The 72089-nt window shown below is 44.0% G+C and overlaps 10 non-coding genes across 10 annotated transcripts; 5 read left to right on the plus strand and 5 right to left on the minus strand.

Annotated features, from left to right (window-relative positions):
* The first annotated feature begins 6073 nt into the window (after positions 1-6073).
* On the plus strand, positions 6074-6156 carry trnas-uga (transfer RNA serine (anticodon UGA)). The gene has a single exon. It is a non-coding gene; the product is annotated as a tRNA-Ser (tRNA).
* Positions 6157-9674: 3518 nt separating this feature from the next.
* On the minus strand, positions 9675-9748 carry trnat-agu (transfer RNA threonine (anticodon AGU)). The gene has a single exon. It is a non-coding gene; the product is annotated as a tRNA-Thr (tRNA).
* Positions 9749-19130: 9382 nt separating this feature from the next.
* trnas-gcu (transfer RNA serine (anticodon GCU)) lies at positions 19131-19212 on the minus strand. The gene has a single exon. It is a non-coding gene; the product is annotated as a tRNA-Ser (tRNA).
* A 9089-nt stretch (positions 19213-28301) lies between these two features.
* On the minus strand, positions 28302-28374 carry trnav-cac (transfer RNA valine (anticodon CAC)). The gene has a single exon. It is a non-coding gene; the product is annotated as a tRNA-Val (tRNA).
* Positions 28375-32883: 4509 nt separating this feature from the next.
* On the plus strand, positions 32884-32957 carry trnan-guu (transfer RNA asparagine (anticodon GUU)). The gene has a single exon. It is a non-coding gene; the product is annotated as a tRNA-Asn (tRNA).
* A 6269-nt stretch (positions 32958-39226) lies between these two features.
* On the minus strand, positions 39227-39300 carry trnai-gau (transfer RNA isoleucine (anticodon GAU)). Its single transcript has one exon. It is a non-coding gene; the product is annotated as a tRNA-Ile (tRNA).
* Positions 39301-43971: 4671 nt separating this feature from the next.
* trnas-cga (transfer RNA serine (anticodon CGA)) lies at positions 43972-44053 on the plus strand. The gene has a single exon. It is a non-coding gene; the product is annotated as a tRNA-Ser (tRNA).
* A 4780-nt stretch (positions 44054-48833) lies between these two features.
* Positions 48834-48907, minus strand: trnat-agu (transfer RNA threonine (anticodon AGU)). The gene has a single exon. It is a non-coding gene; the product is annotated as a tRNA-Thr (tRNA).
* A 3303-nt stretch (positions 48908-52210) lies between these two features.
* trnap-agg (transfer RNA proline (anticodon AGG)) lies at positions 52211-52299 on the plus strand. Its single transcript is given in 2 exon segments — positions 52211-52246; positions 52264-52299. It is a non-coding gene; the product is annotated as a tRNA-Pro (tRNA).
* Positions 52300-62766: 10467 nt separating this feature from the next.
* On the plus strand, positions 62767-62837 carry trnag-gcc (transfer RNA glycine (anticodon GCC)). The gene has a single exon. It is a non-coding gene; the product is annotated as a tRNA-Gly (tRNA).
* The last annotated feature ends 9252 nt before the right edge of the window (positions 62838-72089 follow it).

Consider the following 72089-nt stretch of genomic DNA (forward strand, 5'->3'; position numbering starts at 1 on the left):
CGATCAAAATAAATTCTCTCTGCGATCAGTTTACTTTTCCAAAATAAAGTGTGTGAAGTTTGCACGACCGAAAATCTGTGCTCTATTATTCCTGAACATTAAACTCACCTTGCCATTAAACACCTGTATGTTGGAAGACTCCGTCCCCTCGTGGTCGAGAGGATTGATTTCTCGAGCTGTGATTCGCCATTCTCTATTCCAGTAATATTCAGGTTTGCTGAAAATGAGATGAGATGAAATGAGCAGGTCCGACGAGCAGGTCTGTGACACGACACGGTGTTTACAAAGATGTCTCTTGCACTTACAGTGAAGCGGACGGCAGTTTTCACTCTTAAACCACGAACCATGATGTTCAGAAAAAGTGTGGCCGAGACATACTCGATTTCAGCGCGGTGACACTGGGTCAGAGTTAAGTTCAGTTCATGCGATTGCCGAGTGGCGAGAAGATGGATTTGGAACTCCTGTGCGGCTGCACTGCGAGTTGTCCAGATCTGCTTGGAGCGATATTCACTTCAGTTCATCACTGACAGGGACAATTTGATTCCAAGATTATTTTTCTCTGCTGCTTGGTGAGATTTCAAAAGTTGTAAACGACCCACACCGACCCCAAACTCGTCACTTCCACTCTGACAGATGTCAAGCGGCCACACTCTTCACTTCAGTGAGATGAAAGCCGGGAGCGATTTCACTGTCGAATGCAATGGCGAACAAAACTCATTCCAAGAAAGTGCAGGTCATTGAGGTGCCTTTAAATTCCTGATTGTTTGAACTGAACGTCTTCCCAAAGCGTTTAAGATTCACGTGGAGCGATTTGGGGACTTATTTTCCATCTTTGCAAAAGTTTCAACCGCAGGTTAAAATCAAAAGACGAGGGCGGAATGAGACGCCTTCCTGAAATTTGAGAACCAGGGAAGCAGACTTTAGAGCAAGGTTCTGTTTATTGAGAAAAAGCAGATACAATATTCATCCCGGAACGATCCAGAATCTGATCAACTCGAAAAGTAACGGTTACCCCGTGATTTGAACACGCAGCCTTCTGGTGACGGAATAATTCATGAAGATTGAAGCAGGAAGTTGAAAAGTGGGAATTGATGGATTCAGTGAGTGGGCAAAACTGCGGCAAATATAGTTCAATGTGGGGTGAGCGAGATCATCCACTTTAAATCTAAGAAAGATAAATCAGAATGTTTTCGATATGGTGAGAAACTGGGAACTGTGGAGGAGCAGAGAGATTTAGGGGTCCAAGTACAGAAAGCGCTACCAACTAGCGTACAGTTACAGAAATTAATTAAAATATCTAATGGACCGTCAGTACGGCCGGTTAACTCATTTGCTCAGAGTGTGTTGTAACGCCTTAATCACGGATTCGATTCTTGTAATTTACTTTATTTATTTCGTCTTTTTGTAACTTTTAAAATCGAAGCTTTACAAAAAAATATATCAAGACAGATTCGAGGGGACAGTTTTTTGAATAACATCCATTCTCACTTTGCCCCTGGACCGGAGAAACACGTCTTTCTTTTTACTCGTTTTTTTGGCAACTGACCCTGTGGTGCAATGACTAGTATGTTGGACTTCTACTTGTTTTGTTTGATAAGCCATTCAAAGGTTGTGGATTCGAGTTGCAACGGCGTTGGATTTTAGTTCGGGAGCTGGGAAGTGAAATTTTGCAGCAAAACCGCAATAGGATCATTAATGTCCGTCAGGGATGTGAAACTGCCCCCGACACTTGATCTTACACAAGTGGCTCCAGTCACACCCGAATTCATGATTCTTAAACCGCTCTGAGCTGGATTGGCGAAACTCTCTCAAGAAGGAGACTCAACATCTGCTCAGACCGAAAGTCAATCTGCTGGACTTCCGGCTCTGTCAGACTACATGTTCCTTCAGACAGGTTTCTAACTGGACACATGCATCCTGCTGCCGTGGCAGCATTGGTGCTTCAGGGGTAGAATTCTTGCTTGCAGTAATTCTATTCCTGTAAAACTCGCTCCTGAAGTGTCGGATGGAAAGTATCCTGTCTGAGCGGCCTCTGGCGCTGGTTTAAAGCTCCAGTTAAATCCCACGATTTGAAGATGGATCAAAATCATAGTTTGTGTCTACAAAACTGCAGCCTCCCTCCTGTAAACAAGTAATACTAAACATCTCATCTGCTCTTGCAACCGAGTAGTCCGGAGGAACCACATGGCAATTCAGATAATTAAATGAATTTTGGAACACATCAATTGTACCTTCAACTCCGGTCGAAATGTTCCCAAGGAACAGGATAGTTTGATCTTGCTGAGATTCGAATTAAAAACCCCGGCATTTCCTGAGCCTGTAACTAATATAAGGACTGATTGCGCCTCGAGAGCCCGGTCACTCTGATCACCTGTCACACTCTGCTGGAAAGAATCTGAAGGTGAGAGATCCTTACCTGTGGAAACGTGTCCAGTCACTGTGATGAAACTAATATCTGCACTTTCACTTTCAGCTTCTTTCAAATCCTCTGCTCCATTGCACTGCAATCGGGATTTCTGTGAACAGGTCAAAATGGATATTTGCAGAAATTCTGACAGTGGTAAAATTAGAATCGATAAACGCCCCAAACATTGAAACCAGCGATTTAAACCACGAGCTCATACTTCCACAAAACAAGGCCTGTCTTTAAAGGTCTGTTTAATGATCAAATAAATTAATTGAAGCCATTTGACCGCATTTGACTCGTGCTGGGGTTGTTCGCCTTAGAGCAGAGCAGGTTCAGAGGAGATTTGATCGAAGTGTTCAAAATCATGAAGAGTTTAGATAAAGTAAACAAAGAGAAGCTGTTTTAATTGGCGGAATGGTCGGGAACCAGAGGACACAGATTTGAGGTGATTGCAAAAGAACAAAAGGCGATATGAGGAAAAACTTAATTACGCAGCGAGTAGTTCTGCTCTGGAATGCGCTGCTTGAAAGGATGGTGGAATCAGATTCAATCGTGACTTAAAAAAGGAATTTGAAGGGGAAAAATACAGAGCACCGGGAAAAGGCCGCTGAATGGGACTAATTGGATTGCTCTTATAAAAAGCCGCCACAGGCTCGATGAGCCGAATAGCCTCCTTCTGTGCTGTAACCATTCTATGATTCGATGGACAGAAGCGGTCTGAATGAATGGGCGATCGGTTGTGGGTAACAGGGATATTTTTGACTGTTTGTCCGGTTGTGTTCCTGACTGCTACTTGTTCTCGGATTATGGTTTTCATTTTGGCCGTTTCACTGTTTGATATGTGAGAGGTCCCCAGTTCAAATCCCAGAACCCTCCTGTTTCACTATTTCCAGTGAGGATTCACTCATTTCTTTCTCACATCTTTTCAGCGTTGCAGAAAGCAGCATTGATTTAATTCTCGAGCATGTTTGAGTTCCAGAGGCCAGAATTCAGCCGGTTCATCGACGCAACACACACGGAGAGAGTAAAATGCCTCACGCCGGTGTGCAGATTGAAACTGAAGGTGAATTTATCCCAATTCAGGCGATCTCAGAGGTGCAGAACAAAAATGCGCCTTAATTGGTCGGGAAAACGAACCCTGTTCCCTCGCGTGGTAAGTGCAAATTCTACCAGTGAAACAGCAACGTTTTCATGGCATCGGGCTCTCTGTGTCCAGTTTGAAACCTGTTCAAAACAACATGTAATTTCACAAATCTCCTCTGAGTACCTTGCGCATTCTGATTTACAGCCGTGCATTACTAGCACTCGCTGCTTGTGACGGCCGAGTGGTTCAGCCGTTCCATCTGAAACTCGACAGGGTCTTTCGGTGATTCATTGGAATCCTGCTCGTGGCGCTTTGGTTAAAGTTTTGTTCAATGCTCAAATAAATATAAACTGGAGATAACGGACCGCATTTCCTTCTCTCAGAGAGATCCTTCACCGCGGCAGAGCCTTTTTGATTGGGAGCCCAATGGTCTCTTGCAAAACTTCAAGGTGCTTGAAGGAAACTTCACAATAATCCACAACTGGAATATTGTGTCCAATTCTGAGCATCGCACTTTAGGAAGGATGTGAAGGCCTTAGAGGTGGCGCAGAAAAGATTTACTGGAATGGTTTCAGGGATGAGGGACTTCAGTTACGTGGATAGACTGGAGAAGCTGGGGTTGTTCTCCTCAGGGCAGGAAGGTTGAGAGGAGATTTGATAGAAGTGTTCAAAATCATGACGGGTTGAGATAAAGTAAATAAAGAGAAACTGCTCCCGTTGGCGGAAGGGTCGAGAACCAGAGGACACAGATTTACGGTGGTTGACAAAAGAACCAAAGGCGATATGAGGAAAAACGTTTTAAATCAGTGAGTAGATATAATCTGGAATGCATCGCCTGAAAGGGTGTTGGAAGCAGATTTAATCGTGACTTTCTAAAATGAATTGGATAAGTATTTGAAGGAAAAATATTTGCGGGTCTACAGGGAAAGAACGGGGGAATGGGACTAACTGGATTGCTCTTAAAGAGAGCCGGGGCAGGCTCAATGGGCCGAATTGCCTACTTCTGTGCAGTAACGATTCTATGAGTGTATGATTCCATCTCTCTCAAGCTTCATTTCAAATTCTGCTAACTTGATATTCAGGCTTTTTTTTCTTTACTTTTATCTCTCTATCTCTCCCTGTCTCTGTCACTCTCTGTTTTCCCCGAATGGACTTCTCAAGCTTCCTTGAACGGTCAAAGCTCATCGAACCTGCGACACCAGCAGAGAACGGTAAAGATCGAAAGACTGAGACGGGAGGAAAAGCAAAGGACCAACCCAGATGATGAATTCTCAGCCAATGTCCACATATTGATGTCGCTTCGTCCTCAAAGTGAAATCATCAGTCCTTTTAGCCCAGTATAAAAACAAAGTCTTGTATTTACAAAGCGCTTTTCACGACCTCAAGACGTCCCAAAACGCTTTACAGACAATGAAGTATTTTTGAAGTGTAGTCACTGTTATATTTGTGGTAGAGTGGATAATCTGCGGATGCCAAGACAGACAACAATGTAGCTTTAGAGCAATTAATTCTGCAAAGTCTCACTTGATATTACAACTCGCACATTCGAAACGAATGTGGTAAAGAGATGCTAATATTGTTGAAATGAAATAGTTAATGTACGTCTTCACATTGCCGTACATCGGAATAGAAAAAGTGATAGGATGTACAGAATGGTGGCCGATCGGCTGTGGGTGGCACAGAATTCTGCATTGGTTGCACCCCTCTGTTATCAGTGGCTCGTTGGTCTTGGGGTATGATTCTCGCTTTGGGGATTTGCTGATTGTTGTGTGAGAGATCCCGGACGAGCCCTGCGGTGTTACAATTTTTAGTTCAAAATCACTAATTGGCTTCTCACGTCTTGTCAGCGGTGTAGTCGGCAGGATTGTCTTAATTCCAGTGCATGGAGGACAGAATGCAGATGTTCTGTCGACGACAACACACATGGAGAAACGAAAATATCACAAGATGGTGTTCAGATTGAAGCTGAATGTCAATGTATCCGAATTCACGTGAACTCATGAATGGAGAATGAAAAATGCTCCTCTGTTGGGTGGTGATCGAACCCGCGCCTCCCGCGCAGAAAGCAAGAATTTTATCACTGAAATAACAAAGTCCGCACAGCAGCCGGCGGCATGCACTCAGTTCGAAACCTGTCTAAAAGAACATACAGTCTCAGAGTTCTCCTGTCATAACCTTCTTCATTCTCTTCTGCAGCGGTGTCGGATTTGTCGCTTGCAGCAGCGATGACCCAATGATTAAGGCGTGAGACTTGCAATGTGATTTTCCAACCCAGCTTCGACGCAACACACGTGGAGAATGGAAAATGTCTCAAATGGTGCGCAGATTTAAGCTGAGGGCGAATGTCGCACAATTCACGCGATCTTGTGAATGGAGAATGAAAATAAGCCTAAACGAACCGGAAATCGAACCCCGGTTTCTCACGTGATTAATGAGAATTCTATCACCGAGACAGCAAAGTCAGCACATTAACAAGCTGTAAGTTTCCAGTTGGAAACCTGTCTGAGAGAACAAAGTGTCACAGATCTCGTGTGATAACCCTACGCATTCTGATTTATAGCTGTGCATCATCAATGTTTGCAGCTGCGATGGCCGAGTGGTTAAGGCGTTGGACTTGAAATCCAATGGGGTTTGCCCTGCATGGGTTCGAATCCTGTTCGCAGCGCTACTTTTTAATGTTTGTTCAGTGTTCAAATTAATATGAACTTGAACGAACGGACCTGGTTCGCTCCCTCAGAGAGGTGCTCCATCGCCAACGACGCTTTTAACTCGGAGCCCAATGATCTCTTGCAAAATTGCAAGACACGTGAAGGAATCTCTCCCAAGCTCCATTCTAAATTCTGCTCGTTCGCAGAACTTGACATTTATACAATTTATTTCTATGTTTTAATCTCTCCCTATCTCTGTCTCTTGACTTTGCCTGTTTTCTCCTGATGGACTTCTCAGGCATCGTGAACAGCGAAGAATGATGGAACCTGCAACACCAGCAGAGAAGGGTAAAGATGGAAAGACTGAGACGGTAGGAAAAGAAAAGGTGCAACCCAGCTGATGAATTCGTAATTAATGTCCACACATTTATGTTTCTTCCCCTCACAATGAAAAAATCAGCAATTTGAGTACAGTACACTTATGGTAGAGTGTATAATATGCGGATGTTGAGACCGACAATCGAACCTTTGCCGTGGTGATGAAAGCGCCGAATCCTAAACACTAAACCCCAAGGAAACGCTGAAAATTCTTTGCTGCCAACAAGCAGAGCAACGTGGCCTTTCCTACTTGGCCCTTTGTAATTCAGGTCATTTTCCTGCCAGACAAACTGCTGGCACAAAATGGCATTTTCTGTTCGAAATAATATCGCGACAGAGGTGATGTTCAGGCAATGACATCACCAAGTGCAAGTAGGCATGTACATGAAATGGAAAGTGAGGTAAAATACGACCACAAGCTGCTGATGGACATGTTTCCATTTCCAAAATTCACGCACTGAATGCAGCTCCTTGGAAAACTGCAAGGTCACGCAGGTCCATCATGAATCGTTTGAAGCAACTGGCAGTTTAAAGTGGCATCTCCTGCTGCTTCTGTGGGGAGTGAGAGACAGAAACTGTCGGTATTTGCGTGCCGTTTGATTTTGCACAGAACTGCACAGAGAAACAGCAAATATACCGGGGCTGTGAGATGTTCTATATTATTGATATTTCGCCACAGGAATATCCGCGGTCAGAACCTGAAAAGAAGGAGAGACAAGAGGCCTGAGAATAAACACAGAGCTGAATGAATCAGGAAAGAGCGAAAGAAAAAATAATGTCATCAGTTCCACTTTGTCTCGTGCGCAATCTTGGGAACTCCCCAATGGCCTGGTGGTGAGAATTCGGTACTCACACCGCCGCGAGGTTCGATTCCCAGTCAGGGAATTAACTTTAAAAAGAGTTATGAACTTATTAAATTAATTACATGAAGCTAATTAAATCCTGTTCGTAGTTGAATCCATGTTTTAATCACCATGAATCAATCGATAACTTTCTATTTTAGACTGAAGGCGATGTTGACGTGGTTTCCGAGAGACAGTCAAAACTTTAATAAGATTTTTATGCTTTGAATGTGATGATTTTTTTTCATTTTATAGACTGCATCTTAAGAGTGGGATTAAAAACGCAGTGGAGTCGTTGTTAAATTTAACATCAACTGGCAATTGTCGCTGTTTATCATAGGAGCACCCGAACTGGTTCTCCGATCAAGATGAAAGTAACGCAACGAGGAACATCTGATACAACACGAGAGGCATCGGGCTATGACAAAAATCCCCACCGTTTTGCTTTTCCAAATGTTTGCCTGAGGAAGGAGGAAATCTCCGAAAGCTTGTGAATTTAAAATAAAATTGCTGGACTATAACTTGGTGTTGTAAAATTGTTTACAAATGTAAAGACGCCACCGACATGATCACAGATACAAAGCGGCCACACTCTGCTTCAATGAGATGAAAGTCAAGAGCGATTTCACGGTCGAATGCAATGGCTAACACAATTCATTCAACGAAAGTTCAGGTCGTTGAGGTGCCTTTAAAGTCCTGATTGTTTCTATTGAACTTCTTCCCAAAGCATTTGAGATTCACGTGGGACGATTTGGGGACGTTATTTTCTTTTGTGCAAAAGTTTCAACTGCAGTTCAAGATCAAAATTCCTGGGACGACAGTTGTTCACAATTTATCGGTGCTGGGACCACTGCTGTGCACAATTTATCGGTGCTGGGACCACGGTTGTTCACAATTTATCGATGCTGGCACAACTGTTGTTCACAATATATCAGTGATGGGACCACTGTTGTAAACACTTTATCAGTGGTGGTACAACTGTTGTTCACAATTTATCGGTGCTGGGACCACTTTTGTTCAAAATTTACATTCATGATTTGGACACGGGAATCGGAAGTACAATTTCAAAACTTAGGGACGACACCTAATTGCGAGCTGTAGTTAATACAAAGAAAAATGCGAATAATAAAGGAAGACATTAGTAAATTTGCAGAATGGGCGTGTAAATGGCAAATTAATTGCAATATTTGTCATATACTCCCTTGCATTTTTGCCCCCCCCCCCCCAATAAATGCATGACCTCACATTTCTTCAGATTGAATTGCATTTGCCACTTTTCTATCCACCTGTCCGCTCTCTGGATATTTTCCTGCAGTCGACAGCTTTCCTCCTCACTCTCAACCACAGGAACAATTTTTGTATCATCTGCAAATTTCTTCATCATGCCCCCTACATTTCAGTCTAAATCAATGATCTGTACCATGAAAAGCAGGGACCTAGTACGAAGCCGCATGGAACCCCACTCGAAACAGCCTTCCAGTCACAAAAGCACCCGTCGACCACAACCGCTTGCTTCCTGCTGCTCAGCCAATTTTGGATTCAACTTGCCAATGTCCTTTGGATCCAATGGGCTTTTACATTTTTGACAAATCTGCCCTGTAGGACTTTGTCAAAAGCCTCGTTAAAATCCATGTTGACTACATCAATCGCGATACCCTCATCGATCCTCCTTGATACCTCCTCAAATAATTCAATTCAAACGACCATCCCTTAACAAATCCACGCTGACTGTCCTTGATTAATCCGTGCCTTTCGAAATGACGATTCATACTTCAGCTCGAGTTTAGGCCGACTGGCCTGTATGAACTCGATCTATCCCTTTCTCCGTTTTTCAACAATGGTACAACGATAGCAATCCTCAAATCCTCCTGCACGACACCTTTTGCCAGGGTGGATTGGAAAATGATGGTCAGAGCCTCCGCTATTTCCTTCCTTGCTTCTGTTAACAACCTGGGATATATTTCATCTGGGCCTGGAGATTCAGGTCGAGCGATTTGAGGACTTCTTTTTCCTCTTTGCAAACGTTTGTCCCGCAGGTCAAGATCGCAAGTCTTGGTCCAAATTCGGACTACTTCCGGCTTTGAACCTCAAATCGTGAATTATACCCCGATGCCAACGAGCCCAGAAACAAGAACGTGTCCTTGAATTAACGTGTTACAGATACATTCTCTGAGAGGTCTGTCTGTGGAATGAAAGGTACGTTTTTGAACATTCATTCTGTTATACGTTTCCTCCTGAAACCTGAACAAATCCGAACACCACATTGTGATTTTGTCGCTTTATTCCATAAATTAGGTAAAATAATGAGCTGCACAAGGCGCTGCTGGGAGTTGAACCCAGGATCTCCTGTTTACTAGACAGATGCTTTAACCAACTAAGCCACAGCACCAATTGGTGATATGGTTCACCCACCTCCTCACTAATATCTATCAGCGACACTTCACTGTTGGGGGTTCAGGCCGTTTTGTCTCTGTCCATTTCGCTTGTCCGTTCACCTGTGCATCCCGACACTGACTGCATTTCTCGCTGAGTTTATCTTTGTGTCTCCTTCAGTGAGTTGATACATGGATGATTATGTGTGATTGTATTTGTGACATTAAATAAATCAGGGCTTCAGACAATTCTCGCTCTGACATTGGAGAACTATTGAGCCGATCTTTACAGCGAAGTGTTGTTTATTGTGGTGCTGAAACTAAAAAAATCGTAAGAGGAGCAAAAAGGGAAAAGGAGAAAAACTTGTGAGGGAAAATGAGGACAACTCTCAAGGTTTTTACGAGTATATTAAGAGAAAGAAGGGAGGCTGAGAGTAATGTGGGCCGCTTAAAGACAGATGGAGGTGATATTGTAATTGAAAATCAGGAAATGGCAGAGTTGCTAAATTTTTACTTTGCATCGGTCGTCACAGAAATGGATGAGGCTAACATAGCAGAGACACGAGGAAAACTGTTAATAAATCAAGGGGATTCAGTACAAGTAAAATGATGGCAATGGAGAAAATGAGGAGGCGAAAGATCGACAAATCTCCAGGACCTGATGGTTTCCACCCCAGGGATTAAAAGGAACAGGTGGGGAAATTGTACATACTTTAGTCATGATCAATCAAAACTCTCTTGATTTCGGAATTGTTATTTAACGAAGCGCATCTTGATTGGAGGCTTCTGTTTGAGAAAGATCTCGAAGTGATAATTGAGAGACCGAAAATAAAGCTGTTTGGCAGGAGCGCTGATGCTGTCGGTTGTTCGCTGCTCTCGTGTTGCCCAATTGTTAAGCGTGCGTTACTTATTTATAGCAGTATGGGCTCCAGAAATGACCAGGTTGTGAGTTCGAGCGTCTTCTAAAACAATCAAACCTTTTACTCCGAACATTTTGAACGGAGTTCAAGGTACAAATGGTATCTTCCATAACGCATCTTGTTAACAACCAGTCGTTTTTACAATACGCTCTTGTGGGACAAACGTATGGAGGTCAACGATCGACTTCTTAGTTTTCCCATGTGGGCATTTGGGTTCCTCTGGCCTACCGTCTTTCAATAGCAAGTGCCAGTTTACTTGTTCATAAGGGGAGAGATGGGCTTTTAGCGGCAGCTCATATGGCAAAGGGGCCGGTACGAGATCTTTAAATCTAAAGAACCAAAAAAACAATTCTTCTTTTCATTAAGCCGATATTCATCGGTTGAAAGTGTCGTGTTGGGAAAATTTGGAAGAGAAATATGCTGCCTGGTTTCACTGTGTACGGGAGAAATTATTCAGCTTACAGATGTTATAACGCTGAAAGGTCGAGATGCCTTTTCCAACTCCCGTGTGGGACAAGTTCAGCTTTTGAGCCGCTGGGTAAAGTGCTATTTTAATTGCTGCTAACGAATGACAAGACATTTGGCACAAACAAGAAGAATTGTAAACTCACGAGTTCACTGTCCATGTTTCTTACATCTTGTTCAACAGAAACAAGGATTCTCCTCAACACGTTGCTGAGAATTTTATCAAACGGACGTCACCCTCGTTCGACGGCTGCAGGGATAATTCAGAGGTCTCCCATGAATATGTACGATGGGAGCTTATGTCGTATCGAGCCTGGGTAGCTCAGTCGTTAGAGTATCAGACTTTTAAAGTGGGCAGTGAGCTGAAGGTCCAGCATTTAACTCCCTGTCCAGGCTCCAGATATCGGAACAGCTGGCAAGCTGTGTCTTTGTCGGGGGACCTGAGATGTGTTGTCAAAGTTTCGATAGTATCTTGTTTCCCAGGGATGGGCAATAATGCGCTGTCTGAGGCGGTTCCCGATCAGGAACTCAACTTTACTGTATTAGTTCACTGTATTAATTTCGCAAAACTCATTCAACTCGGTAAAAAAGACGAATACTTGTTCAAATCGCCATTGATCAACCAGTAACTTTCTGTTTCCGGCTGAAAGAAATGCTAACTTTTTTATGCGTTAATTCACCAGGCCGAATTTAGGGAGTTCAGAGTGGAAGTGAAAAAGGAAATGAGAGGAAAAGAGAAATATGACTATAGACTGACGGCCAACATAAAAGGGAATCCAAAAGACTTCGACAGGCATGCATACAGTAAACGGGTAGTCAGAGGAGGAGTGAGGCCGATTAGGCACGATAAAGGAGATCTACTCATGGAGGCAGAGGGGATGGCCTGGGTACCAAATGAGTACTTTGCATCTGTCTTTACCAAGAAGACAGAGTCTCAGCAAAGGAAGTTATCGTTGAGATACTGGATGGTCTAAAAATTGATAAAGAAGAGGCACTTGAACGGCTGGCTGTACTTAAAGTAGATAAGCCACCCGGTCCGGATGGGATGCATGCTCGGTTGCTGAGGGAAGTAAGGGTGGAAATTGCGGAGGGACTGACCATAATCTACCAACATCCTTAGATATGTGGGTGGTGCCAGAGGACTGGAAAATTGCAAAGGTTACACCCTTGTCCAAAAAAGGGTGTACGATTAAACCCAGCAACTATAGGCCAGTCAGTTTAACCTCAGTGGTGGGGAAACGTTTAGAAACGATATCCCGGGACAGAATTAACAGTCAGTTGGACGAGGGTGGATTGATTAGGGAAAGGCAGCACGGATTTATTAAAGGTAAATCGTGCTTAACTGACCTGTTAGAGTTTTTTGATGAGGTAACAGAGAGGATAGATGAGGGCAATTTAGTTGATGTGGTGTATAAGGACTTTCTAAAGGTGTTTGATGAAGTGCCGCATGGGAGGCTGTTCATCAAAATTGCGGCCCATGGAATGAAGGGGGCAGTAACAACATGAATGCAGAATTGACGAACAGCAGGAAACAGATTACTGGTGAACTGTTGTTTTTCGAACTGGCGAGAGGTGTACAGTGGCGTTCCCCAGGGATCAGTGCTGGAACCACTGCTTTTCTTGATATATATTAATGACTTGGACTCGAGTGCACAGGGCTCAATTTCAAAATTTGCAGATGAAACAAAACTTGGAAGGGTAGGAAACAATGATAAGGATAGTGATGAACTTCAAAGGATATAGACAGGCTGGTGGCAAGGGCGGAGACGGGGCAGATGAAATTTAACGAAAAAAAATGCGAAGTGATACATTTCGGTCGGAAAAACGAGGAGAGGCAAAATAAACTCCAGGGCACAAATGTAAAAGCGGTAGAGGAACAAAGAGGGGTTTATGTGTACAAATCGTTGAATGTGGCAGGGCAGGTTGAGAAAGCGGTTAAAAAGCATACGGGATCTTGGGCTTTAGAAATAGATGTATAGAGTACAAAAGTACAAAAGTATAGAAGTCAGGATGAAACTTTACAACACACTGGTTCGAACACAACTGAAATTTTGTGTGGGGTTCGGGACACCGCACTTCAGGAAAGATGTGAAGGCCTTCGAGGGGGTTCCGGAAAAAAATACTATAATAATTCCAGGGATGAGGGACTTTACTCACGTGGATAGACCGGAGAATCTGAGGTTGTTCTCCTTGGAACAGAGACGGTTTTGTCGAGATTTGATAGAGGTATTCAAAATCATGAAGGATCTCGGCATGGAAGATGGAGAGAAACTGTTCCCATTGGCAGAAGGGTCAAGAACCAGAGGACATAGATTTAAAGTGCTTGGCAAAATAACCAAAGGTGACATGAGGAAAAACTTTTTTACACAGCGAGAGGTTCGGATCTCGAATGCACTGCCCGAGGGTGTGATGGAGGCAGATTCAATCATGGCCTTCAAAGGGGAGCTGGATAATTACTTGAAAGGAAAAAAAAATGCAGGGCTTCGGGGAAAGGCGGGGGAGTGGTTCTAGCTGGATTGCTCTTGCAGAGATCTCGCACGGACTCGATGCGGCGAATGGCCTCTTTCCGTGCTGTCAACTTTCTATGATTCAATTCTATGTGTCGGTTGGAATGCAAAGGGAACAGAGCGTGCCACAAATCGACACGACTCTGAGTATCCTCACAAGCAATGTATTTTAAGAGCAACTAATTCTGAAACGTCTTACTTGATAACTCAAGTCGTGCACTCGAAAGCAATTTGGTAAAGGGAGACTAATATTGGTGACTGGAAATAGTTGGTGCACAACTTGATATTGCTGTGCACCCGAATAGAAAACGAGATTGAATGGATCGAAGTGGTCTGAAAGGATGGTCGATCGGCTTTGAGAAGCAACCAACGTTTACACTGGCTGCACAACTAAAGCAACAGCGGCTCGTTGGTCTTGGGGTATGATTTTCGCTTAGGGAGTTTTATTGAGGTCCCGGGTTCAAATCCCGGACGACCCCGTATGTGTTTCGCCTTTTAGTGAAAAGTCACCAATTGTCTTCTCACATCTTTTCAGCTTTGCTGTTGGTGGAACTGAATTATATCCAGAGGATGTTTGAGCTCCAGTGGACTGAATGCCGAAGTTTCGTCGGCGCAATACACATCAAGCAAATAAAATGTCTCAAGATGATGAGGAGATTGAAACTGAATTTGGATTTTTCCCAATTCAGGCGGATATTAGATGACGGGATAGAAAGCCACATATCCAAGTTTGCCGATGACACCAAGATGGGCAGCATTGTGAGCAGTGCAGATGAAAGCATAAAATTACAGAGAGCCATTAATATAATAAATGAATGTGCAAAATTGTGGCAAATCGATATGAATTTCGTCAAGTGTGAGGTCATCCACTTTGGACCTAAAAGGATAGATCAGAGTACTTTCTAAATGGTGAAAAGCTCGAAACAGTGGAGGTCCAAAAAGACTTTGGGGTCCATGAACATACATCATTAAAATGTCATGGACAGGTACAAAAAATAATCAAAAATGTTAATGGAATGTTGGTCTTTATGTCCAGAGGACTAGATTCAAGGGGATAGGCATTATGATACAGTTATACAAAGCTCTGGTTAGACCAGACCTGGAGTATTGCCTTCAGTTCTGGGCAACGCACCTCAGGAAGGATATATTGGCTATGAAGGGAGTGCAGCGTCTATTTACTGGAATGTTGCCTGGACTCCACAGTTTAAATTACGCGGAGAGATTACACAAACTAGGGTTTGCCTCGAATTCAGTCGATTAAGTGCTGATTTGATCGAACATTTCAAAATAATAAGGAGAACTGATGGGGTAAATAGAAAAAAAAAAGATTTCCGCCCGTTAGCGTGTCGAGGACTCGGGGTCTTAGCCGAAACATTAGGGTCAGGACTTTCAGGAGTGAAGTTGGGAAACACCTCTGCAAGCAAAGGGAGGGAGAAGTTTGGAACTCTCTTCCGCAAACGGCAGTTGATGCGAACTCAACTGTTAATTTTAAACCTGAAATTGATAGATTTTTGTTAACCAAAGGCATTAAGGGACATGGGGCTAAGGCGATAATATGCAGTTAGGTTACATATCAACCAGGATCTCATTGAATTGCGCATAAGGCTCGAGGGGCGAAATAGTGTACTTTTGCTCTTCAGCTCCTCATTGTTACAGAATGATCCTGCATTGTATCGGGAATCGAACTAAGGTCTCCAGCGTAACAGGTAAGAATTCGACCCCAAGCACCATCAATGCGCGCGTTTGTAACAGCAGCATGTGTCCATTTGGAATCCGATCTGAATGAACATGCCGTTTACAGCTGCGGTGGCCGAGTGTTTGAAGCGTTGGATTCAAAATTCAATTGAGGTTTTCCTGCCGAGGTTTGAATTCTGCTCGCAGAGCTACTGTTTAAAGATCACTTCAGTGCTGAAATAGATTAATTGGAGTTAATTGACCGCATTTATCTCTCTCCCAGAATGAGAGATTCTCCAGCGAGGCTTCAAAGTTGTGTCCAATCTTCTCTTGCAAGATTTCAAGACCCAAGAAGGAATCTCTCCCAATCTGTAACATAAATTCTGCTAGTTTGCAAAACCTGACATTTATACTCTTTATTTTCTTTGCATGCATCTCTCCATCTCTCCATGTCTCTGTCTCTTGTCTCTCTGTGTTGTCCACAATGGACTTCTCAGGCTTCCTTGAACGGCGATGGCTGAACTAACCTGCAAAAATAGCAGAGAAGGGTAAAGAAAAAAAAGACTGAGACAGTAGGAAAAGGAAGGGTGCAACCCAGCTGATAAATTCGTAGCTAATGTTTCCACATTCGTGGCTTTTCGCTCTCATGGTGAATGAAAGCAACAATTTGAGTAAAGTTTACTTCTGGTGGAGTGTAAACTATGACGATGCCGAGACAGACGACAATGTCGTTTCAGAGTAATTCATTCTGTAAAGTGTTACTTGATAATACAAGTCGTACATTCAAAACGAATTTGATAAAGAGAGACTAATATTGTTGATCTGAAATAATTAGTTTAGAACCTGATATTGCTCTACATCATGTATCGTACAAGAAAGCGAGTTTGGATGGCCATGGTGTTCTGAAAGGATGGCGGATCGGCTGCGTGGCAGCGAAATTTTACAGTGGCTGCACGGCTCTGTTACCAGTTGGACTTTGGATCTGATTCTCGCTCAGCGAGTTTCACTGGTTCAAATCCCGGATGAGCTCCCTTGCGTCCCCATTTTTCGTCAAAAACCACCAATTGGCTTCTCACATATTTGAAGCAAGTGCAGAAGGCAGGTTTGACTTATCTCCAGCCGAGCATGTTTGAACACCAGAGGACAGAATGTAGAGGGTATGTCCACGAAAGACACGGAGACGAAATGAAGAGAATCTTTCAAGAAGTTGTACAGATTGAAGCCGGCACATGAATTTATCCCAATTCAGGCGATCTCATGGGTACAGATACAAAAGGTAAAGGAAGCTGCATTGGCCTGGAACCAAACCCCTGGTTTCCCGTCGGCAGGCGAGGGTTCTACACTCAACCACCAATCCACACACGGCTGCAGGCTGCACGTGTAGCGTTGGATACAAGTCTGGAACATGCAGTCTGGCAGAGTTCCTGTGATTATCCTGCGCAGTCTCCAACCGCGTGCGACCTGTAGGTGACCAAACGAGTGGGTCAAGCATGGTCTTGAAATTCACTGAGATTCGAAATCACTTCACACCGCCACTGTAAAATGGTCAAATAAATAAGAGCTGTAGTTATCAGGCAGTGTTTACTTTTTTCAGAAATAATGTAAGAATCCAGCCCTATGTACACGTCTAAGATTTCACGACATGCGACGAATTTCCTTTAAGCTGCCACCTAAATTCTGCTCAATCACAGAATTGGAGATTTATACTATTTTTCTTTGCATGTATCTATCTATCTCTGTCTGCGTTTCTTCACTTTCGCTGTTGATCCCCAATGGACTTATCAGGCTTCCTTCAACAGCCAGGTCTGCAAACCCGGGATGGGAAAAGGCTGTCGGTTCTTCGTCCAATTGTTGGATTTCGACGGGATGAGATTTGCTATTTTCCGTCTCCGTTTTCGGAAAAAATAAACCCAGATGGGATTCTCCCTCCTCGGGTCCCGTCACCTCCGGGTAATGGGAATGAACCCGATCTAGCACTCGATTTTATATCTGTATTCTCATTGTTTAACAATAAAATTATGGGGATATATTTATTTTGAGGACACATTTTAGAAATGAACACATTACAGACTTATTCGAAAACTAGAAGCACGTGGGATTAAAGGGTCGGTGGAAACGTGGGCAAGTAATTGGCTAAAGGATAGGAGGCCGAGATTAGTGGTGAACGGATGTCTTTCTGACTGGAGAGAAATATGCAGTGGGATCCCCCGTGTGTCGGTATTAGGATTATTGCTTTTCTTGTTATATATAAATGACTTGGATGTGGGAATAGGGAGTACATTTTCGAAGTTTGCGGATGATACAAAACTTGGTAACGTAGTAAATAGTGAGCCTGATAATAGCAGACTTCAGGAGGACAAAGACAGACTGGTGAAATGGGCAGTCACGTGACAGATTTAACGCCGATCAGTGTGAAGTGATGCACTTTTGGAAGAAGAACATGGAGAGACAGTATAATCTAAATGGAACAATTTATGGGGAGTTGCAAGAGCAGAGGGACCTGGGGGAGCATATTCAGTAAACAGGGCAAGTTGATAAGGTTGTTAAGAAAGCGTATGGGATACTTGGCTTTGTAAATAGGGGCATTGAATACATTAAAAAGGGAAATCATACTAATCCTTACAAATCATTGGTTCGCCCTCAGCTGAAGTATATTGTACAGATCTGGGCACCACACTTTAGGATGAAAAGGCATTGAAGAGGATTCAAAGCAGGTTGACCTGGATGACACCAGTGATGAGGGACTTCAGTTATGTGGAGAGATTGGAGAAGCTGGGATTGTTCTCCTTGCAACCGAGATGGTTAACGGGAGACCTAATAGAGATATTCAAAATAATGAGGGGTTTTGAAAGAGCGAGAAGGGAGAAACTGTTTCCTCTGGCAAGTGGGTCGGTAACCGGAGATCACAGATTGAAAATAATTGGCAAAAGAACTGGAAGGGAATTGAGAAGAATTTTTTTCACACAGAGGGTTGTTAAGATCAGGAACGCACTTCCTGAAAGGGTGGTGGAAGCCGATTCCATGCGATCATTTTAAAGGCAATTGGACATAATTGAAGAGGACTAATTTGCAGTGTTATGGGGAAAAATCTGGGGTGTGGGTCTAATTTGGACAGGTCTTCGAAAAAGCTGACACTGGCACGACGGCCGAATGGCCTCCTTCTGTGCTGTAAGATTCTATGATTCTATGATTACCTTCTGAATCATTGCAATTGAGGCTATTCAGTGTTGAGCAACCAAGAAAATTATAACCGTGATATTCGGCTTCTCCATTCCCTTATGAATATCGCAGCTTACAATGTCCATGCGGGGGTGGGACTGAATGGGGGATAGAGTGCGGAGATTGGAATGGAAGCCCAGCAAAATGAACTTGGTCTCATCAGTTTTTGTTATTTTTCCTACCAGTTGCCCGAAGCAGGCGGTAAACCTTCTTCTCGAGAGAGGATCGTCATTTCAGTTCAGAAGGGAAAAGGTATCAAGAAAATCGGGTAAAACGCACACAGAATGATCCGGGACTTACAGCACACCCCTTTTAAACAGACACAGATACGGAATAATCCGGGACAAACAGTATGTCCCTTTTTAACGGACACAGACACGGAATGATCCGGTCATAAATCTTCATTGTGGTCCATAAGTTTCTCTTACGTTGACCATAAGATTAACTTTATTTACAATGACACCAAAGTACAATCTCAACACCTTCCTGGAAGGAACTGTAGCTGATTTCAGCAAACAATGCAATACCCACGGTCTGCCGTTTCGAGAAGGATGGGTCTTCGACCAGATCTTTTGGGTGGACTGAATGAGAGAAACAAAACGTAAACAAAATAACGACGAGGATGGGATTCGAACCCACGCGTGCATAGCACCATAGATTAGCAGTGCATCGCCTTAACCTCTCGGCCACCTCGTCGCATGCTGAAATAAGCGAAAGCTCCTTTATTCAAAATGAAAATACTGGCTACGTTGCCAACCTGAAGTGAAAACTGGAAATGTGTTTATCCTCAGCAGGTCAGGCAGGATCTTTAGACATGGAAACAGAGTTAACGTTTCAGGTCGATGGCTATCACATGAGTATTCCAACTCACTCAACTTGCGCCTTGCAGATGGTTGAACGGCATTAGGGAATTAGAAGGTGAGTGACTTGGCTCAGAATATCCAGCCTCTGATCTGCTCTTGTAACCACAGTATGCATGTGGCTGGTCCAGTTATGTTTCTGGATGTTGATGGTGGGGGTTCAGCGATGTTAATATCAAATCCCCACAGAAGAGATTTACTGCAAAGATTCTAGGGATGAGGGGTATAAGTTTCATGGATAGATTGGAGAAGCTGGGGTTGTTCTGCTTGGAACAGAGACGGTTACGAGGAGATTAGATAGATGTATTCAAAATCATGAAGGATCTGGACAGAGGAGATAGAGAGAAACTGTTGCCATTGGCGGAAGGTTCAAGGAGCAGAGAACATCGATTTAAGGTGTTTGGCAAAAGAACCAAAGGTGACATGAGGAAAAACTTTTCTACACAGCGAGTTTTTAGGATCTGGAATACACCGCCGGAGGGGGTGGTGGAGGCAGATTCAATCATGGTCTTCAATGAGGAACTGAATAAGTATTTGAAACGAAAGAGAATGCAGGGCCACAGGGAAAGGGTGGGGGAGTGGGTCTGTCTGGATTGTACTTGCAGAGAGCCGGCACGGACTCGATGTGCCGAATGGCCTCTTTTCGTGCATTGACCTTTCTTTGATTCTATTCTATTTGTGGGAGGCGATGCGAAGCGACCGGAGCGTGATGTAAATCGACCTGCTCATGTCCATTCCCTGATAATAAATCCTAGTGTGATGCAAAGAAGAAATTCATAATTATGGTGCATATCTTTTATATTATACTGACAATAAGAGGTACTCGGTTCACCAGGGCGCCATTGTGCACATTGATTGATAATTCGCCGAGATCACCCCTGACAGTCCCAACACCTCCATCTGAGAAACAGTTGGGTAGCAATCCAGACTTTGCTGAATTGTGCAAAAATGTGTAAACCAGCAATGCGGAAAAGCACTTCTTATCAAAGATGGGTTTTTGGTGAGGCAGCCAAAATGGAAGGGTGCACAAATTCTGGCAGCAGTGAGATTCGAACCCACATAATTCAAAAATGGAAACCAGCATCTGAGACAGCGCAGTTACTCACGCATATGATAAGCCATTCAGATCTGATGATAAAGGTCATAGAGCTGAAACGTTCCCTTTGGTTCTTTCACCACAGGTGCTGCCTGACCTGCTCAGCGTTTTCAGCATTTTCTATTTTCATTTTTGTGATTCCACAATGGCTGTTTTCCTGAAAACACCCAATTTGACCCAAGGACGCAGCTCAAACTTCACTTTCCTCACGCGCTTAAAGTCTGCCGTTTCCGAACAAAATCTCCTCCGCGCCGAGCTTTCAAAGGACCTTTCGCTCACGGCCAATCTGTAATCGAAACCTTTTCACCGTTGCCGCTCTTTTCATTTCTCCTCATTGCTTTTCAATCGGACATTTCCACAGACCTATTAAGATCAAGTGGAACATTTCCGACTTTGCTGCACCGCCCAGTTTGCCAATAATGCACCTTCCAGCCGTCATTCGCAGCGATGCAGCGCCGCCCGTCTCTCCCGCACATCAACTGCTCGGGGAAAAGCGCCAACGACCATGAAAACAAAACCCAGTTCTTCAGTTAACATCCCCCGTGTCACAAGATACCCCATGAAAATTTCACGGAAAAGTATGCGCTGTCCTTCCGAATGCCAGCCCTGCGTTCTTCGAGCTTGTCTCTGGAGCAGACAGGCAGATCAAAATGTATCGACTGGTTTCAAGTCACAAATGAACATTGATGTGAACGGGACATGTGCCCCCGAGAAACAGCGGCCGATGGAGAGCAAACTTAAAGGCGTAAGAATGTGAAAGTGAATGTTAGAGTCGGCAAGGCCGCAGGAAAGTCTCAATGAAATAGACCATGATCGTGGAAGGAAGGAAAAGCTGGAAGAAGCGGCGGGTCTGAATTTCGGATCATCCAACAGAGACACATGGAGAACAAAAACAGGATACAGATAAATGTGCTGGAGGCAGAAAGACAAAGAAAGAAAGAAGAGGAATGGGAGAGAGGGAGGTGAAAGAAAGAAAGAGAGAAAGAAAGATAGAAGGGAGCGAGAAAATCAAGCGTGCAATACTCACCCCGCAAACGGGCGCTGCTCCCAATCGGCTACACTTCGCCCCACTGACCCTCATCCCATTCACACCATCCGACAATACACTGTCAATGCTGTGCAGAGAGACAGAGAGTATAAAGGCATGAAGACACACACACCATCCTACAATACACTTTCAATACCTGTGCAGAGAGACAGAGAGTTTAAAGATACAGAGATACTTACATACTATCCTACAGTACACATTAAATATCCGTGCAGTGAGTCAGAGAGTTTACAGGTACAGAGACACTCACAGCGTCCCACAATACACTTTAAATCATGTGCAGTGAGTCAGAGCGTTTAAAGATATAGAGAAATTCACCTTTTATTTTCAAAAGTGGCACATCCCAGAATCAAGAGAGAGCGTGGGTCAGTCTCCCTCTCCTGATAGAGCTGAGGCTTGTCAGTCAAGAGTCCCCTCCTCCCTGTTTTGGCCGTGGAGGAAGTGCAGAGTAGATTTAATAGAATACCTTCAGCCTGACGGAGGTTAGGCTGACTGGCCTGTAATTACTTGATCTATCCTATTCTCCCTTTTTGTACAACAGTACAACTTTAGCAGTCCTCCAATCCTTCGGCATATCACCTGTAAACAGGGAGGATTGGAAAATTATGGTCAGAGCCTCCGTTATTTCCTTCCTTGCTTCTGTTAACAGCCTGGGATATAATTCCTCGGGGTCTGGAGATTCAGGTGGAGTGATCTGCGGACTTCATTTTCCTTTTGCAAAGATTGTCACCGCAGGTCAAGATCACAACTTTAGGTCCAAATTAGGACTACTTCCGGGTTGAACCTCAAATCGTGAATTGTACCCTAACCCCAACGAGCCCAGAAACAAGAACGTGTCTTAAGTTAACCCGTTACAGACACATTCTATGAGAGGTCTGACTGTACAATGAAAGGGCGTTATGGAAGAGCCAATCTGATATCCGTTTCCTCCTCAAACCTGAACAAATACCAATTCCAATGTGCCATTTTGTCACTTAATTCCACAAATCAGGTAAAAATAATTAGTTGGACAAGGCATTGCTGGGAGTTGAACCCAGAATTTTCTGTTTACAAAACAGATGTTTTAACCAACTAAGCCACAGGGCCCATCCATGGTAACTTCGCCCTACCTCCTCTCACTAATATCTATCAGCGATACGTTACTGTCTGTTTGGGGTTCAGACCGTTTCATCTTTGTCTGTTTCGCTTGTCCGTTCACCTGTGCATCCCGATGCTGCCTGCATGTCTCGTTCTGTTTTTCTTTGTGTGTCCATCAGTGCGTTGATACAGGGATGATTACGTGCACTTATGTTTGTTACATTAAATAAATTCCCGGTTTAGACAATTCTCGCTCTGAAAGTGAAGAACTATTGAGATGAACTTTACAGCAAAGTATTGTTTATTTTGGTGCTGAAAATAAAAAAAACCGTAAGAGGTCCAAACAGGGAAAAGGAGAAAAACCTGTTCGGGAAAATGAGGACAACAGTCAAGATTTTTACCAGTATATTAAGTGAAAGAAGGGAGGCTTAGAGTAATGTGGGCCGCTTAAAGACAGATGGAGGTGATATTGTAATTGAAAATCAAATCCTGAAATGTAGAGTTGCTAAATATTTACTTTGCTTCGTTCTTCACAGAAATAAATGAGGCTAACATATCAAAGATATGAGGAAAACTGTAAATAAATCAAGGGGATTCAGTATAAGTAAAATAATGGCAATGGAGAAAATAATTAGATTAAAGATAGACAAATCTCCATGACCTGATGGTTACCATCCCAGGGGACTGAGAGGACTAGGTGAGGAAATTGTACATGCTTTAGTCATGATCGTTCAAACTCTCTTGATTCAGGAATTGTTCCTTTGATGGAAACAATTTCAATGTCACTCCATTATTTTGAATGGGTAGCAGAGATGATGTTGGAAATTATAGACCTATTAATCTGACATCCGTTGTGGGGAAGTTGCCAGTATCCGATGTTAGGGAAAGAAAGATTGAGCACTTGGATAAACATGAATTGATCAGAGAGAGCCAGCATGCATTTGTAAAGGGTAAGTCAAGTCTAACAAAACTAGTTGAACTTTATGAAGATGTAACTAACGTGGTGGATAATGGAGTGTCCATGGTTGTTAAATGATATTGACTTCCAGAGGTATTCGATGAGGTACCATATAAGAGACTGTTAACGACAATGACAGTGCGTGGAATTTAAGGCAACCTAATGAAATGGGTAGCGAGTTGGTTAGAAGGTGGGAGACAGAGTCCCGGTATATCAATGACATAGACGAAGGAATAGAGAGCCGTGTATCCACGTGTGTCGCTGACACCAAGATAGGTGTCACAGTGAGTCGTGCAGATGGAAGCATAAAGTTACAAAGGGAAATTGATAAATTTAGAGAGTTGGCAAAACTGTGGCAGATGGAGTAACATAGAATTGCATAGAATGTACATCACGGAAACAGGCAATTCGGCCCAACTAGACAATGCCGGTGTTTATGCTGCAAACAAGCCTCCGCCATCCCCATTTAATCTAACCCTATGAGCAAACCCTTATATTCCTTTCTCCTCCATTTGTTTTTCCAGCTTCGCCGGAAACGAATCCATGCTATTCGCCAAAACTACTCCTTGTGGGAGCGAATTGAACATTCTAACCACTCTCTGGGTGAATGTGTTCCTCTTGAATGCCATGTTGAATTTAATAGTGACTACCTTATATTCATTGCCTCAATGATTTGGAGTCCCCACCTCCACAAATGCAAACACCTTATCTACGTCTACCCTATCAAACCATTGGATAATCTTAAAGTCCTATATCAGGTCACCCCTCAGCCTTCACTTTTCTATACAGAAGAGGCCCAGTCTGTTCAAACTTTCAATATGGAGAAGTGTGAGTTCATCTACTCTGGACTGAAGTAAGATAGATCAGAGTATTTTCTAAATGGTGAGAAGCTAGGAACTGTGGAGGAGCAGAGAGATTTAGGGGTCCAAGTACAGAAATCGCTAAAAGCCAGTGGAATGGTAGAACAATTAATTTAAATGCCTCATGGGATGTTGGCCTTTATCTCAAGGAAGCTGGTATTCAAAGGGCGGGGGGGGGGGGAGAATGTTGCAGATAGAAATCTCTGCTGAGACCCCACTTAAAGGACTGCATTCAGCTCTGGGCACCAGATCTCAGGAAGGAAATATTGGCCTTGGAGTGGGTGCAGCGCCGAATGACCAGAATGATACCGGGGCTAAAATGGTTAAAATATGACGACAGGTTATGCGGAGGTCGGTCCTCATTTTTCTCTTATGGATCCGGCCCCATCCGTTTTCTGTGGACGGGAGCGCGTCTGATACTAAGTCAGTCAGAATCGGATGCAAATCACATAACCCGCACAGCGGATCTGGAACTGGCGACTGGTTTTACATTGAGTCTTTTTTATGGGATAGGCTGTACATTGTTTGTATAATAATAATAAGTTGGATACAATGAAGGTTTTTTCATTTATTTCCCATTTCCATCCGCACCAGTTTTACATAGTAAAAGGTAACAATGTTTAAGGGATGTGATGTGCAGTGTTGGTGGAATCACTGTATTTTAACTTGATACATTGAAGAATCTTTTGTCTATCCCAGGCTCTTACCTCAGGTTTAGATCCTCACCGAGTTTAAAACCAGTCACTCACTGATATAAACAAACCAGTAACAACACCGAAATCTCAGCGGGTATATTTGTTCCGATACTAAGTGACGGTCCCAATTTCCACTGAAATTCTCGATCAGCAAATACCAGAGGCTGTTTTGGGTTTGACAAACTGTGAAACAGATTGTTTTAAAAGCCGGGAAGAGGAAAAAAATGGTTATTGATATGAAGTGTTATATATTAACTCTTTCTGTTTCCGATTTACAATTTATCTTTGTGTGTGACTGACAGGAGAGGCTATAACGGAGCCCAGTGACTGGGTAACGAGCTGCACTGAATTATTGTCCTGTGTTACAGACCGGCTCGTTAGACCTGTTCATTCCGTCTCATCTCATTGTCAGCAAACGGGAAATTACTGAAGTTAAGGCTGGTGAATAACAGCTCGAAATATCAATCCTCTCCACCATTGGGGTCAGAGTCTTCCGAAAAACAGGGATTTTCACTCGTACAAATTTCATCCACATTTTCTGCTCTTCATTTCTCTGATCTGTTTGATGCGGCTTTCCCTTCAATTCACGACCTACAGGAAAAACCCGATTTCATCATCGATTTTCTGGTCAAGAGGTATGGTGAGATTTCAAATAATTGAAATCGACCCTTATTAACGCCAATATCGTCACCTACAAGTTTGACAAATGCAAAGCGGCTTCACTCACGGTTTTGCTGCACAACTCGTTCAAAGATACTGTCGGTGATTGGAGGGTCTTTGAAGTGATGACACGAACATAACAGTTCGCGCTGCCATTTTCCTCAAGACGCTTCAGATTCATGTGGAATGATTTCGGTCTGGCGGTTAAATCCGTTCCCTCTTCACAAATCCCCCTTTGAACCCGTATCCTTTAGTATTTTTGATAACCGATACCAAATCGCTTTGTCCTGTACTGTACATTACTTTTTAAATATTACAGATAAGCAGAGCACTTGAGCTGTCACAGCTGTGACTTTGACTTTTCTCCCTCTCCTCTCGATCTCCCCGGTAACTGTCACTAACCACAATCTTCTGTCACACTTCTCCATCAGAAAGTTCCGAGCCTCGGTTTTCAAATGAAATAACGCCCATCTCTTCAATCTCCGACAGCCCAGAGAGAGTTTCTTAGTTTCATTTCACACTTTATCCAAATCCTCCTTAAAGCACCATCAAAAGTTGTCCTTTAGTTAATAATAAGATCAATAAAAGTTCTTATCTTCTGGGGTTTGGTTTCAGATTCCAGGGCTTTTAAAGTTTACTGCGGATATTTATCGAAGCGCATCTTGATTGGACGCTTCTTGGAGAAATCGGAGAAAGATCACAAAGCGATAATTCAGAGACGGAAAATGAAGCTGTTTGACGGGAGCACTGATCGGACCGATTGTGCGCTGCTCTTGTGGCGCAAGCGCTCAGCGTGCGGTACTTTTATGAACTCCAGAAATGCCCAGGTTGTGATTTTGAACCTCATCTGGAACAATCGAACATTTTGAGTTCAAGGTGCAACTGGTATGTTCCATAACGCATCTACTTCTTAGTGTTCCCATGTGAGCACTTGGGTTCCTTTGGCCTACCGTCTTGCAATAGTAGGTGTGAATTTATTTGTTTATAGGGGGAGAGGGAGAGATTAGCGACAGCTGATATGGCAAAGGGGCCGGTACGAGATCTTTAAATCTAAAGAACTAAACATACAATTCTTCTTTTCGTTTAGCGGATATTCATCAGTTGGAAGTTTCGTGTGGGGAAAATCTGGATGGGAAATATTCTCCCTGGTGTCACTGTGTAACGGGTGAAATTATTCAGCTTACAGATGTTAATACGCTGAAAGGTCGAGAGGCCTTTTCCAGCTCCCGTGTGGGGCAAGTTTAGCTTTTGAGCCGCTATAGAAAGTGTTATTTTAATTGCTGCTAACGAATGACAAGACATTGTTAAATAATAGCTGCATCATTAAATAAATTTAAAACAGAAATAGACAGTTTCCTAGAAGTAAAGGGAATTCGGGGTTACGGGGAGCGGGCAGGAAATTGGACATAAATTTAGATTTGAGGTTAGGATCAGATCAGCCATGATCTTATTGAATGGCGGAGCAGGCTCGAGGGACCGATTGGCCTACTCCTGCTCCTATTTCTTATGTTCTTATGTTCTTATTTGGCACAAACAATAAGAATTGTAAACTCACGAGTTCACTGTCCATGTTTCTTGCATCATGTTCAACAGAAACAAGGATTCTCCTCAACACGCTGCTGACAATTTTATAACAGGACCCTCACCCAATTTCGACGTCTACGATGGATAATTCAGAGTCCTACAATGAATATGTACGATAGGAACTTAACAAATTGCGAGCCTGCGTAGCTCAGTAGATAGAGCAACAGACTTTTAAAACGGGTAGTGATCTGAGGATCCAGTGTTCTGGTTGTAAATTTTGAAACAGCTGGCAAGTTCTGTCTTCGCAGCGGAGCAACAACTACGGGACAGACGATGCCTGCGATGTGTTGTCAAAGCTTCGGTGTTATCTTGTTTCCCAGGGATGGGCAGTAATGCGTTGTCTGAAGCGGCAATGGCAGCTTCCTGCCAGCAACGTGTGATCGGACAGGCGGCCTGAATGCTGTTGCTCTCGTGGCCTCACTCAATGCGGGAGCTGGGGAACATCGAACATCGAAAAACTGATCTGTTTGTTGCCGCGGCTGCAATGCAGTTTATAACTGTATTTATAAACCGAGGCAGCGCTGCAGGATCCTTTAATGACCTCTCATAAATCAACTGAAAACAATCGCAATGTGCAGCTTTGAGAGGGGCTTCCTGCACAGTCGGGGCATGAAACGTGAATGAGGGCGAGACACTGTCTGTATATGTATAGTATTTGAATGTGTATTGAACTATACAGAGAATGGAAAATACATCGGTTCTGTGAGGTGTGGTATTTTATTGATATTTTATTGTGGCATTTTGTGGTATTTTATTGTGGCATTTTCACATCGTTCACCTGACGAAGGAGGAAGCCTCCGAAAGCTTGTGAATTTAAAATAAAATTGCTGGACTATAACTTGGTGTTGTAAAATTGTTTACAATGGTATTTTATTCATATTTAACCACAGACTGAATTCTTCCTTTTTTTCATCCTTCTTGATTTTTAGTGGGGAACTTTTTCAAAATGTTTCTGCCCGGTTTCGAACCGGTGACTTTTCGCGTGTGAGGCGAACGTGATAACCACTACACTACAGAAACTCTGCTACACATTTCGCTATAGGAAACCCTCAGAAGATAGCTGCCGACTGCAAATGCTCTCAGTGTGGGAGACGGGTCCCTGTCCCGTTCAGGGAATTAAATTCTATAAAATAGTTTACTGTATTAATTTCGAACCGGGGACTTTTCACGTTTATAAGCGAACATGATAACCAGTGCACTACAGTAACTCTGCTGCGCCCGTTGTTTTAGGAAACCCTCAGAAGATCGCTGCAGTCTGCAAAAGCTCTCAATGTGGGAGACGGGTCCCATTCTCGTTTCGGGAATTAACTTCGACAAAATAGTTCACTGTTTTAATTTCACAATACTCATTAAACTCTGAAAAAAGTCGAATAGTTGTTCAAGTCGCCATTAATCAACTAATAACTTTCTGTTTCAGACTGACGGAAATCCTAACTTTTTTTTATTCATTCACCAGGCAGAATATGGAAAGTTCAGAGGGGAACTGAAAGGGGAAATAAGAGGGGCAAAGACAGAGTATAAGAATAGACTGGCGGCCAAAATAAGAGGGAATTCAAAAGTCTTCCACAGGCATGTAAACATTAAACGGGTCGTGAGAACCCGACTCTGATTCGGGATCAGAAAGGAGATCGACTCATGGAGGCGGAGGGGGCGGCCCAAAAATGATTCTGCCCGGTTTCATACAGGGGACCATTCACGTCGTCGGCGAATGTGATAACCCCCAAACTACAGAAACTCTGCCGCAGACGTTGTTATAGGAAAACCTCAGAAGATAGCTGCCGTCTTCCACCGGCATGTAAACATTAAACGGGTCGTACGAACCCAACTCTGATTCGGGAGCATGAAGGAGATCGACTCATGGAGGCAGAGGGGTTAGTCCAAAAGACTATAGACCAAACTCTGGAACGTGGGTTGAGGCTCGATGCCTCTTTTTCGGACGGCTCAGACACGAAGGGCCGAATAGCCTCCTTCTGTGGGGTAACGTTCTATGATTGTATGATTCCATGATATGATTGCCGTCGGTCTCGGAATGGTGTTAATATACAATCTACTATAAGTATACTTTAATCAAATTGGTGCCTCTGTTTCACTGTGAGAGAGAAGAGGCATTAATGGGTAGACATTGGCTGCAGCAGCTGGATTGCCCCTTTACTTTTCCTCCTGTCCCAATCTTTCTTTAACCTCCTCTGCTGGTGTTGCAGGTTAGATCAGCCATCGCCGTTCAAGGAAGCCTGAGAAGTCTATCAGGGGATAACACAAGAGACAGACACATGGAGAGATAGAGAAATGCATGCAATGAAAATAAACTGTATAAATAGAATTATACACCCATTATTTTTTGAGTTCGTTCATGGGATGTGGGCGTCGCTGGCGAGGCCAGCATTTATTGCCCATCCCTCATTGCCCTTGAGGTATGGTTACAGTACAGAAGGAAGTTATTCAGCCAATCGAGCCCGTGCAGGCTCATTGTAATAGCAATCCAGTTAGTCCCATTCCCCCGCTCCTTCCCGGTAGCCCTGCATTTTTTCCCTTCAAGTACTTATCAAATTCCTTTTTGAAAGCCACGATTGGATCTGCTTCCACCATCCTTTCAGGCTGCGCGTTCCAGTTTACAACTACTCGTTGGTAAAAAAGTGTTTCCCCATGTCGCCTTTGGGTCTTTTGCCAATCACCTTCAATCTGTGTCCTCTGCTTTTCGACCGTTCCGCCAATGGGAACAGTTTCTATTTATTTACATTATCAAAACGCTACATTATTTTGAACACTTCTATCGAATCTCCTCGAAATGTTCCCTGCTCCAAGGAGAACAACCCCAGCACGGGGTAAATGCGGTCAATTAGCTTCAATTCATTTATTTGAGCATTAAACAGCTCTTTAAACATTACTGTGACATTATGGTAGCGTGCCCTCGCGGTCTCAGGTGTTCCATCAAATTTCTACGGAGGCGTGGGTTTGAATCCCACTGCTGTTAGAATTTCTGCCAATGTTCATTTTGGCCTATTCGCAGAAAACCCGATTGTCGTGCGATGGAGCAGAGGATGTGAAAGAAGCTGAAATGAGTGTGCAGATATTATTTTCATCGCAATGACTGGACACGTTTCCACAGGTAAAGGCCTCTCACCTTAAGATTCTTTCCAGCAGAGTGGGACAGGTGATCAAAGTGACTGGGCTCTTGCGGCGCAACCAGTCAGTGCGCGGTCCTTATATGACAGTCCAGGGCCGGGAAATGGCGAGGTTGTTAGTCGAGGCCCACCGAAACCAACCAATCCTTTTCCTTGTGAAAATTTCGACCGGAGTTGAAGGTACAATTGGTGTGTGCCAAAATGCATCTCGTTATTTGCATCGCCGTATGGTTCCTCCGGCGTATGCTGTTGCAAAAGCAGATGAGAACATTTCGGACTGAGATGAGGAGAAATTTCTTCACTCAGAGGGTGGTGAACCTATGGAATTCTCTACCACAGAAGGCTGTGGAACCCAAGTCACTGAATATATGTAAGAAGGAGCTGGATAGATTTCTAGACACAAAAGGCATCAAGTGGTATGGGGAGAGAGCGGGAATATGGTATTGAGGTCCAGGATCAGCCATGATCGTATTGATTGGCGGAGCAGGCTCGAACGGCCGAATGTCCGGGGCACCCCAACTCAAGAAGTATGTATTAACCTGGAGGCTCGAGGGGCTGAATGGCCTATTCCTGTTCCTATTTTGCAATGAATGAAACAATAATTCAAGAATCGAGACGCTAATGTATTAGGATGAGTGAGTGAAGAATGTTTTCTGTTTGAAGTACTGATTTCATTCATTGAATATCCTCAGTGACTCAGCTCAGTGCAGTCCAGTCCAAACACCTGCTCGCACAAAGTGGCATTTTCTTTGAGAACACGAAAGACGTGTTCAGGCCATGACAGTACCGAGTGCGGGTAGGCCTGCGCGTGAAATGGAAAATTGAGGTGAAATACTCCCACAAGCAGCGGATGTCTCTGTTTCCATTTCCAAAATGCACGCACGCACCGGCCGAATCGATGCAGCTCCTGGGAAAGCTAAGAGGCGAGGCAGGGCTGCAGTGGATCATTTGAAGCAACTGGAACGCAAAAGATTCGGCCCGTTTCACGTGGCATCTCCTGTTTCTGACTATTCTTCCCCTCCCGCTTCCTCTACTCCTCCAGCTGCCAGGTGAATTAGATGCTTGATGAAAACACAGGGGAATTCATGAATCCCATCCTGACCTGGACAGCAGGGAGAGAGGGAAAGAACAGTGCTGGCCATTGAGAAGGGATGGATTTTGCACATGCCGGGAAAATAGACACAAAGATCTCATCTCCCTGCTTCTTTGGTATGTGGGATATCTTAATGCTCAGGTGATGATATCACTGCCCCCCCGGCCCATGATCTCCACTCGCACTCTCCTTCCAATCTCGCACACCTTTGCTTAGGTTTGAAATCGTGTAAGTTTTCACACTGGGATTCAATTTGAAGAAAGCGATGCTGTGATAACCTGGGGCTATTGAGGAGTTGCAGTGCAAGAAGACTAATGATAACAGTGACAGTTCTGACACTATGAGCGACAGTTAAAGGTGGACAACATTTAAAGTCTCATGCAGCAGGTCTGGGTCCAAATCTTTCACGTGGCATGTCCTTCTGCTCCTGTCACTCATTTACCTCCACGGAGAGTTCATTTGGAATTCCTGTGCTGCTGCATTGCGCATTTTCCAGTTCTGCTTCGAACAATCGGGACTTTAAAGGCACCTCTGTGACCTGCACTTTATTTAAATACGTTTTGTTCGCGTTGCATTCGACTGTGAAATCGCTCTCGGATTTCATCTCAATGAACCAGACTGTGACCGCATTGTATCTGTCAGCGTGTAAGTGGCGAGGTTGGGGTCAGCACGGGCCGTTTTCAACTTTTGAAATCTCAACAATTGCCAGAGAAAAGAGACATTGAATAAAACTGTCCCTGTCAGTGATAAATTGAAGTGAATATCGCTCCAAGCAGATCTGGGCAATGCGCAGTGCAGCCGCACAGGAGTTCCAAATCCACCCTCTCGCCAATCGGCAATCGCATTAATTGAACTTTACTGTGTCACCGCGCGGAAATCGAGTGTTTGTCGGCCACATTTTCTTTCAACATCACAGTTACTGGTTTAAGAGTGAAAACTGCCGCCAGCTTCACTGCAAGTGCAAGGGACAACTTTGTAGACACCGTGTAGTGTCAAAGACCTGCTGGTTGGACCTGATCGTTTCATCTCATCTGATTTTCACCAAACCTGAATATTACTGGAATAGAGGATGGAGAATCACAGCTCGAAAAATCAATCCTCTCTGCCACGATGGGACTATGACTTCAAACATACAGGTGTTTAATGGCAAGGTGAGTTTAATGTTCAGAAATAATACAGCACAGATTTTCACTCGTGCAAACTTCACACCCTTTAATTTGGAAAAGTAAACTGATGGTGGAGAGAGGTAAAATTGATCGCGGCAACCAGAATTTTTAGCTCGTTAAATCAATGTTTCAAAAACAAACGTGCCGTGTCTCTGTGGCGCAATCGGTTAGCGCGTTCGGCTGTTAACTGAAAGGTTGGTGGTTCGATCCCACCCAAAGACGGTCGCGAAACTTTTACCTTCAGATTCATGGTCTCGCATTTCCTCGTTTCAAATATATGTTTTGTCTGCAAAAAAATGCACGGTTTCGATGGCCAGCTGAGCACGGCCGATCTTCCACCATTTAACTTGAGATTGCCTTCACGAAAATCAGAATTCTTCTTGACAGACAAGGTCCAAAGATTGCAGGAGAGCCGCTTCACTTTGACATGGATGTTTCTGCAGAGAGCGACACCAGACTGTTTCCACGATAAATGTCAGTCCTTTTATTTTGGAAACGCAAAATTGTTTTCGCATTCCGAAGGGTTTCAGTTCATTTGTGAACTCCACCACTGACACTGCTGAAGGTTGTAGGCTCAGGGAGTGGGACCTCCAGGAGTGGACTGTAAGAAAGCTGGGTTTCGGCATCCTGACAAATATATGCCGAGGAACCAGAGGAAACCTTACGAAGGAACCGTCTGGGGTTTTACCTGTAAGTTTAGGTCTCACGGTGAATGATTCCTGACTCCCCGAACTGTCTTACATTTAACTCAGGTCAGATCACGATGAATTCAGTTTACAGGAGGATAGTGTCAAATATCACCCACAATCGAGGGAGACAAAAGCAGCCATTTGAGAAGCTCAGAGATCATTGGAAAAGCAGATGGTGCACAATTGTGGGAATAAAAGCAAACGCCTTTTCAGCTGCGTCAGGAGTCAGAAGACCATTCAAGATAGTTTAGGTCCACTGAAAGGCAGTTCAGGACAGATTCCCAGGCTATGGCAGAGCTGTTAAATGACTATTTCTCATCAGCCTACACTCCTGTGGATGATGCTCAGATTCTAGCTGTGGGATGTGCTGTCGACAATAACATCATAAATATTAAAATAGAAAGGGATGTCATCTTGGATAAAATACGAAATCTCAAAATAGATTGTGCTCCAGGTCCCGATGATATTCACCCACGGGTGTTTAAAGAGATGAGACGGGTTCTCTGTGAGCCCCTTGCGTGTATCTTCAACAGCTCAGTAGAGTCAGCGATTGTCTCCTGAGATTAGAAAATAGCTTACGTAGTTCCCATTTTCATTAAAGGGGACAAATCAGAGCCAGGGAATGACAGGCCCATCGGTGTGACATCGATCAGAGGGAATATGCTTGAAGGGATCCGAAGAGATGCTGTTTATGACCACGGGGAAAGAGAAGGCGCCATTCGAGATCCTCAACACTGCTTCCGGGAAAGAAGGTCGTGTCTTGCAAACTTGCTGGAGTTTTTTGAAGAAGTTGCTGGGTTAGTGGATGAGGGTAATCCGCTTCACATTGTCAAACTCATTTTGGATGATGAGCCTGATCCGATATTATGGCACTTGGCCTGGGCCACATTCAGCAAAAGTTATTAAACTAGAAATAGATGAAGATGAACGATATTGGTACTTACTTACGTTTAGATTTTATTTATTGCTACTGCTGCTCCCAATACCTGGCACCTCTTAGCTTGAACCATTGCATCAACATTTGGAGTAAATGACTGGGCTGTGTGATGTCTTGGATAAAAACATGAGGCCACTTGTCATGACAGAACTTTGGAAGTGATTTCCACAGTTTCACAACTCCCTGTGTAAAGAAGTTTCTCTTGATCACTGCATTAAAGCAGAAAGTAGGGGTTATGGTTCGCTACTCAGACTGGTAAAAGGTGGAAAGTGGTGTTCCACAAGGATCGGTGCTGGGACCACTGTTCACAATTTATGATGTGGAGATGCCGGTGATGGACCGAAAGCTTGTGGGATTAAAAATAAAATCGTTGGACTATAACTTGGTGTTGTAAAATTGTTTACAATTGTTAACCCCAGTCCATCACCGGCATCTCCACATCATGGCCACAATTTATATAAACGATTTGGACTCGGGAATCGGATGTACAATTTCAAAATTTACGGATGACACCAGTTTGGGGCGGGGTATAGCTGATACTGATGAAGACTACAAGAATGTACAAGAAGACATTAATAAACTTGCAGAATGGGGGTGTAATTGGCACATTAATTTTAATAAAGATGAGGATGAAGTGGAGCATTTTGGTCGCAAGAACAAGGAGGCCGCATACTGCTTGTACAATAAGAGTGTATATGGGATTGAAATGCAATGGGATCTGGGGACACAGATACACAAATCACTAAAATTAGTGATGCAGGTTAAAAAGGCCATAAAAAAGCAAACCAAGCACTAGGGTTCATTTCTAGAGGGATAGAATTGGAAAGTTAAGTTAAACTTGTATAAAACCTTGATTAGACTACACTTGGAGTACTGTGAACAGTTCTGTTCTCCATATTATATGAAGGATATAGAGATACTGGAGAAGGTGCAAAAAGGATGTCACCATATAAGTGGTCGCTGGATTTGGTGTCTCTGTGCAACTGATCCCTGTATTTGGTGTCCCAATGTAAGTGGTCCCTGGATTTGGTGTCTCTGTGTAAGTGGTCCCTATATTTGGTGTCCCTGTCCACGTGTCCTTGGATTTGGTGTCTCAGTGTAAGTGTTTCGTGGATTTGGTGTCCCAGTGTAAGTGGTCCCTGGATTTGGTGCCCAAGTGTCAGTGGTCCTGGATTTGGTGTCTCAGTGTAAGTTGTTCCCGGATTTGGTGTCCCGTGTAAGTTGCCCTCGATTTGGTGTCACAGTGTTCGTGGTCCCTTGTGTATTGAGGCATCGCTCGTGGAATTTTTCTCCTCTTTTCACTTTTGCAAAAATTGTTGCCAGCTTATTAAAGCCATTAACTGGCTCTCGGGTAGGGCACAGAAAAAATGAGACCTCGTCAGTTTCCCTGAGAATGACAGGTCTGAATTCGAGTTAGAGAACATTCAGCAATTAAACCAGACTGGGCGGGTCGGGCCTGAGTTGCGACTTACGAACGGAAAAGTAGCGGCCAGTTTACCTCGCACCATGGGGAAGGGCTGAGCACTCGGGTTTCTGTATAATTTATTTATTATGTTTGTTGCCTCCCTGGCACCAACCTCGATGGGATGACAATGATTAATTTTCTGTTCGGAAATTCCGGCATTCAATGGCGGGGCATTTCCCCACAATCCCCCGCGCCTCAGAATGTGCCCTATCAATGACTACAGGAGAACCGTGCGCAGTGGCAGGACCGGGCTGTGCTCTGAGCATGAGCAGTGCGAGTGGTGGCGAAGGACTGAGGAGGAAGAGGCGAGTCGGAGGCCGGGAGAAGACGGGGGAGGAATGGGACCTGTGGGTAGGCGGAGAAGCTTCACAAGCAGCTGATCGCATCTTGAGGCCACAAATACGAGTCCACAGGCCCAGTGTTTGCACCTCGGTGACAGGCCCGACCAGCAGCCGTCCGAAAAGCAGTGTGACTGGCCGCCATCTTGCGAGCGGAAGTCATGGTAGAATCTTGGCGCATGCGCGGCCATCTTGGCACAGGAACAATGAGTGGGCGGGGCTACAGGGTCCCAATGACCAGGAACAAAGAGTGGGCGGGGCTTCAGGGTCCCAGTGACCGGGAACAAAGAGTGGGCGGGGCTTCAGGGTCCCAGTGCCTCATTTATTTTATTCTCACTCTGCCCACAGCGGGTGTAGAACTGAACCCAATCAGAGGAGAGGGAGGGAGAAAACTGGGAGTGGAGGGAAGAAATATTGGAGATGGTGGGATGGGTTTGGATTTCAGCACAGGGAGGAGGGAGAGTGTGTGGGACGGGGATTTACGGCTTTGGCGGAAAAGAGAGGATGGAAAGTTCCATAGAAACTAGAATTGTCTGTTCCAAATTTCGATCCTTTATTTAGAGTGATGACTTTTGTAAACTTTTACAGGGTATCAGAAGGAGAGGATTTGCAGACGGGAAATTCAAACCAAATATCACATCAAGATCTGACAGAGTCACTCGATTCACCAGGACCTGAATATCATCGACCTTTGAATGTGGAAGGAGAAATGTTTGTCTTTTCTGTCTGTGGGACAAGAATTCAAACATCAGTGTGACTGGAAAAGCACCGAGACACACACCCGAGTGAGAGCGTTCCAATGCACTGACTGTGGAAAGAGCTTTCACCAGTTACACAGTCTGAAAAAACACTGCACCATTCACAGCGGGGAGAAACCGTACAGGTGTCCTGCGTGTGGACGAGGCTTCAACTGATCATCCAACCTGGAGAGACACAAGGACACCCGCACCACGGAGAAACCGTGGAAATGTGGGGACTGTGGGAAGGGATTCAATTACCCGTCACAGCTGGAAACTCATCGACGCAGTCACACTGGGCAGAGGCAGTTCACCTGCTCCAAACAAAGCAGGAAAAGCACAGTTTCCGGTCTGGGGTGCGTTTCCTGATCTCACCGGAGTGGCACTGAGCCCCACAGAGCAGGAATATCCCAGGCCTGTGCTGAGTTTTCTGTTGTCAGGCTCGTGGTTTCGAGCCCCACTTCGGGTGGTTTGTGTTTTTATCTTTAGGCTGATTTCACAAGCGATCCTCAGTTCCAAATTCCCCCGGCAGAGAGTTCAAGGAGTATTTGATATAAATTAGATTCAAGGGCAGTATCAGAAATGTCCTCCTTGATTCTGGACCTTGATCTCTCTCCAACCGCTCGCTGCTACTGATTGAAATTTATTTCAATTCACCTGCAGCTCGGGATCAGTGCGGATCAGAGTGTCTGCGGGCCCATCTCTCCCTTCAGAGCCCATCAGTGCCGGGAAAAGAATGGAAATTTTACAGACATTACGTGTTCTGTAACTTCTCATGAAAACTAAAGTGTTTTTCACTCCGTGTCCAAAACTGTGAGGTCTCCCCTGGTGTGTCCACTTTCTGTGTTTATAGACACTTTGGTGTATTTCGTTCCGTGTCCATAACTGTGAAGTCTCCCCTGGTGTATTACCATTTTGTGTTTATAAAGAGTGTAAATTATTGACTGGGGGTTTGTGTGTTGGGGGTTTGAGGGTGAGCTCTGATTCCCGCTACCTGATGTCTTCTATGGATGAAAGAATGAATGAGAGAGAGGCGCGATGTGGGAGACGGGATGATAGAAGAATGTGTCCACGAACCTGGTTAAAAGTGGCCCAAACACAAGATAATATTAAGATATCATCAGCAGAACATTTACATAACCTGAGTTCCGAGATCTGGTCGGGTCCCATTCCCCCGAGGTAAGGAATGAGCGGGAGAGGCAATTCCACCCGGTTTATGTTTGTTTTTTCCAAAGCAACGCCATACACTCTAACTTGGGATGGAGTCGATATAGCTTAGTTGAGAATCCAAAAAATTGAAAGTCCCTGGTTGAATCCCGAATTTCAGCAAAATTTGGTTGTTTGGATCTCGTTCTTTGGGTCGAATCTCGCATTAATTTACACAGAAATTTTAACCGGCGTTGGAGGCTTGTGGAAGGAGCAGAGAAGCATCAAGGATGAGAAATATTGATCGCATCTTTATTTCGCTTTATTTCTTTCTGCATTTTTCTCTGTTTTTTGCCTCTCTCAGCGCCGGCGAACATGTGATTTGAAGAATTTGATTCCGAAACTGATGCCTTTTCCTCATCTCCGCTGTCTGTTTCTAACTGCTTGTGATCATCAAAGGGAACAAGCCCCGAGTTAAACGTTCATCAGCAAACCGACAGAGAGATATCACAGCGGGAATAAAACTCGTTGCTTCACATTGTTAGATACTCAGTGACTCAGATTGTAATGTGTGTCAGTAAACATACCCGGATACTCAGTGACTCAGATTATCATGTGTGTCAGTAAACATACCCGGATACTGAGTGACACAGATTGTAATGTGTGTCACTAAACACACCCTATACTGAGTGACACAGATTGTAATGTTTTTCAGTCAACATACCCGGATACTGCGTGACACGGATTGTAATGTGTGTCAGTAAACATACCCGGATACTGAGTGACACAGATTGTAATGTGTGTCAGGAAACATACCCGGATACTGAGTGACACAGATTGCAATGTGTGTTAGTAAACATACCCGGACACTGAGTGACACAGGTTGTAATGTTTGTCAGAAAGCATACCTGGAAAAATGGTTCCGGAAATGGAAAAAAATGGAGAGATGGGAAAAGAGACAGACGGAAAGAGATGGAGACACGGAAAGGTGAGTGAGAAAAGAAGGATAAATGAAGAATGAACAGAAAGATTTTTTTTCTCCGTCCCAGGGGCAAAGATATATCAAACATTGCAATGAATGCTATTTCAAATACAATTTCCTCTAACTTTTTGCGTGAATTTCCGTGTTGCTCAAGTCCGGATTTTCAAAGTCACTAAAGTAATATCATTAATTACTAATGGCCCAGACGGGGATCGAACCCGCGACCTTGGCGTTATCAGCACCACGCTCTAACCAACTGAGCTAACAGGCCATTTTTATTGTTTACGTCAATCGGTTTGGGGCACACATTGGGTGGTTTGTGTTTCACTTCTCACACTGCGTGATACGGTTTTTGCAGGAACATTGAACACACCACATCCCTTAAACATTGTTACTTGTTTCTGCATAAAACTGGCAAGGGTATAAATCGAAATTAAAAGATAAGGAGCACTTTAATGCGACAAATTTAATTCTGGTGATAATTATGTTCTGAACAGTGAAAAGCCCACCCCTGAAACACTGCTCCGCTGTTAAACCAGTGGGCAGGACCCTGAGATACTGTCAAAATCGTGTGCTGAGGTTTCCGTGGTGTAGTGCTTATCATGTTCGCCTTTTACGTGAAAAAGCTCGATTTCATTTCCCGCATAAAAACATAGTATTGAGGAACTTGCTTCGGATAAACCCCCACGCGTCAACTTGTGCTTCGAGAAGGGACAATTCTTGTTCCTTCCTGTTAACTTTAACAACGGCTGTATCAAATTCCAGGTGTCGTAAACTATCAACATTTGAAACCAGACCCTTAAAATGCAGTCTGGAAAGTGGAAAACGGTGAAAGTGCATCACATACAAAGCACAGAAACTTATTTAAAGTTTCATTATCCATGTTAGTATTTCCGTGATTCTGCAGCATAAAGTTATCGGTTACAACAATTATTCATCTTTCACAGAATTTCATTCGTTTCATGAATTAATTTAACAACGTTCATTGGTTACTGCAACCACAAGCTTTAGCTCGGTGAAATATTAATGTTGTTAATCATGCGATGTGATGTTTTTCTCTGGTACAATCATTTAGCGCGTTCGGCTCTTAACCCAAAATTTGGTGGTCCGATGACCCCCAAGGGACGATACAATATCCCCGATTTCAATGCGTGTTTTCATTGTAAGAAAATGCACCATAAATGAATTTGATGAAACGTGACCAATATTGTTGACTTGAAATAGTTAGTGTGCAACTTGACATTGCACCACATCGGAATCCAAATTAAGATTCGGGGCCAGAAAAGCAGATGCATGCACGGAGGCAGAGGGCAAGGCTGAAGTATTAAATGAGTACTTTGCATCTGTCTTCACCAAGGAAGAAGAAGCTGCCAGAGTCAGTAAAAGCGGAGGTCGTGGAGATGCTGGATTGGATAAAAATTGATAAAGAAAAGGTACTAGAAAGGCTGGCTGTACTTAAAGTGGGTAAGTCACACGGTCCGGAGATATGGGGGTGGTGCCAGACGATTGGAAAACCTCAAATGTTACTCCCTTTTTAAAAACGTGTGCAAGGATAAACCCAGCAACTACAGGCCAGTCAGTTCAACCTCGGTGGTAGAGAAGCTTTAGGAAACGATAAATACGGGATAAAAATAAGAGCCAGTTCGACAAGTGTAGATGAATGAAGGATAGCCAACACGAATTTCTTAAAGGCAAATCTTGTTTAACTAACTTGATTGAGTTTTTCGATGAAGTAAAGTGCCACATAATAGGCTTGTCAGCAAAATTGAAGCCCATGGAATAAAAGCATGGATACTAAATTGGATAAATGACAGGAAACAGACAGTCGTGGTGAACGGATTTTTTTCGGACTGGAGGAAGGTAGACAGTGTTGTTTTCCATGGGTCTGGACGAGGACCACTGCTTTTTGATATATATTAATGACTTGGACTTGTCCGGACAGGAACAATTTCGAAATTCATAGATAACACAAAATTAGTAATTGTAGTAAACAGTGAAGAGGATAATAATAGTCTTCAAGAGTACACAGACTGGCTGGTGGAATGGGCGGACACATGGCAGATAAAATTTAATGCAGAGAAGTGCGAACTGATATATTTTGGCAGGAAGAATGAGGAGAGGCAATATAAACTAAATTATACAAATGAGGTGCGGGAATAGAGAGTCCTGGGGGCATATGTGCACACATCTTTGAAGGTGGCAGGACAGGCTGAGAACGTGGTCCTGGGCTTTATAAATAGAGGCATAGAGTACAAACTCAAGAACGTTATGTTGAACCTTTATAAACACTGGTTCGGCCACAACCAGAGCATTGTGTCCAATTCTGGGCACCGCATTTTAGGAAGGATGTGAAGGCCTTAGAGAGCATGCAGAAAAGATTTAATAGAATGGCTCCAGGGATGAGGGACTTCAGTTATGTGGACATACTGGAGAAGTTGGGATTGTTCTTGTAGCAGAGTCGGTTGAAAGGAGATTTGATTGAAGTGTTCAAAATCATGAAGGGTTTAGAAAAAGTAAATAAAGAGAAGCTGTTCCCATTGGCAGAAAGGTCGAGAACCAGACGACATAGATTTAAGGTGATTGGCAAAGAAACCAAACGCGAAATGATTAAAACTTTTTTTACGCAGAGAGTTGTTATGATCCAGATGTGCTGTCTCAAACGGTGGAAGCAGATTCAATCGTGGCTTTCAAAAAGGAATTGGATAAATATTTGAAGGGAAAAATTGCAGGGCCACGGGGTAACAGCGGGGGAATGAGACTAACTGGATTGCTCTTACAAAGAGATGGCAGGGTCTGGATGGGCCGAATTGACTTCCTTCTGTGCTTGAACCATTCTATGATTCGATGATTGGATGGACAGAGCGGTCTAAAAGGATAGGCGATCGGTTGTGTGTAGCAGGGAAACTTTCGACTGGTTGCACGGCTGTGTTACTGACGGCTCGTTGGTCTCGGATTATGGTTTTCACTTTGGGCGTTTCACTTATTGGTATGTGAGAGGTCAGGAGTTCAAATTCCCGGACGAGCACTCCTGTGTCACTATTTTCAGTGGAAATTCATTCATTTGTTTCCCACATCTTTCCAGCGTTGCAGAATACAGGATTGACTTAATTCTCGAGCATGTTTGACGTTCAGAGGCCAGAACGCAGAGGGTTTGTGGACGCAAAATCACACAGAGAAAGGAAAATGTCTCAACGTGGTGTGCAGATTGAAGCTGAATGTGAATGCATCCTATTTCAGGCGATCTCATCGGTGCAGAATGAAAATGCTCTTGAATCGGCCGGGAATCAATCCCCGTCTCCTCGGGTGGCAGGTGAGAATTTTACCAGTGAAACAGCAACGTCCGGACGGTAGCGGCTGCATGTGTCCAGTTGGAAACCTGTCTGAAAGAACATATAGTCTCACAAATCTCCTGTGAGTACCCTGTGCATTCTGATTTACAGCCGTGCATCAAAGGCGCTCGCAGCTGCGGTAGTCGAGTGGTTCAGACGTTAGATCTGAAACCCAATGGGGTATTCCGGCAGAAGTTGGAATCGTGCTATCGGCGCTATTGTGTAAAGTTTTGTTCAATGCTCAAATAAATATGAACTGGAGATAACAGGCTGCAATTCCTTCCCTCAGAGAGATACTCCACCGCGGCAGATCCTTTTAATTGGGAGCCCAGTGGTCTCTTGCAAAATATCAAGATACGTGAAGGGAACTTCACAATATTCCACAACTGTCCAAAACTGGGCACCGCACTTTATAAAGGATGTGAAGGCCTCAGAGAGGGTGCAGAAACATTAACTGGAATGGTTCCAGGGATGAGGTCTTCAGTTACTTGGGTCGACTGGAGAAGCTGAAGTTGTTCCCTTAGAGCAGAGAAGGTTGAGTGGAGATTTGATAGAAGTGTTCAAAATCATGACGGGTTTAGATAAAGTAAATAAAGAGAAACTGCTCCCGTTGGCGGAAGGGTCGAGAACCAGAGGACGCAGATTTACGGTGGTTGACAAAAGAACCAAAGGCGATATGAGGAAATTTTTTTTAAACTAGCGAGTAGATATAATCTGGAGTGCATCGGCTGAAAGGGTGGTGGAAGCAGAATTAATCGTGGTTTCTAAAAGGAATTGGATATGTATTTGAAGGGAAAATATTTGCAGGTATACGTGGAAAGAACGGGGGAATGGGACGATCTGGATTGCACTTAAAGAGAGCCGGCACAGGCTCGATGGGCCGAATGGCCTCCATCTGTGCAGTGACGTTTCTATGATTCCCAATCTCCATCTTAAATTCTGCTAACTTGATGTCAGCTTTTTTCTATACTTTTATCTCTCTATCTCTCTCTGTCTCTGTCTCTCTGTGTTTCCCCCTGATGGACTTCTCAGGCAGCCTTGAACGGCCATAGCTGATCGAACCTGCGACACCAGCAGAGAAGGGTAAAGATAGAATGACTGAGACGGTAGGAAAAGTAAAAATCTAACCCAGATGATGAATTCGCAGCTAATGTCTACACATTAATGTCTCTTCGTCCTCACAGTGTAAACATCAGTAATTTTATTCCACTATAAAAAGAAAGAAAGTCTTGTATTTATAAAGCGCTTTTCACGACCTCAAGACGTCCCAAAGTGCTTTACAACCAATGAAGTATTTTTGAAGTGTAGTCACTGTTATCCTTGTGGGAGAGTGGATAATCTGCGGATGCCGAGGGAGAGAACAATGTTATTTTTTGAGCAATTAATTCTGCAAAGTCTCACTTGGCATTACAAGTCGCACATTGAAAACGAATGTGGTAAGGAGAGGCTAATATTGTTGATATGAAATAGTTAGTGTACAACTTCACATTGCTGCAAATCGGAATCGAAAAAGTGATCGGATGGATTGTCGGATGGCCGATCGGCCATGGGTTGCACCGAATTCTGCACTGGTCGTACCCTTTTGGTAGCAGTAGCTGTCAAGTTGTTTCACAGCTGCGATGGCCGAGTGGTTAAGGCGTTGGACTCGAAATCCAATGGGGTTTTCCTACGCAGGTTCGAGTCCTGCTCGTAGCGCTATTTCTTAAAGATTTGTTCAATGCTCAAATAAATATGAACTGGAGTTAACGGACCGTGTTCCCTCCCTCAGACAGATGTTCCGGCGCGGCAAATTCGGAGCCCAATGGTCACTTGCAAAGTTGCACGGCACGTGAAAGAATCTCTCCCAAGCTCCATCTTAAATTCTGCTCGTTCGCAGAGCTTGATATTTATACTATTTGTTTCTATACTTTAATCTCTCCCTGTCTCTGTATCTTGACTCTCTGAGTTTTCCCCTGACGGACTTCTCAGGCTTTCTTGAACGGCCAAGGATGATCGAACCTGCAACACCAGCAGTGAAGGGTAAAGATGGAAAGACTGAGACGGAGGGAGAAGCAAAGGTGCAACCCAGCTGATGAATTTTTAGCTAATATACACACATTTATGTCTCTTCGCCCTTACAGTGAAAACATCAGCAATTTGAGTACAGTGCACTTATGGTAGAGTGTTCAAATGCGGATGTCGAGACAGACACCAATCGATCCGTTGCCATGGTGATGACCGAATCTAAACACTGGACCACAAGGAAACGCTGAAAATTCTTTGCTGCGAACAGGCAGACCAACGCGGCCTTTCCTACTTGCCCCTTCGTAATTCAGGTAATTTTCCTGCCAGACAAGCTGCTCGCACAAAATGGCATTTTCTGTTCAAACCACTATCGCGACAGAAGGTGATGTTCTGGCAATGACAGCACCAATTGCAAGTAGGCATGTACATGAAATGGAAAGTGAGGTAAAATATTACCACAAGCTGCTGATGGACATGTTTCCATTTCCAAAATTCACGCATCGAATGCAGCTCCTGGAAAAACTGCAAGGCCACGCAGGTCCATCATAAATCATTTGAAGCAACTGCCATTTTAAAGTGGCATCTCCTGCTGCTTCTGTCGGGGGTGAACCGTACAGTTTGATTTTGTACAGAACTGTACAGAGAAGGAGCACGTATACTGGGGCTGTGAGATATTCTATATTATTCATATTTAACCATAAGAATATCCACAGAGAGAAGCTGAAAAGAAGGGAGAGATAAGAGGCCTGAGAAAAAACACACAGTTGAATGAATCACGGGGGGTGCGCGACCTTGGGAGCTTCCCGATGGAGTGATGGTTAGAATTCAGTGTTCCCAAAAACCTCATGAGTTCGATTCCAAGTCAAGGAATTAACTTTAGCAAGAGTTATGAAATTATTAAATTAATGACATGAAACTAATTAAACCCTGTTGGTAGATGAATGACTGTTTTATTCACCATTAATCAAACGATAACTTTCTATTTCATACTGAAGGAGATGTTGACGTGGTTACCGAGAGACAGTCAAAACTTTAATCAGATTTTTATGCTTTGCAGATGATGAAATTTCATCATTTTACAGACTGTATCTTAAGGGTATGATTAAAAGCTCAGTGCAGCTGTTGTTAAATTTAAAATGAATAGGCAATTGTCGCCGTTGATCACAGGAACGCCCAAACCGGTTCGACGATCAAGATGAAAGTAACGCAACGAGCAACATCTGATACAAAAATCCCCACCGTTTTGCTTTTCCAACATAAAGGGTGTGACATTTATTCTCTGAACATAGGAACAGTCTGGTCTCGCTCACTACAGAAATCTCCATGTCACAGCGAACCAGCTCTCCTGCAGCGAGTGCGGCCTCCCTTCGGGCCTTTCGGGGGCTTGTCTGCCAAGGAGAATTGTGATATTCTTGCTTCCAAAAAATACATTGAAACCCTGGAACTTTGAGGCGAAGAATCCTGAGGAAAAATCAAATAAGAGTTCGAACCATCAAACTTCCGTGCTAACCGACAGCACCAACTAGACAGACGAAGAGGTCACCTGCTGAACCAATAATTAATTGGGCTAAACTTTGAGTTTGCAGCGACCAATATAACAACTGTCTACAGTCAGTCCAAAATGAATGGTTGAAGCTTGTAGGAGTGAAAATCCAAACAGCCGGTCTTCACTCTCAAAGCAGCAACTGTGAAGAAAAACATGCCGGAGAAAGACTCGATTTCAGCGCGGTGACAACGGACCAGAGTAAAGCTCAGTTAATATGATTGGCGAGTGACTGGAGGGTGGATTCAGAACTCCTGATCGACCGCACTGTGCATTTTCCAGATCTGCTTGGAGCACCAATCCCTTCAATTCATCACTTACAGGGACAATTCGATTCTCGGTTTCTTTTGGCTGACGCTTGGTGAAATTTTACAAATTGGAAGCGATCAGTGTCCAAGCTAAACACGTCACCGACTTGCTCACAGATATAAAGCGGCCACGCTCTGCTTCAGCTGGATGAAAGCCGAGAGCGATTTCACCTTCAAATATAATGGCGAACAAAACTTATTCAAAGAAAGTGCAGGTCGTTGAGTTGCCTTTAAAGTCCTGATTGTTTGCATTGAACTTCTTCCCAATGCGTTTGAGAGCCACGTTCGGCGATTCGGGGACTTAATTTCCTTTTATGCAAAAGTTTCAATTGTAGTTCAAGTCAAAAGTCCTGGGACCACTGTTGTTCACAATTTATCGGTGCTGGGACCACTGTTGTTCACAATTTATCGGTGCTGGGACCACTGTTGTTCACAATTTATCGGTGCTGGGACCACTGTTGTTCGCAATTTATCGGTGCTGGGACCACTGTTGATCACAATTTATCGGTGCTGTGACCACTGTTGATCACAATTCATTGGTGCTGGGACCACTTGTTCACAATTAATTGGTGCTGGGACCACTGTTGTTCACAATTTATCGGTGCTGGGGCCACTGTTGTTCACAATTTATCGGTGATGGGATCACTGTTATTCACAATTTATCGGTGCTGGGACCACTGTTGTTCAAAATTTATCGGTGCTGGGACCACTGTTGTTCACAATTTATCGGTGCTGGGACCACTGTTGATCACAATTTATCGGTGCTGTGACCACTGTTGATCACAATTCATTGGTGCTGGGACCACTTGTTCACAATTAATTGGTGCTGGGACCACTGTTGTTCACAATTTATCGGTGCTGGGGCCACTGTTGTTCACAATTTATCGGTGATGGGATCACTGTTATTCACAATTTATCGGTGCTGGGACCACTGTTGTTCAAAATTTATCGGTGCTGGGACCACTGTTGTTCACAATTTATCGGTGCTGGAGGAACTGTTGTTCACAAATTATCGGTGCTGGGGCCACTGTTGTTCACAATTTATCGGTGCCGGGACCACTGTTGTTCACAATTTATCGGTGCTGGGACCATTGTTGTTCTCAATTTATCGATGCTGGGACCACTGTTGTTCAAAATTTATCGGTGCCGGGACCACTGTTGTTCACAATTTATCGGTGCTGGGACCACTGTTGTTCACAATTTATCGGTGCTGGGACCATTGTTGTTCACAATTGAAAGATGCTGGGATCATTGTTGTTCTCAATTTATCGGTGCTGGGACCACTGTTGTTCACAATTTATCGGTGATGGGACCCCTGTTGTTGACAATTTACATTAATGATTTGGTCACAGGAATCGGAAATACAAATTCGAAATTGACAGACAGCACATAATTGGGAGCTGTAGTTAATACAAAGGAAAAATGCGAAAAATACAGGAAGACATCAGTAAACTTGCAAAATTGGCGTGTAAATGGCAAATTAGTTTCAATATTTATTTTGTATTCCCTTGCCTTGTTTGCCCTCCCTAAATACATTACCTCATTCCCCAGATTGAATTGCATTTGCCACTATTCTATCCACCTGTCCAGTCCACTGATATCTTACTGCAGTCTACAGCTTCCCTCCTCACCATCAACCACACGACCAATTTTTGTATCTTCTGCAAACTTGTTAATAATACCCCGTACATTTAAATCCAAATCAATGATCTGTACTACCAAAAGCAGCGACCTAGTACGGAGCCCTGTGGAACCCCACTCGAGACAGCCTTGCAGTCACAAAAACACCCGTCGACCATTATCCTTTGCTTCCTGCCACTCGGTCAATTTTGGATCAACTTGTCAATTTCCCTTGGATCCAATGGGCTTTTACATTTTTGACCAATCTGCCATGTAGGAATTTGTCAAAAGCCTCGCGAAAATCTGTGTCGACGACAAGAAACGCACGACCCTTATCCACCTTCCTTGATACCTCCTCAAAAAATTCAATTCTAACGACCTTCCCTGAACAAATCCATGCTGACTGTCCTTCATTAATCCGTGCCTTTCTAAATGAAGATTAATACTTTCCCCCAGAATTGAGCTCAATACCGAGGTTAGGCTGACTGGCCTGCAATAATTCGATCTGTCCCTTTCTCCCTTTTGAAACAACGGTACAACTTCAGCAGTCCTCCAATCCTCCAACATCGCACCTGTAACCAGGGAGGATTGGAAAATGATGGTCAGAGCCTCCGCTATTTCCTTCCTTGCTTCTGTTAACAGCCTGTGATATATTTCATCCGGTCCTGGCGATTCAGGTGGAGTGATTTGGGGACTTCCTTTCCCTCTTTGCAAAAGTTTCCAACGCAGGTCAAGATCACAAGTCCAGGTCCAAATTAGGACTACTTCCGGGTTTGAACCTCAAATCGTGAATTATACCACGACCCCAACGAGCCCAGAAACAAGAACGTGTCTTCAAGTTAACGTGTTTCAAACACATTCCATGAGAGGTCTGTCTGGACAATGAAAGAATGATTTTGAACAGTCTTTCTGGGATCTGTTTCCTCCTGAACAAACACCAAGACCACAGTGTTATTTTGTCGCTTCATTGCACAAATTAGGTAAAATAACAAGCTACACAAGGCACTGCTGGGAGTTGAACCCAGGATCGCCTGTTTACTAGACAGATGCTTTAACCAGCTAAGCCACAGCGCCAAGTGATGATCTTACGGGTCCACCTCCTCATTAATATCTATTAGCGACACTTCACGTTTGGGGGTTCAGGCCGTTTTCTCTTTGTCTGTTTCGCTTGTCCGTTTACCTGTGCATTTCGATGTTGCCTGCATTTCTCGCTTTCTTTATCTTTGTGTATCCATCAGTGCGGTGATACACGGATGATTATGTGTGATTGTATTTGTTACATTAAATAAATTAGGGCTTCAGACAATTCTCGCTCTGACATTGGAGAACTATTGAGCCGAACTTTACAGCGGAGTGTTGTTTATTGTGGTGCTGAAACTAAAAAATCGGAAGAGGAGCAAAAAGGGAAAAGGAGAAAAACGTGTGAGGGAGAATGAGGACAACTCTCAAGGTTTTTACAAGTATATTAAGAGAGAGAAGGGAGGCTTAGAGTAGTGTGGGCCCCTTAAAGACAGGTGGAGGTGAAATTGTAAGTGAAAATCAGGAAATGGTAGAGTTGCTAAATTTTTACTTTGCATCGGTCGTCACAGAAAATGATGAGGCTAACATAGCAGAGACACCAGGAAAACTGTTAATAAATCAAGTAAAATAATGGCAATGGAGAAAATAATTAGACTAAAGATAGACAAATCTCCAGGACCTGATTGTTACCACCCCAGGGGATTAAAAGGAACAGGTGAGGAAATTGTACATGCTTCAGTCATGATCGATCAAAACTTTCCTGAGTTAGGAATTTTTATTTAACGAAGCGCATCTTGATTGGAGGCTTCTGTTTCAGTAAGATCTCGAAATGATAAATGAGAGACCGAAAATGTAGCTGTTTGACAGGAGCGCTGATGGTGTCGGTTGTTCGCTGCTCTCGTGTTGCACAATTGTTAAGAATGCGTTACTTACTTACAGCAGTACGGGCTCCAGATATGACCAGGTTGTGAGTTCGAGCGTCTTTTAAAACAATCAATCCTTTTACTCCGAACATTTTGACCGGAGTTCAAAGCACAACTGGTATGTTCCATAATGCATCTACTTCATAGTGTTCCCATGTGGGCACTTGTGTTCCTCTGGCCTACCGTCTTTCAATAGCAAGTGCCAGTTTACTTGTTCATCGGGGGAGAGGGGGCTTTTAGCGGCAGCTCATATGGCAAAGGGGCCGGTACGAGATCATTAAATCTAAAGAACCAAACAAACAATTCTGATTTTCTTCAAGCCGATATTCATCGGTTGGAAGTTTCTTGTGGGGAAAATTTGGAAGGGAAATATGCTGCCTGGTATCACTCTGTAACGGAAGAAATTATTCAGCTTACAAATGAGTACTTTGCATCTATCTTTACCAAGGAAGAAGATGCTGCCAGAGTCTCAGCAAAGGAAGTTATAGTTGAGATACTGGATGGTCTAAAAATTGAAAAAGAAGAGGCACTTGAACGGCTGGCTGGACTTAAAGTAGATAAACCACCAGATCCGGATGGGATGAATGCTGGTTTGCTGAGGGAAGTAAGGGTGGAAATTGCGGAGGTGCTGGCCATAATCTACCAACATACTTAGATATGTGGGTGGTGCCAGAGGACTGGAGAATTGCAGAGGTTACACCCTTGTTCAAAAAACTGTACGGATAAACCCAGCAATTATAGGCCAGACAGTTTCACCTCAGTGATGGGGAAACTTTTAGAAACGATAATCCGGGACATAATTAACAGTCACTTGGACGAGGGTGGACTGATTAGGGAAAGCCAGCACGGATTTGATCAAGGCAAATCGTGGTTCGCTAACCTGAAAGAGTTTTTTGATGAGGTAACAGAGCGGATGGATGAGGGCAATTCAGTTGATGTGGTGTATATGGACTTTCAAAAGGTGTTTGATAAAGTGACGCATTGTAGGCTTATCATCAAGATTGCGGCACATGGAATAAAGGGGGCAGTAACAACATGAATGCATAATTGACTAAGAGCACGAAACAGAGATTACTGGTGAACGGTTGTTTTGCGAACTGGAGAGTTGTACAGTGGTGTTCCCCAGGGATCAGTGCTCGGACCACTGCTTTTCTTGATATATATTAATGAGTTGGACCAGAGTGCACAGAGCACAATTTCAAAATGTGCAGATGAAACAAACCTGGGAAGGGTAGTAAACAGTGTTAAGGACAGTGATAGACTTCAAAGGACATAGACAGGCTGGTGGCATGGGCGGAGACGTGGCAGATGAAATTTAACGCAGAAAAATGCGAAGAGATACATTTCGTTTGGAAGAACGAGGAGAGGCAATATAAACTCCAGGGCACAAATGTGAAAGCGGTACAGGAACAAAGAGAGGTTCATGTGTACAAATAGTTGAATGTGGCAGGGCAGGTTGAGAAAGCGGTTAAAAAGCAGTCGGGGTCCTGGGCTTTACAAATAGATGCATAGAGTGCAACAGTATAGAAGTCAGGATGAAACATTATAACACACTGGTTCGAACACAACTGAAGTATTGTGTCCGGTTCGGGACACCGCACTTCAGGAAAGATGTGAAGGCCTTGGAGGGGGTGCAGGAAAAAATTACCAGCATAATTTCAGGGATGAGGGACTTTAGTTACGTGGATAGACTGGAGAATCTGAGGTTGTTCTCCTCGGAACAGAAACGGTTTTGTAGAGATTTGATAGAGGTATTCAAAATCATGAAGGATCTGGGCATGGAAGATGGAGAGAAACTGTTCCCATTGGCGGAAGGGTCAAGAACCAAAGGACATCGGTTTCAGGTGATTGGCAAAATAACCAAAGGTGACATGAGGAAAAACTTCTTCACACAGCAAGAGGCTCGGATCTGGAATGCACTGCCCGAGGGTGTGATGGAGGCAGATTCAATCATGGCCATCAAAGGGGAACTGGATAAGTACTTGAAAGGAAAAAAAATGCAGGGCTTCGGGGAAAGGCGGGGGAGTGTTTCTAGCTGGATTGCTCTTGCAGAGCGCTAGCACGGACTCGATGGGCCGAATGGCCTCTTTCCGTGCTGCAACCTTTCTATGATTCAACTCAATGTGCATGAGGCGATGCAAAGGGAACAGAGCGTGCCGCAAATCGACACACCTCTCAGTATCCTCCCAAGCAATGTAGTTTAAGAGCAAATAATTCTGAAACGTCTCACTTGACAACTCAAGTCGTACACTCGAAACCAATTTGGTAAAGGGAGACTAATATTGGTGATTGGAAATATTTGGTGTGCAACTTGATGTTGCTGGACACCGGAGCAGAAAACGAGATTGGATGCACAGACGTGGTCTGAAAGGATGGCCGATCGGCTGTGGGAGGCAACGAACTTTTACACTGGCTGCAAAGCTGAAGTAACAGCGGCTCGTTGGTCTAGGGGTATGATTCTCGCTTAGGGCGTTTCATTGAGTGATATGCGAGAGGTCCCGGGTTCAAATCCCGGACGAGCCCTCCTTTTAGTGAAAAGTCACCAATGAGCTTCTGACATGTTTTCAGTGTTGCTGTTGGTGGAACTGAATTGTGTCCAGAGGATGTTTGAGCTCCAGTGGACTGAATGCCGAAGTTTCGTCGGCGCAACACACGTGAAGGAAATAAAATGTCTCAAGATGATGAGGAGTTTGAAGCTAAATTTGGATTTTTTTCCAATTCAGGAGGATATTAGATGACGGGATAGAAAGCCACATATCCAAGTTTGCCGATGACACCAAGATGGGCAGCATTTTCAGCAGTGCAGATGGAAACATAAAATTACAGAGAGGTATTAATATAATAAATGAATGGGTAAAATTGTGGCAAATCGATATCAATTTAGTCAAGTGTGAGGTCATCCACTTTGGACCAAAACGGATCGATCAGAATACTTTGTAAATGGTGAAAAGCTCGAAACAGTGGAGGTCCAAAAAGACTGATGTGTCCATCTACATATATCATTAAAATGTCATTGACAGGTACAAAAAATAATCAAAAATGTTAATGGAATGTTGGTCTTTATATCTGGAGGACGAGAATACAAGGGGATAGGGATTATGATATAGCTATACAAAGCCCTGCTTCGACCACACCTGAAGTACTGTATTCAGTTCTGGGCAACGCACCTTTGGATAAAAAGGCATTGAAGAGGATTCAGAGCAGGTTGATCTGGATGTTACCAGGGATGAGGGACTTCAGTTATATGGAGAGATTGGAGAAGCTGGGATTATTCTCCTTACAGCAGAGATGATTAACGGGAGTCCTAACAGAGATATTCAAAATAATGAGGGGTTTTGAAAGAGCAAGTAGGGAGAAACTGTTTCCTCTGGCATGTGGGTCGGTAAACAGAGGTCACAGGTTTAAAATAATTGGCAAAAGAACTAGAGGGGAATTGAGGAGAATTATTTTCACACAGAGGGTTGTTAAGATCAGGAACGCACTTCCTGAAAGGGTGGTGGAAGCCGATTCCATTGGATCATTCAAAAGGCAATTGGACATTATTGAAGAGGACGAATTTGCAGGATTATTGGGAAAAATCTGGGGTGTGGGTCTAATTTGGACAGGTCTTCGAAAAAGCTGACACTGGCACGACGGCCGAATGGCCTCCTTCTGTGATGTAAGATTCTATGATTCTATGATTACCTTCTGAATCATTACAATTGAAGCTATTCAGTGTTGAGCAACGAAGAAAATTATAACCGTGATATTCTGCTTCTCCATTCCCTTATGAATATCGCAGATTATAATGTCCAGGCGGGGGTGGGTCTGAATGGGGGATAGAGTGCGGAGATTGGAATGGAAGCCCAGCAGAATGAACTTGGTCTCATCAGTTTTTGTTATTTTTCCGACCAGTTGCCTGAAGCAGGCGGTGAACCGTTTTCTCGAGAGAGGATCGTCATTTCAGTTCAGAAGGAAAAAGGTATCAAGAAAATCGGGTAAAACGCACACAGAATGATCCGGGACTTACAGCACATCCATTTTTAACAGACACAGACACGCAATGATCCGGACATAAATCATAATTATGGTACATACGTTTCTCTTACGATGACCATAAGATTTACTCTTTTTACAATGACACCAATCTTCAATCTGATACTTCGCGACCATACAATCTCAACACCTTCCTGGAAGGAACTGTTGCTGATTTCAGCAAACAATGCACAACCCTCCGTTTGCCGTTTCGAGAAGGATGGGACTTCAACCAGACCTTCTTTCACGAATGAGAGGAACAAAACTTAAACACAATAACGACGAAGATGGGATTTGAACCCACGCTTGCAGAGCACAACAGATTAACAGGTCATCGCCTTAACCTCTCAACCACCTCGTCGCATGGAGAAATGCGCGAAAGCCCCTTTATTCAAAATGAAAATACTGACTCTGTTGCCAACCTGAAACAGAAACTGTAAATGTGCGTATCCTCAGCAGGTCAGGCAGAATCTTTGGACATAGAAACAGAATTAACGTTTCAGGTCGATGACCATCACATGAGTATTCGAACTCACTCAACTTGCGCCTTGTAGATGGTTGAACGGCTTTAGGGAATTCGAAGGTGAGTCACTTGGCGCAGAATATCCAGCCTCTGTGGCTGGTCCAGTTATGTTTCTGGTTAATGGTGACCACCAGTATGTTGATGGTGGGGGATTCGGCGATGTTAATACCGAATCCCCACAGAAGAGATTTACTGTAAAGATTCCAGGGATGAGGGGTAGAAGGTTCATGGATAGATTGGAGAAGCTGGGGTTGTTCTGCTTGGAACAGAGACGGTTACGAGGAGATTTAATAGAGGTATTCAAAATCATGAAGGATCGAGACAGAGTAGATAGAGAGAAACTGTTCCTATCAAAAACCAAAGAACATAGATTTAAGGTGTTTGGCAAAAGAACCAAAGGTGACATGAGGAAAAACTTTTCTGCACAGCGAGTGTTTAGGATCTGGAATACACTGCCCGAGGGGGTGGTGGAGGCAGATTCAATCATGGTCTTCAATAAAGAACTGGATAAGTATTTGAAACGAAAGAGAATACCGGTCTACAGGGAAAGGGTGGGGGAGTGGGTCTGTCTGGATTGCACTTGCAGAGAGCCGGCACGGACTCGATGTGCCGAATGGCCTCTTTTCGTGCTGTGACCTTTCTATGATTCTATTCTATGTGTCGGGGGGCGATGCAAAGCGACCGGAGCGTGACGTAAATCGACCTGCTCATGTACATTCCCTGATAATAAATCCTAGTGTGATGTAAAGAAGAAATTCATAATTATGTTACATATCTTTGATATTATACTGACTATAAGAGGTACTCGGTTCACCAGGGCGCCATTGTGCACATTGATTGATACTTCACCGAGATCACCCCTAACACTCCCAACACCTCCGTCCAAGAAACAGTTGGGTGGCAATCCAGACTTTGCTGAATTTTACAAACAGGTGTAAACCAGCAATGCGGAAAAACACTTCTTATTAAAGAAGGGTTTTTGGTGTGGCGGCCAAAATGAAAAACTCGACAAATTCTGGCAGCAGTAAGATTCGAACCCAAATAATTCAGAGTTGGAAGCTCGCATCTTCGACCGTCAAGTTGCTCAAACACATGACAAACCTTTTAGTTCTGATTACAAATGTCATGCAGCTGGAACGTTTCCTCTGGTTCTTTCTCCACAGGCGCTGCCTGACCTGTTCAGCGTTTCCAGCATTTTCTGTTTTCATTTTCGTGATTTCACAATGGCTGTTTTCCTGAAAACACCCAATTTGACCCAAGAACGCAGCTCACACTTCACTTTCCTCACGCGCTTAAAGTCTGCCGTTTCCGAACAAAATTCCCCTCTTCGCCGAGCTTTCAAAGGACCTTTCGCTCACGGCCAATCTCCTGTAATCGACACCTTTTCACCATTGCCGCTCTTCTCATTTCTCCTCATTCCTTTTGAATCAGATATTTCCACAGACCTATTAACATCAAGCGGAACATTTCTGACTTTACTGCACCGCCCAGATTGCCAAAAGTGCACCTTTCAGCCGTCATTCGTAGCAATGTAGTGCCGCCCGTCTCTCCCGCACATCAACTGCTCGGGGAAAAGCTCCAACGACCATGAAAACAAATTCCAGTTCTTCAGTTAACATCCCCCGTGTCACAAGATACCCCATGGAAATTCCACGGAAAACTATGCCGCTGTCCTTCGGAATGCCAGACCTGCTTTCTTTGTGCTTGTCTCTGGAACATTCACGCAGCTGGAAATGTTTCAAGGCACAAATGAACGGGCCATGTGCCCCCGAGGAACAGCGGTCGAAAAAGAGCAAACATAAAGACGTAAGAATGTGAAGGTGAATGTTAGAGTAGCAAGGCCGCAGTAAAGTCTCAATGAAATGGACCATTATTGTGGAAGGATGAAAAAGCTGGAAGAAGCGGCGTGTCTGAATTTTGGATCATCCAGCAGAGACACATGAGGGAATAAAAACAGGATACAGATAAAGGTGCTGGAGGCAGAAAGAAAAAGAACGAAATAAGAGGAATGAAAAGAGAGTGACTTAATTGAGAGCGAAGAGACATTAATGTGTAGACATTGGCTGCAGCAGCTGGGTTGCCCCTTTACTTTTCCTCCTGTCTCAATCTTTCTTTAACCTTCTCTGCTGGTGTTGCAGGATCGATCAGCCAACGCCGTTCAAGGAAGCCTGAGAAGTCCATCAGGGAACAACACAAGAGACAGAGACAGGGAGAGATAGAGAAATACATGCAAAGAAAATAAGGGTTATCAATAGAATCATACAATCATAAAATGGTTACAGCATAGGAGGCTATTCGGTCCATCGAGCCCGCGCTGGCTCATTGTAAGACCGATCCAGTTAGTCCCATTCCCCCCGCCACTTCCCGGTAGCCCTGCATTTATTTCCCTTCAAGTATTTATCCAATTCCTTTTTGAAAGTCACGATTGAATCTGCTTCCACCAACCTTTCAGGCAGCGCATTCCAGATTATAAATACTCACTGGGTAAAAAAAGTGTTTCCTTATGTCGCCTTTGGTTCTTTTGCCAATCACCTTAAATCTGTGTCCTCTGGTTCTCGATCCTTCAGCCAATGGGAACAGTTTCTCTTTATTTACTTTAGCTAAACCCTTCATGATTTTGAACACTTCTATCAAATCTCCTCTTAACGTTCTCTGCTCGAAGGAGAACAGCCCCAGCACGGGGTAAATGCGGTCAATTAGCTTCAATTCATATATTTGTGCATTAAACAGCTCTTTAAACATTACTGTGACATTATGGTAGCGCGGCCACGCGGTCTAAGGTGTTACATTTAATTTCTATGGAGGCGTGGGTTTGAATCCCAATGCTCTTAGAATTTCTGCCAATGTTTATTTTGACCTGTTCACAGAAAAAACGAATGTAGTGCGATGGAGCAGAGGATGTGAAAGAAGCTGAAAGTAAAAGTGCAGATATTATTTTCATCACGGGGACAGGACACGTTCCCACAGGAGAGGGCCTCTCTCCTTAATATTCCTTCCAGCAGAGTGGGACAGGTGATCAGAGTGACCGGGCTCTTGCGGCGCGATCAGTCAGTGCGCGGTCCTTATATGACAGTCCAGGGTCGGGAAATGCCGAGGTTGTTAGTTGACTCTCATCGAGATCAACCAATCCTTTTCTTTGTGAACATTTCGAACGGAGTAGAATGTGCAATTGGTGTGTTACAAAATGCATCTAGTTATTTGTTCAGCCATGTGGTTCCTCCGGCCTACGCTGTTGTAAAAACAGATGAGATGTTTGGTTTTATTAGTTTACAGGAAGGAGGCTGCGGAATTGGAGCCACAAACCGTGATTTTGATCCATCTTCAAATTATGGGATTTAGCTGGATCTTTAAACCAACGTGTTAGACCGCTCAGTCACGATACTTGAATTCTTGCGATTTTCAGGTTGTTTCCCTTCTTTGATGCACATTCGTGATCCTGTTGTGGTTTTGCTGCAAAGTTCTAATTCCCACCACCAAAATTGAGCCCTCAACTTCAACGGTAGTCAAATTGGAATCCACAACTTTGGAGCTGGTGATTTGAAGTCCAACGTGCGACCCATTGCGCCACAAATCGGCTATCGATTATGTGATTTCACATTACCCATTTGCTGCTTATGACTTTTTGCTGCGGTGGAGCAAGTGGTTCGAAAGCTCAGTGGGGATTCACAGCAGCTCCTGAGAAATCTACACAGCGACGGTTTCTCCAATGCCGAGTGATCTGTCTGTCTGTCTGTCTCTCTCTATTCGTCTTGCTCTCTCTCGCTTTCATTCTTGAGCTCTTACTCTCCCCGTTTATTTCAAGAAGGCTGGAATACAAAGGGGTGGAAGCTGTGTTACAGCTGCACAGAGCTCTGGTGAGACCTCATCTGGAGGACATCATTCAGTTCTGGGCACTCCACCTCAGGAAGGATGTGTTAACCTGGAGGCTCGAGGGGCTGAATGGCCGATTCCTGTTCCTATGCTCCAATAAATGAAAACATAATTCAAGTATAGAGACCCTAATGTATAAGGGTATCCGTTCACCACTACTCTCTGCCTCCCATTCCTGAGCCAATTAGGTGCCCACGTTACCACTGGTCCTTTAATTCCACGTGCTTCTAGTTTTCGCATAAGTCTGTTACGTGTTAATTTCTAAAATGCGTCCTGAATATAGCTGTAACCCCGTAATTTTATACTTAAGCAATAAGAATACGGATGTTCCGACCGAGCGATAGATTGGGTTCATTCCCATTACCCGGAGGTGACGGGACTGAGGAGGTGAAATCCCATCTGGGTTTATATTTTCCGAAAACGGAGACGGAAAATAGCAAAGCTCATCCCGTCGAAATCCAACAATTGGACTGAAGATCCGACAGTCTTTTCCATCCCGGGTTTCCAGACCTGGCCGTTCAAGGAAGCCTGATAAGAGAGAGAAGAAACGTAGACAGCGATAGGGAGATGCATGCAAAGAAAAAAAATAGTATAAATCTCCAAATTCTGTGATTGAGCAGAATTTAAGGTACAGTTTTTTTGAAATTCTGTCTCAAGTCGTGAAATCTTAAAGGTGAACATTGGGCTGGATTATCCCTTAACCTCTGAGAGAAGTAAACACTGCCTGGTAATTACAGCTCTTATTTATTTGACTGTTTCACAATCGTCGTGTAAGCTGGTTTCGAACCCCCAGTGAATTTCACGACCATGCTTAATCTATAAGTTAACACAAAGGCATCGCGCGGCTGTAGAGTCGATTGCGTAGGGTAATCACAGGAACTCTGCCAGATTGCATGTTCTAGACATGTATCTAAAGCTACACGTGCTGCCTGCAGCCGTGTGTCCATTGGTGGTTCAGTGGTGGAACCCTCGCCTGCTGGTGGGAAACCAGAGGTTTGGTTACAGGCCAATGCAGCATCCTTTACCTTTTTTGTTCTGTACCCATGAGATTGTCTGAATTGGGATAAATTCATGTGCCGGCTTCAATCTACAACTTCTTGAAAGATGATCTTCATTTCGTCTACTTGTGTTGCATGGACAAACCCTTTGCTTTCTTTCCTCTGGTGCTCAAACATGCTCTGCTGGAGATAAGTCAAAACTGCCTTCCACACCGCTGAAAAGATGTAAGAAGCCAATTGGTGATTTTTGACTAAAAATGGGGACATAACAGGGCTCATTCGGAATTTTGAACGATTCGAACTTCCTGAGCGACATTCAGACCCAAAGACCAACAAGCAACAGAGCCGTGCAGCCGCTGTAAAATTTCGCTGCCATGCAGCCGTTCCGCCATCCTTTCAGAAGGTTCTGTCCATACAATCCCGCTTTCTTCTACGATGCACGATGTAGAGCGATATCAGGTTCCACACTGATCATTTCATATCAACAATATTTCTCGCTCATTATCAAATTTGCTTTGAATGTAAGACTTGCATTATCAAGTAACACTATGCAAAATGAATTGCTCTGAAACAACATAATCGTCTGTCTCGACATCGTCATAGTTTACATTCTACCATAAGTATAGTTTACTCAAATTGCTGCTTTCAATCACTATGAGAGTAACATAAATGTACATATGCAGTGCGTGTACGTACGAGTATTGGTGGCTCTGGGATAGAATTCTGGCCTCTGACACGGATTCGATTCGCGGACAATGCATGAACGTTTCATGTTTTGCACCAATTAGGAAGATGAGTTTCGCCACTCGAGCCGGTTCCGCAAATCTATCAGTCTCAGGTTTAAAATCAACAATTAAGCTGACACTGTCGCTTGCAGAAGTGAGATCCAAACTTCTACCCCCCTTTGCTTGTCGAAGTGTAAACTAATTTCAATCCTGAAATTCCTGACTCCAATTTTTAGGCCAGGTTCCCGAGTCCAAGACATCCGAACGAGCGGGAAGAGTTTCTCTCCATCAACACCAACAGTTCCCCGTAATATCTTGAAAACTTCAATCAAATCAGCCCTTATTCTACTAAATTCCAGGGAATACAACCCTAGTTTGTGTAATCTCCCCTCGTAATTTAACCCTTGGATTCCAGGTATCAATCTAGCAAAATTACACTGCACTACCTCCACGGCCAAAATATCCTTCCTTAGGTGCGGTGCCCAGAATTGAACACAGTACTCCAGGTGTGGTCTAACCAGAGCTTTGTATAGCTGTAGCATAATGTCTATCACCTTGTATTCTGGTCCTTTAGATATAAAAGCTAGTTTTCCATTAGCCTTTTTGATTATTTTCTGTACCTGTCCATGACATTTTAATGATCTATGTATATGGACCGCTAAGTCCCTTTGGAACTCCACGGTTTCGAGCATTTCACCAGTTAGAACGTATTCTGATCAATGCTCTATCGGTCCAAGTTGGATGACCTCATACTTACCTAAATTGAAATCCATTTGCCACAGTTTTGCCCATTCATTTATGATATTAAATACTCTCTGTAATGTTCTGCTTCCATCTACTTTGCTTACAGTGCTGCCCATCTTGGCGTCATCTGCACATGTCGCTCTCTATCCCGTCATCTTATATCAATGAGACCGACTGCACTGGGGTAAATTCATATTCAGCTTCAATCTCCTCATCATATTGAGACATTTATTTTTTCACCTGTGTTGTGCCTTGGAAATTTCCGCACTCTGTCCTCTGGAGCTCAAACATTCTCTGGATATAATTCAATTCCACCAACAGCAACATTGAAAAGATATCGGAAGCACATTGGTGACTTTTCACTAAAAGCAAAGAAAGAAGAGGGATCATGCGGGATTTGAAACTGAGATCGCGCGCGTATCACATAACACAACCCTCCAAGCGAAAATCACACCCCTCGACCAACAAACCGCTGATGCTGAAGCCGTGGAGTCAGTTGAAAGGTGCGCTGCCTCCCACAGCCGATCGGCCATCCTTTCAGACCTCTTCTGTCCATCCAATCTCGTTTTCTGTTCCGGTGCACAGCAATATCAAGTTGTACATTAACTATTTCCAGTCACCAATATTAGTCTCCGTTTAACAAATTGGTTTCGACTGTACGACTTGAATTATGAAGTAAGACGTTTCAGAATGAGTTGCTCTGAAACTACATTGCTTGGGAGGAGACTGAGAGGTGCAGATAAACAGCAAAACCTTGGAGTGTATGTCCACAGATCCCAGAAGGTAGCAGAACAGCTAGATAAGGTGGTTGAGAAGCCATAAAGAATATTCTCCTTTATTAGCCGAGGCATAGAATATAAGAGCAGGGGAGGTTCTGTTAGAAATTTATAAAACAATAGTTAGCCCACAGCAAGAATACTGCGTACAGTTGTGGTCACCACATTACAGGAAAGATGTGATTGCACGAGAGATGGTACAGAGGAGATTTAAGACAATGTTGCCAGAACTGGAGAATTTTAGCTATGAGATTAGATTGGATAAGCTGGGGTTGTTTGCTTTGGAACTGAGGAGGCTGTTGGGAGATTTAATTGAGGTGTTTAACATTATGACGGGCCTTGATCGAGTGTATATTAAGGACCTATTTCCCTTCGTAGGGAGGTTAATAATCAGGATACATCAATCTTAGGTAATCGGTAGAATGATTAGAGGGGAGTGAATTTTTTTTCCATCCAGAGGGTGGTGGGTGTGGGGGTCGGAAAATCACTGCCAGAAAGGGTGGGAGAGGCGGAAACCCTCATCGCATTGAAAAATAAAAACTTCAATATGCACGTGAAGATCCGTAACCGACAAGATTAGGGACCAAACGCTGGAAAGTGAGATGAGGCTCGGTACCGATTTTTCGGCCGGCACAGGCACGATGTGCAGAATGGCTTCCTTCTTTGGCCTAACTTTCTCGGATTCTATGATATAATTGCCGTCTGTCTCGGCATCGCGATAATATACACTCGACCAGAAGTATACTTTAATCAAATTGATGCTTTGTTTCACTGTGAGAGTGAAGAGACATAAGTGTGTAGACATTAGCTGCAGCAGCTGGGTTGCACCTTTACTTTTCCAACCGTCTCAGTGCCATTTTTTTACCTTTCTCTGCTTGTGTTGCAGGTGAGATCAGCCTTCGCCGTTCAAGGAAGCCTGAGAAGCCCGTCGGGCACAACAGAGAGAGAAGAGACAGAGACAGGGAAAGATAGAGAGATGCATGCAAAGAAAATAAAGAGTATAAATGTCAGGTTTTGCAAACGACCAGAATTTAAGTTACAGATTGGGAGAGATTCCTTCTCGGGTCTTGAAATCTTGCAAGAGAAGATTGGACGCTCAATTAAAAGTATCTCTGATGCTGGGAGAGAGGTAAATGCGGTCAATTAACTTCAATTAATCTATTTGAGCATTGAAGAGATCTTTAAACAGTTGGGGGTTGCGAGCAGAATTCAAACCTCGGCAGGAAAACCCAAATGGGGTTTTGAGACCAACGCTTGAACCACTCGGCCATCGCAGCTGTGAACGGCATGTTCGTTTAGACAGCATTCCATATAGGAGCATGTAACTGCTCCAAAAGCCAGCATTGGTGGTTCAGGGGGAGAATTCTCGCTTGCCACGCGGGAGACCCGGGTTCGATTCCCGGCCAATGCAAGATCGTTTTGCATTCTGCACCAATGAGGAACTTCGGAACAGGATTGTGGTATTTGGTCTGTCGAGCCTGTTCCGCAACTCAATACGATCATGGCTGAGTTGTGACCGAAATCCCTGTATCCGCCTTCGTCCCATCTCTCTGAATATCTTTGGTGAACAAAAATCGATAAATCACGGGTTTGAAATTAACAATTGAGCTCGCATCAACTGCTGTTTATGGAAGAGAGTTCCAAACTTCTCCAACACTTTGCTTGCAGAAGTGTTTCCTAACTTCACTCCTGAAAGTCTGACTCTCATGTTTCGCCTATGTCCCCAAGTCCTAGACACCCGAACGAGCGGAAATAGTTTCTATCCATCTACCACATCAGTTCCTCTTAATATCTTGAACATTTCGATCACATCAACTCTTAATCTACTAAATTGAAGGGAATACAACTATAGTTTGTGTAATCTCTCCTCGTAATTTATCGCTTAGAGTCCAGTTATCTTTCTAGTAAATCACACTGCACTCCCTCCAAGGCCAATATATCCTTCCTAAGGTGTGGTGCCCAAAACTGAACACAGTACTCCAGGTGTGGTCCAACCAGAGCTTTGTGTAGCTGTAGCATAATGTCTATTCTCATCCTCCAAACATATAGGCCACCATTCCATTAGCCTTTTTGATTATATTCTGTTCCTGTCCATGACATGTTATTGATCTATGTACATGGACACCGAAGTTCCTTTGGAACTCCACAGTTTCGAATGTTTCACCTTTTATAAAGTATTCTGATCTATCCTTTTGAGGTCCAAAGTGGATGACCTCACACTTGCCTAAATTGAAATCCATTTGCCACAGTTTTGCCCATTCAATCATTATATTAATGTCTCTCTGGAATTTACCAGAATGATACCTGGACTTCAAGGGTGAAGTTACGAAGAGAGATTACACAAATTGGGGTTGCATTCTCCAGAGTTTCGAAGGTTAAGGGGTGATCTGATCGAAGTTTATAAGATATTAAGGGGAACAGATAGGGTGGATAGAGAGAAACTATTTCCGCTGGTTGGGGGTTTTGGAAGTAGGGGGCACTGTCTAAAAATTAGAGCCAGACCTTTCAGGAGCGAGATTAGAAAACATTTCGACACACAAAAGGTTGTAGAAGTTTGGAACTCTCTTCCGCAAATGGCAATTGATACTAGCTCAATTTATAAATTTAAATCTGAGATAGATAGTTTTTTGGCAACCAAAGGTATTAAGGGATATGGGCCAAAGGCAGGTATATGGAGTTAGATCACAGATCAGCCATGATCTTATCAAATGGCGGAGCAGGCACGAGGGGCTGAATGGTCTACTCCTGTTCCTGTGTTCCTCTTCCTATATAATCTGCACTGCTTATAACGCTGCCCATTTTGGTGTCATCGGCAAACTTCCATATGTCGTTCCCTGTCCCGTCATCCAATATCAATGAGACCACCTGAATAGGGGGAGATTCACATTCAGCATCAATCTCTGCATCATCTTGAGACATTTTATTTACTTCACATGTGTTGCACTTTGGAAACTTCAGCACTCTGTCCTCTGGAGCTCAAACATGCACTTTAATCCTACCAACAGGAACACTGAAAAGATGTCAGAAGACAATTGGTGAATTTTACACTCAACGTAGCTGAACAGCAAGAGCTTATTGGGGATTTTACACCGGGACTCTCAGATATTAATCAACCAAAGCCACCGAAACAAGAATCATACATCTAGACCAACCAGACGCTGTTACTTACGTCATGCAGCTAGTTTAAAGTTTCGCTGTCTCCCATAGCCGATCGGCTACCCTTTCAGACCTCTTCTGTCCATCCAATCTCGTTTTCTATTCCGGTACACAGCAATATCAAGTTGTACACTGACTATTTCCAGTCACCAATATTAGTTTCCCTTTACTAAATTGGTTTCGTCTCTACGACTTATATTATCAAGCAAGATGTTTCAGAATTAGTTGCTCGGAAACGACATTGCTTTGGAGGATACTGAGAGGTGTCGTTAAAAAGAGAGACCTTGGAGTGCATGTCCACAGATCCCTGAAGGGAAGAGGAGAGGTGGTTAAGGTGGTTAAAAAGGTATAAAGGATACTTTGCTTTATTAGCCGAGGCATAGAATGTAAGAGCAGGGAGGTTATTCTGGAACTGAATAAAACACTAGTTCGGCTACAGCTGGAGTATTGCGTACAGTTTTGATCACCACATTACAGGAAAGATGGGACTACACTCGAAATGGTACAGAGATTTACGACGATGTTGCGAAGAGTGGAGAATTTTGGCTATGAGGATAGATTGGATAGGCTGAGGTTGTTTTCTCTGGAACCGACGAGGCTGAGGCGAGATTTAATTGAGGTGTATAACATTATCACGGGCCTCGATAGAGTGGATAGGAAGGACATGATTCACGTAGCAGAGAGTTCAATAAAAAGGGTCATAGATTTAAGGTAATTGGTAGAAGGATTAGAGTGGAGCAGAGGGGAATTTTGCTCCACCCAGCGGGTGGTGGGGGTCTGGAACTCACTGCCTGAGAGGGTGAGAGAAGCAGAAACCCTCATCGGGTTTAAAAAGCACATCGATATGCACTTGAAGAGCCGTAACCGACAAGACTACGGACTAAACGCTGGTAAGTCGGGTGATGCTGGATATCTCTTTTCCGGCCGGTACAAACATGATGGGCCGAATGGCCTCCGCTAACGTAAATTTTAATGATTCTATGATATGTTTTGCCGTCTGTCTCGGCATGGTGATAACATACACTCTCCCATAAGTATACTTTAATCAAATTGGTGCTTTGTTTTACTGTGAGAGCGAAGAGATCTTAATGTTTCGACATTGACTGCAGCAGCTGGGTTGCACCTTTACTTTTACTACCGTCTCAACCTTTCTTTAACCTTCTCTGCTGGTGTTGCAGGATCGATCAGCCGTCGCCGTTCACGGAAGCCTGAGAAGTCCATTAGAGGACAACACAAGAGACAGAGACAGGGAGAGATAGAGAAATGCATGCAAAGAAAATAAAGAGAATAAATAGAATCATAGAATCATAAAATGGTTACAGCAGAGAGGGAGGCCATTCGGCCCATCGAGCTCGTGCCGGCTCGTTGTTAAAGCAGTCAAGATAGTCCCATTCCCCCGCTCCTTCCCGTTAGCCCCGAATTTATTTCCCTTCAAGTATTTATCGAATTGCTTTTTGAAAGCCACCTTTCAATCAGCGCATTCCAGATTATAACTACTCGCTGGGTAAAGAACTGTTTCCTCATATCGCCTTTGGTTCTTTTGCCAATCACCTTAAATCTGTGTCCTCTGGTTCTCGACCCTTCCGCCAATGGGAACAGTTTCTCTTTATTTATTTATCTCAACCCTTCATGATTTTGAACACTTCGATCAAATCTCCTCTTAACGTTCTCTGCTCGAAGGAGAACAACCCCAGCACCGGCTAAATGCGGTCAATTAGCTTCAATTCATTTATTTGAGCATTAAACAGCTCTTTAAACATTACTGTGACATTATGGTAGCGCGGCCTCGCGGTCGAAGGTGTTAAATTTAATTTCTATAGAGGCGTGGGTTTGAATCCCACTGCTGTTAGAATTTCTGCCAGTGTTTATTTTGACCTGTTCACAGAAAACCCGATTGCAGTGCGATGGAGCAGAGGATGTGAAAGAAGCTGAAAGTGAACGTGCAGATATTATTTTCATCACGGGGACAGGACACGTTTCTCACCTTAAGATTCTTTGCAGCAGAGTAGGAGAGGTGATCAAAGTGACCGGGCTCTAGCAGCGCAATCAGTCAGTGCGCGGTCCTTATATGAACGTACAAGGTCGGGAAATGGCGAGGTTGTTGGTTGAGTCTCACCGAGATCAACGAATCCTTTTCCTTGTGAACATTTCGAACGGAGCTGAACGTATAATTGAGTGTTCCAAAATGCATCAATTATTTGTATCGCCACGTGGTTCCTCTTGTTGTAATATCAGATGAGATATTTCGTGTTATCAGTTTACAGGAGGGAGGCTGCGGTGTTGGAGCCGCAAACTATGATTTTGATCACTACAAATTATGGAATTTAGCCTGAGCTTTAACCCTGCGCGTTCGACCGCTCAGTCACGATACTTTCCATCTTGCGATCTTCAGGAGCTACTTTCACAGGAATAGAATTACTGCAAGCAAGAATTCTACCCCTCAAGCACCAATGCTCGAAAAGCAGCAGGATGAATGTGTCCAGTTAGAAACCTGTCTGAAGGAACATTCAGTCTGACAGAGCCGGAAGTCCAGCAGATTGACTTTTGCGGTGAGCAGATGATGTGCCTCCATCTTGAGAGTGTTTCGCCAATCCAGCTCAGAGAGGATTAAGCATTATAAATTCGGGTGGGACTGGAGCCACTTGTATCAGAGGAAGTGGAGGGGGTTATTTCCCTTCCTTGACGGGCATTAATGATCCTGTTGCGGTTTTGCTGCAAAATTTCACTTCCCAGCGCCGAAATCACCGAACCCTGAACTGAAATTCAACGATGGTGAGATTTGGACACACAACTTTTGCAGTGATTAGAAGAAGTCCCACGTGCTATCCATGGCACCACAAATCGGCTATCGATTAGGTTATTTCACGTTACCCATATGCTGCTTTGGAACTTTTGCTGCGGTGCCGTCAGTGGTTCAAACGCTCAGTGGGGATTCATAGCGCTCCTGAGAAATCGACACAGGGACGGTTTGTGCAATACATAATCCTCTCTCTCTCTCCCATTTGCTCACTCTCGCTTTCTCTCTTGAGCTCTCACTCTCCCCGTTTATCTCAAGAGGGCTGGAAAACAAGGGGTGGATGTTATGTTACAGCTGCACAGAGCTCTGGCGAGACCCCATCTGGAGGATTGCATTCAGTTCCGGGCACCCACCTCAGGAAGGATGTATTAACCTGGACGCTCGAGGGGCTGAATGGCCTACTCATGTTCCCAAGTTCCAATGAATGGAACAATAATTCAAGTATAGAGACCCTAATGTATCAGGATGAGTTAGTGAAGAATGTTTTCTGTTTGAAGTACTGATTTCATTAATTGAATACTCCCAGTATCCTACCTCATTGCAGCCCAGTCCGGACAAACTGCTCGAACAGAGTGGCATTTTCTGTGAGGACACGAAAGACTTGTTCAGGCCATGTCAGTACCGAGTGTGGGTAGGCCTGAGCGTGAAATGGAAAAGTGAGGTGAAATACTCCCACAAGCAGCGGATGTCTCTGTTTCCATTTCCAAAATGCACGCACGCACGGGCCCATGATCCCCACTCACACTCTCCTTCCAATCTCACACACCATTGCTTTGGTTTGAAATCGTGTATGTTTTCACAATGGGATTTAATTTGAAGAAAACAGTGCTGTAACAACCCGGGGATATTGAAGAGATGCAGTACAAGAAGATACCTTAAAGGCAAATGATAACAATGGATGTTCTCACACTGTGAGCTACAGTTGAAGGCTGACAACATTTAAAGTCTCATGCAGCAGGTCCGGGTCCAAATCTTTCACGTGGCATCTCCTTCTGTTTCTGTCACTCCTTTTCCTCCACGTAGAGTGGATTTGGAATTCCTGTGCGGCTGCATTGCGCATTTTCCAGATCTGCTTCGAGCGCAATTCACTCCAGTTCATCAATTGCAGACATTAGTTTGATCAAGGGGAGAGGACACCTTTTCACAGACAAGGGCTGTTCATCCTATTGTTTTTCTAGCAGAGTAGGGCAGATGATCAAAGTAACCGGATTGGGTGAACTGTCCGTACAGGTGCCTGGTGGGCTCGTGGTTATGATTCGGCGTTCACACCTCTATAATTAATTACATGAAACCAAATAAACTCGACGAAAAGAGGAATATTTCTGTAAACACCATTAACCAACCTATAACATTCTGTTGCAGACTGAAAGAGACGCTAACGTGGTTACCGAGTGACAGTCACAAGTTTAATAATGATTTGTTTTGTATGTGAAACGCTTTTCAGACTGCATTTTAGGAGACTGGTTGCACAGCTTGCTGGAGTAAAACATGCCACAATGTCGTGATCGCGGGTTTGATTCCTGTATGGGTTGATAAGGGCCTTTGTTTTGGGTTTTCGTAATTTTAAAATCCAAGCTTTACAATCAGATCCACAGACAAATTCACGGGACAATTTTATTGAATAACATCCATTGTAACTTTACCCCTGGGCCGGAGAAACACGTCTTTCTTTTTCTTTTTCTTTCTCCGGTTTGCAGAGAAACATTCAACTCGCGGCCTGTTCCCATTAATGATCATCAGCAACAACAGAAAGACAGAGCGGGTCTGACCGCCCCGAGATGTGGAAAAGGGATCAGTTTAGAACAAATGCATCAAATCAAATGGTCACCCGGCACCGAGAGAGGAAAAACCAAGAGGAAAAGGCAGAAGGTAACAGAGAAATAAAAACCAAATACAGACGATATAAATATTTCCCATCGTTGATGTCTCTCTGTTCCATCCCCAATCCTTCAGTGGCGGGGATAAAATTTCACTGCCAGTAAATGCGAGAATCGACCCAAAGAAGAAGAAACTAAATAACCAAAAACTGCCAAACACTGGGTTACACCAAAGACCTTTAAGTTTTCAGTCTAATGCAACCGCGACTGAGCTGTTGGGACACCAAAGCAAATGCAATTTTTCGCCATTGTCTTGCAAGAAAATATCACCCCAGCGACGCCTTGCTGTTCATTACTGCACTTCATATATAAACATCACACTCAGAAATACCCAACCACAGTCCATCGATAAACACCGCACTCATATATACACATCCACTGTTCAAGATAAAAACACCGCACTCATGCACACAACAACAGTCCATATATAAACATCGAACTTATATATGCACACTCACAGTTCATATATAAACATCACACTCATATATACACACCCACAGTTCATATATAAACATCTCACTCATATATACACACCCACAGTTCATAGATAAACATCGCACTCACAAATGCACACCCACAGTTCATATGTCAATACTGCACTCATATATACACATCCACTGTTCGGATATAAACATCTCACTCATACACACTCACACACAGTTCATATTTAAACATCGCACACCTATATATACACCGACAGTTCATATATAAACATCGCACCCACATATACAAATCCACAGTCCATATATCAACATCGCACTCATAGAAACATACCCACATTTCATATATAAACATCGCACGCATATATAAACACCCACAGTTCATATATAAACATTGCATTCATATACACTCACCCACAGCTCATATATAAATATCGCATTCATTGATAGTCACCCACAGCTTATATATAAAAATCGCATTTTTTTTATTCGTGCATGCGATGTGGGCGTCGCTGGCGAGGCCAGCATTTATTGCCCATCCCTAATTGCCCTTCCAGAACTGCTGCAGTTCCTGCGGTGAAGCTTCTCCCACAGTGCGGTTAGGAAGGGAGTTCCAGGATTTTGACCCAGCGACGATGAAGGAACGGCGATATATTTCCAAGTCGGGATGGTGTGTGACTTGGCGGGGAACGTGCAGGTGGTGTTGTTCCCATGTGCCTGCTGCCCTTGTCCTTCTAGGTGGTAGAGGTCGCGGGTTTGGGAGGTGCTGTCGAAGAAGCCTTGGCGAGTTGCTGCACTGCATCCTGTGGATGGTAAACACTGCAGCCACGGTGCGCCGGTGGTGAAGGGAGTGAATGTTTACGGTGGTGGATGGGGTGCCAATCAAGCGGGCTGCTTTGTCCTGGATGGTGTCGAGCTTCTTATGTGTTGTTGGAGCTGCACTCATCCAGGCGAGTGGAGAGTATTCCATCACACTCCTGACTTGTAACTTGTGGATGGTAGAAAGGCTTTGGGGGGTCAGGATGTGAGTAACTCGCCGCAGAATATCTGACCTGCTCTTGCAGCCACAGTATTGATATGGCTGGTCCAGTTAAGTTTCTGGTCAATGGTGAGACCCAGGATGTTGATGGTGGGGGATTCGGCGATGGTAATGCCTTTGAATGTCAAGGGGAGGTGGTTAGACTGTCTCTTATAGGAGATGGTCATTGCCTGGCCCTTGTCTGGCGCCAATGTTACTTGCCACTTATGAGTCCAAGCCTGGATGTTGTCCATGTCTTGCTACATGCCGGCTCAGACTGCTTCGTTATTTGAGGGGTTGCGAATGGAACTGAACACTTTGCAATCATCAGTGAACATCCCCATTTCTGACCTTCTGATGGAGGGAAGGTCATTGATGAAGCAGCTGAAGATGGTTGGGCCTAGGACACTGCCCTGAGGAACTCCTGCAGCAATGTCCTGGGGCTGAGATGTTTGGCCTCCAACAACCATTATTATCTTCCTTTTTGCTAAGTATGACTCCAGCCACTGGAGAGTTTTCCCCCTGATTCCCATTGACTTCAATTTTACTGGAGCTCCTTGGTGCCACACTCGCTCAAATGCTGCCTTGTTGTCAGGGGCATTCACTCTCACCTCACCTCTGGAATTCAGCTCTTTTTTCCATGTTTGGACCAAGGCTGTAATGAGGTCTGGAGCCGAGTAGCCCTGGCGGAAACCAAACAGAGCATTGGTGAGCAGGTTATTGGTGAGTAATTGACGCTTGATAGCAATGTCGACGACACGTTCCATCACTTTGTTGATGATTGAGAGTAGACTGATGGGACGGTAATTGGCCGGATTGGATTTGTCCTGCTTTTTGTGGACAGGACATACCTGGGCAATTTTCCTCGTTGTCGGGTAGATGCCAGTGTTGTAGCTGTGCTGGAACAGTTTGGCGAGAGGCGCAGCTCGTTCTGGAGCACAAGTCTTCAGCACTACAGCCGGGATGTTGTCGGTGCCCATAGCCTTTGCTGTATCCAGTGCACTCAGCCGTTTCTTGATATCAAGTGGAGTGATTCGAATTGGCTGAAGACTGGCTTCTGTGATGGTGGAGATATCGGGAGGAAGCTGAGATGGATCATCCACTTGGCACTTCTTCCTGAAGATGGTTGCAAACGCTTCAGCCTTGTCTTTTGCACTCACGTGCTGGATTCTGCCCTCATTGAGGATGGGGATGTTTACACAGCCTCCTCCTCCCGTTAGTTGTTTAATTGTCCACCACCATTCACGACTGGATGTGGCAGGACTGCAGAGCTTTGATCTGATCCGTTGGTTGTGGATTCGCTTAGCTCTGTCGATGGCATGTTGCTTCCGCTGTTTAACTTTCATGTAGTCCTGAATTGTAGCTTCACCAGGTT

Source organism: Heptranchias perlo, chromosome 20 (genome assembly GCF_035084215.1).
Source record: "Heptranchias perlo isolate sHepPer1 chromosome 20, sHepPer1.hap1, whole genome shotgun sequence".
In the NCBI taxonomy this organism is placed as follows: Eukaryota; Metazoa; Chordata; class Chondrichthyes; order Hexanchiformes; family Hexanchidae; genus Heptranchias; species Heptranchias perlo.